This window comes from Leucoraja erinacea, chromosome 6, assembly GCF_028641065.1.
Source record: "Leucoraja erinacea ecotype New England chromosome 6, Leri_hhj_1, whole genome shotgun sequence".
Taxonomy (NCBI): Eukaryota; Metazoa; Chordata; class Chondrichthyes; order Rajiformes; family Rajidae; genus Leucoraja; species Leucoraja erinaceus.
In genome coordinates, this window is record NC_073382.1 from 46877982 (window position 1) to 46950070 (window position 72089).

Genomic DNA, 72089 nt, shown 5'->3' on the forward strand with positions numbered 1-72089 from the left:
CCTCAGCCCCCTATTGTACTCCCTGTACACACATGACTGTGTGGCTAGGTTCAGCTCCAACTCAATAATTAAGTTTGCTGATGACACTGTGGTGGTGGGCCTGATCTCAGACAACGACGAGAAGGCCTACCGGGAGGAGGTGGCTGATCTAGCACTCTGGTGCCAGGATAACAGCCTCCTCTTGAACATCAAAAAAACGAAGGAGCTGATCATGGGCTTTAGGAGGGCACATCATCCGAGGATGTACACTCCATTGAGGATAAATGGGGATCCTGTGGATAGGGTGAACTGTTTTAAATATCTGGGAGTCCACATCTCCGAGGATATGACATGGGCATCACACGCCTCAGCACTCGTGAGTAAGGCAAGGCAGCGCCTTTACCACCTCAGGCAATTGAGGAAATTCAGAGTGTCTCCGAGGATCCTCCAGTGCTTCTACGCAGCGGCGGTGGAAAGCATCTTGTCCGGGAACATTACCATCTGGTTTAGGAATTTCTCTGCCAAGGACAAGAAGGCTCTGCAGAGAGTAGTGCGTTCGGCCGAACGCACTATGGGAACTTCACTCGCCCCCCTGCAGGAACTATACAACAGGAGGTGCAACTCCAGAGCAAATAAAATCATGGGAGACCCCTTCCACCCCTGCAACGGACTGTTCCAGCTGCTACGGTCAGGCAAACGCCTCCGTTGCCATGCGGTGAGAACGGAGAGGTTGAGAAGGAGTTTCTTCCCAGAGGCAATTCGGACTGTAAACGCCTTTCTCACCAGGGACTAACTCTACAGAACGTTTTTCCTTCTATTATTTATTATGTAAAAGAATATGTGTGTTATGATTGTGTTTATAATTTGTTTGGTTGTTTTGTTGTGTGTCTTTTGCACAAAAGTCCGCGAGCATTGCCACTTTCATTTCACTGCACATCTCGTATGTGTATGTGACAAATAAACTTGACTTGACTTAAGAAGCCAGTCCCACTTGCCTGCGTTTAGCCCATATCCCTCGAAACCTTTCCTATCCATGTACCTGCCCAAGTGTATTTTAAATGCTGCTATTATACTTACCTGGGCCACCTCGTCTGTGCAGACAGTATGTGATTTACTTCACCTGGAAGCTGCCCTTTGCGTCTTTCACATTCATTGGGCATTGCCAGACTCTGCACCTCCTCCTCCATCTCCTCCTCCCCTCACCGTCTCCCGCTGGCTCAGGGACAGTTGCCTTAGACAGCTGTGTTTCTGGCAGATTTCACCGTTCCCCCCCCACCCGGGAGTGGGGATTGGAGCTGCGAAGAAGAGACTCGGGTAGCGGGTGAGTGCAGTACGCGAGGCCCGGGATCTGGGCCGAAGCCTCGGGCCCACAGTAGGGGCCAGGCCGGGTCGGGGCGGCTGGCGCTCGCTCGGCCGCAGCCGGAACCGCGAGTGAGCTGCAGCTGCGCTGCGACCCCCTCAAGCCCTAGCACTGGAGAACAGCCCATCAGCGTGAGACCCTCCTTCCCTGACCCAGTCACTTTTAACGTTTGTTCTCACTTTAAATCCTTACCTGGTGCTTTTAACGATAAATCGTTTTAAAAAAAATTCTCCATTTTTAGTCGTGCACGCGTTATTTAAAAATGTAATAAAATGTTTCATGAACATTGCAGGCTGAGGGGAGATCCTTTATGAGAGGCATAGTTAGGGTAAACAGTCAACCTTTTTTTAAAGATATGCAGGGCAAGTTTTTTTACACAGAGGGTGGTGGGTGCCTGGAACATGGTGCCAGGGATGGTGATTGAGGCATATATGATAGTGGCGTTTAGGAGGCTTTTGGATAGGCACATGGATATGCAAGGAATGGAGGGGTATGGATTATGTGCAGGCAGATGAGATTAATGTCATTTTCTCATCATGTTCAGTCTTGTGGGCTGAAGGGCCTTTCCCCATGCTATACTGTTCTATGTATATGCAATCCAGCAGTATGAATATTGATTTCTCTAACTTCAAGTAACCCTTCTTTTCCCTATCTCCATCCCTCCCCACCTTAGTTCTCCAACTAGTTTCACTGTCCTCCTGATTAATTTTACTGATTTCATGCCAAGTTCTTACCTTCCATTCAGTTAACAATAAACCATTCTACATTTCCTTGATCGTCTGTTTTGATCTGTTGTTTTTACACCTTACCCTTCCATATCTCTAGTCTCCCTCTCCCCTGACTAAGTCTGAAGAAGGGTCTCGACCCAAAACTACCTATTCCTTCTCTCCAGAGATGCTGCCTAACCCGCTGAGTTACTCCAGCATTTTGTCTCTCATTATGAGCATGAAATTGAGGAATTCAGCCAGTTGTCTAGGAATAATTGTATAAAAACTTACTTTCAGAAAGACATTAATTCTGGATTATTGTAGCAAAAAAGGATCCAAGAACAAAGAGTAGGGGTTAAACAGACTACTTGTTAGCCTAATACATTTCTATAATTCCATATCAGAAACATACCTCTAAGAAAGGCGATGAGGAGTCATTTATTTGTCAGAGGGTGGTGAATCTATAGAATTCATTGCCAGACAGCTATGGAGGCCGTCCTTGGTTATTTGTAAATCTGATTGACAGATTCTTGATTAGTAAGGGTGAATATGGGGGAAAAGGCAGGAGAACGAGGTTGAGAGGGAAAGTAATCAGCCTTGATTGAATGGCAGAGTAGACTCGAAGGGCAATTCTGCTCGTACAGCTTATTAATATGAATTTATTAATACAGCTTCCTAAGCTGGAGCTCATTCCTTATTCCTGTTTCATCCAAAAAGCATGGTCGTTTCCTTTCAAGTGAATCAATTTAAGTTGGAACTTGACAGTAACAATACTGAAAATCACTACACAGCCAAAGTGGCATAAAACCCATCAGCTTGTCTCTACTGTATTGTCTTTTAGGATGGCTGCAAGCTACGCATGGAAAATTGCTTTCAAGACACTGCAAACTAAAGCTGGCTGGTATGTTTGCAATGAGAATGCAAGATATTTTCATAGTTTATTGTCAAGGACAGTGATGAAGATTCACCCATCCAGCTGTATCATTCCCTACTGGCAACAGGCCTGTAGGATGCCGCCTCTAAAAACCTTTACAACTGGCGAGGATGAGCCTGAGACAGTGCAGCACAAGATCAAAACAGATCCAAGAGCACGGAAAGCAATAGGAAGCATTGGTAGAAAAATTCGTCATCGCATCATTCACATAATAGATGAAAATGGAGAAAATCTGGGGAATCAGCACAGGGCCGACGTTATTCGCATGATGGATGAGCGTGGCATCAAAATTGTGCCTCTCAACGAAAATGCAGATCCTCCAGTGTACAAGTTAATGACAGGAAAACAGATTCACGAGGAACAAATGAAACTCAGAGAAAAACAGAAGGCCAAACTCAAAACTGGTAAGTGGGTGTCATTGTTTCTCATGAGATTTCAAATGCTTGTAAAAAAAACCTCTGAATATACTTTTGTTATAAAAGTAGAACCATCCATTTCTGGGGTTTGCGATTCTCTCGTTGCACTAATGTTAATTGGAATCACTACAAAACTCCAGTGTCTTTGTTTGATGTGTGGACAATTCTTTTCAACATATAATTTATGTCAAGTGTGTTTTATTTTCAAATTTCCCAAAACAGAACAATGAAATTCTTACTATAGCAGCACAACAGATATGTAAACATAGTACTCTGTAAACCCCATAACAAAAGTGCAGTAGTATACTGTAGTGTATATACAGCAGTATATATACTGTAGTTGTTATGTTTTAATAGCCTGAGGGTTATAAGAAACAACCTGGACATTAGTTTTCAGGCTCCTATACTTTCTTCCCAATGGCAGGAATGAAATTAGTTTGTGCTAAGGGTGGTGTGGGTCTCTGATGATGCTGGCTGCCTGTTATGAGGCAGCAACTTGTAGATCCCTTTGATGGTGGGGAGGTCTGTGCCCGTGATGAACTGGGCAATGGTCACCACATTTTGCAATCATATTCGTTCTTGGGCATTCGAGTTGCCGGACCAGGCAGGGATGCATCCCGTCTCAATGTTCAGGTACCTCGATGCTAAAAGTAAAACAAATTATAAGCAGTTTGTTTGCAGGTCACATTGATGCTCAGAATCTCTCCATTGCCATCCAGTGGGCAGAATATAGAAGCATCTCTTTATTGGGAAAATCTTTAAAAACCATCATTAATTGTGGACCCAATATAATTCAAAACAAAAATACAAACCTACTGTTATGGTTGACTTTTTGAACAAAAATAGATGAACATAGAAAGCAAAATACTAGCTGCAGGAAATCTGATATGGAAGTTACAAGATGCTGAAATTAAAAGCTATGCAGGTTTATCAAAAGAAAGGGACGTCATGGATACCTACCCCACTGTGAACATTCAGTGTCCCCTCCTGAGTGCTTCAAACTAGCACGTAGGATTGTGTAGGAAGGGACTGCAGATGCTGGTTTATACCAAAGATAGACAAAGTGCTGAAATTACTCAGCGGGTCAGACAGCATCTCTGGAGAAAAAGGATGGGTGATGTTTCAGGCTTTTTCAGACTGGGTCAATCTTCAGACTGGGTCTATCTAGCACAAAGAATTTACAGGTTTTGAATGTGCTTTGGCCACCTAGACCACATGTTTTTAAACATTAAATAGTTGGATTTTCTCCCCCCCCCCTTTTTTTTTGGAACACAGGAGCTTTCCAAATTAAGGAACAGACTTTCTCAGCTGATATTGCAAAGCATGACCTACAAACAAAAATTAAACATATCCAGCAGTGGGTTGAAAAGCATCACCATGTTCGGATTACTGTTCGAAAAGGAGCTGCTACAGATAAAGTAGAGGAAATGGTAAGACTGCATGTGATGAACAAAATGTTTTGGTTCAATCTATTATGCTGCTCTTGACCATGAAGCTACTAAATGAAAGATGATCTGAGATCAAAGTATTTTGACTCCCATCTTTGTACTTGGAAGATTTTTTTAATTAGTTGCAACCTACTGTTTTAAACATTGGAGAACAGAAAATGGGTATTAAATCCAATTGCAACCTTAATTTTATACAGCTTTGTAGATTGTTGATCAAAATAACAAAAGTGACGCAATCAACAAAGTACACATATTTGTTTGAAATGTATTCAGATGCCAAGATAGACTTTACTTGATAGGTAGGTGTATGATATCAACATTGGTCTCAAGACAATTTATTAAATTTGAAAGATTGTTATTTGAACATGCTTGCTTTTAGAGAATGATAATGTTTAAAACAAAATCTATTGATTTTTACAATGATCTTGTGTACAAATTGCACATTATATACCAATCTCAACATTACTAAATTTAATCCATGAAAATATTTTGCACCCAATATAATGCTCTGGCATGGCAAAGGGTTTGATAACCACAACAACAGCAACATCTGCATTTAATCTGCTACCTTGACACTTAGTTAATGAAGAAATAATCTCCAGTTTTTTAAATGTTGAAAGCAGAACATTTCCACTTGGAAATTTAACGTTCAAATGAGAATTTCTTCTCAGATGAGTATTTTGCAAGTTTTCATAGGATTACTAAATTATGAGGGGAAAAAAAAACAAATTTATAATATACAAAAAGCAGTTTGGAAACATTTAGCTGCCTATAAGAGGAATTAACTGTGCAGTGTAAAGTTAGAATCCTTCAAAGGCCTTCCTTCAAGTTTTTAATTCATTCAAGATTTTTCATTACGTTGAGTGGCAGTAGTGCAGCAGCAGAGTTGCTACCTTGCAAGACCATAGACCCAGGTTCGATCATGACTGGGGTGCTGTTCGTACAGTGTTTGTACGTTCTCCGTGACCACATGGGTGCTCCGGTTTCCCCCCTCATTCCAAAGTCGTACAGGTTTTTAGGTTAATTGGCTTCTGTAAATTGTTCCTAGTGTATAGGTTAAGATAGTGCTAGTGTACAGGGTGATCGCACGTCGGCACAGACTCGGGCTGAAGACTTCTGCACTGTATCCCTAAAGTCTTAATTCATCTAGTTTCAACAGCATGCAACGCAGCTACTGTTTATACTCTGAACAATGTTTCTAACTTTAACGTTTTAATCTCTTAAAGGAATCATTGCTGGATCAAGTTGTTCAGTCCATGCCAGATAAAGCTACCTTCATGTTGAGACCAAAGATCATTAAAGAAGGGAAAGCAGTTATGTGTGTTCTGCGGCATCTGTCTGAAAAAGAAATGAAGAAATTGAATCAAAGTGAAGGCTGAATCAGACTGCCTAAAAGGTGCAATGGTCAGAAACTTTGACGAAAACTATTTCCAAAGAGCAGTTTCATTTTAATTATGTTTTTGTACATAGCTTTTAAAAATCCTTCACATTACAGATCAATGATTAAAGAAAAAACAATGTAATATATTTCTTCTTGGCTATGTGTCAGTTGACTGAGAAATGATCAGACTGGCTCAAAACATGAATTAAGGCAACTTTGGTCATGTCCTGCAGTTAAATAGCAGTGATGCAACTGAAAGAAAGTTGCAATTAAATGGAAGAGGAAAAAAGTTGCAAAGATTGTTGAAATAGGAAGAGGGGCTATTTGACATAAAAGCTGAAATGTACAAGGGCAGTACAATGGAGACTGCACATGCTGGAATCTTGCGCACAAAAGAGACTGCTGGTGGAACTCAGCAGGTCAGGCAGCATCTGTGGAGGGAAATGAACAGACGATTTTTTGGGGTCAGGATCTTTCTTCAGACAATGTCCGAGTCTGAAGAAGGGTCACAGCACTAAAGGTCATCTGCTGTTTCCCTCCACAGAAGCTGTCTGACCCACTGAGTCCTTCCTTGTGTTTAATAGCAGAACTTTTGCCAAACAACTCAGTTGAAATAAATGAAATTAGGTATTAATTACATGGAGAATACTACTTATTGCTATTAAGTATTTAAAAGATAGGCTCAAATCTCCAAATCACCTGTATAGCATTGAAAAGCCATCCAAGGTTTCAGTTATTGTTTACACATCAATATGACAAACTTTTAAAGTTCAAGGTTTCCTCAACAGTAATAATTAATTAGCTACGACAGGCTCCAGCAGCTCAGTTTTCTTCTTTAATTCTGACATCTTGGCGTTTTCAAGCATTTCAGATAAATTAGTCACGGCTGCAGCGGACTGCTGTTTCCTAGGAGGAAGGTATCCAGCAAGGCGCGAGGCAAGAGAACGTTTCGGACGAGGCCGTTTTCCCTGTAGGAAACAAAATGCAAACTGTAATAAAACTAAACGCTTTCTTCTCAGACTGTTGCCGCTTTTGTGCTTCACGTGCCAAATACAAACACATGTTTTAAAAGATGATAACTGGGACTCCCAGAAGTTGAGCAGTGAACATTTTCTGCTCTGAGATTTTACTGGTTGCACACTTCTCACGACACTGGTGGATTATTATATGTGTTAAAACCTTTGATTTTTGGCTCACGAAGCTGAATTAAACTCAGGAAAACTAGTGTTCGTACAAATGGAAATGGCAACGGGGACAAGGTTTCTGTAGGTTGGATAATAATGCCTCAGCATTAAGACCTCAACTAAAATGCACAAGGAAATAATTTTGCATTTGAGGAGTACGAAACTGTTTTCTTCTGAAGGACATTTTGATTAGCCAGACAATTCTGATGACAGTTTAAAACATTGTGGAAATTAACAAGTGGCCAACTCTGTTTGTGTTTCAGTTGTCGCAAGACAAAACTTTATTGTCCTGCAAAAGTGAAAGCACTGAAAATTTCAAGATATTCAAGTCTCGTGGATGGTTCTTTCACAATCACAGAAGCATTAAATCTCTCTTTTATTAAGATGTGCAGTGGTGAAAAAATTCATTATCACATTATCTTCCACAATGTATCTCTAAACTAAACTTGCAGTTACAAGAATGAATAGACCATCATTTGTACCAAAGTTTAATTACTTATTTGAATAGTTACTCTTTAGTTCCCCATATATTCGTAAAGCACACTGCTAAATAAAAATGTAAACTACAATATGTACCTTTAATTTCTGTTTTTTAGGGTCATGTATAACAGAATGGCGGTCCAAACTTTGCTGCAAGAAAAAAAGTGGTAATATTTTAAGCATCTTACATTATCGGTTTGTCAAAGCATGCATGCCATTCAAGAGAGATTTAATCCATGAAGTGTTCATAAACCAATACATATATAAATTAGCCAACACTTATAGCCTTCTAGAATTTACAGCAAATTTTTTTAAATGAGAATTAATAATAAGGTAACATTCACACCAAAAGTTAAGTTTCTATGTGGTCATTTTTGGTGTGCTGTACTTAAATTCAACTGTACTTAAATTCTGAGGAAATGAAACTGGGCAGGTAGTAGAATTGTCAGCGGGGGAACACTTTGGGAACAGTAAGAGACACACTGGCAGAAGTAAATTGGAAGCAGATGCTTGTGAGTAACACAACATCTAGCAATTAGGTGTTATTTGAAAAGTGCCACCAAGATCTTATGATTAAGGTGGCTGCCTTACACCGCCAGAGACCCGGGTTTGATCCCGATTAAGGTGCTTGTCTGTACGGAGTTTGTACGTTCCTCCCATGACCTGCATGGGTTTTCTCCGAGATCTTCGGTTTCTTCCCACACTCCAAAGACGTACAGGTTTGTACGTTAATGGGCTTGGTATAAATGCATACAAAAAAGTCTCTAATGTGTGCAGGGTAGTGATAATATGTGGGGATCGCTGGTCAGTGCAGACTCAGTGGGCAGAAGGTAGGTATGTTGCAAAACCTACTTGAATCGTCGTTGAGAATCTACCCCAGGCCCCGTGCGTGATTTTGGCGCTGTTTAGAGGGGGCGGGTTTAAAACGCGATTTTTACTAGGCTGTTGTAATCGAAAATGTTCAGCCTAGTAAATCATTAACGAAAAATCGCTGAAAGACCCCGTCGCAAAAGGTATTATTCGTTTTTATGGCCTTGTATAATAGTTATAGTAGTTTAAAAATCGCTCTCTAAACCCGCGACCTCTCGCAGCCCCAGGGTTTTATAAAGCAAACAATTAAAGGTATGTACCTTATTTTTACATTAAAAGGGGCTTCTTAAGAACCCTGTATATAAAGTTTTCTATAGCGAGTAGCTCATTTTGGCCCCATTATATCCCGCAGTATTTTTCTGGGTATTTGAAGGCACAAATCCAGCGCAATGTGAATGTTCTAAACCAGCGCGTTCACAGGATCCCACTAGAAAGCTGATTTAAAATGGACTTTAATTTACAGCAATTGAACACTAAATTCCTTCCATTTGGCCTATAAAAATCATGTTTTATTGTGAATTATTTGTGAATATTATTTGGACATTTAGGCTATTTAAAAATGTTAATCATTTATTAAGAAATGGATAGATGTTTAGATCTAGTAATTGAAGTTTGAAATTAGCTACAATTGGGTAACTAACTAATTATATGCTTTAATTTCAGGTCATCCAAGTAAGATTATTTTATATTTGTTTCAGAATGGTTCAATCTATGATAACTGAAAATTTCATTCAGTTCTCTTAATTTTTAAGAAGGTTATGGGCTTTTGACTGTCCATGATCACAGCTTTTTTGTTATGTCCATAGAAAATCAATAGGGAACAAGATGCTAATTTCCGAGTGTGAAAATGGCCATAACTTTTTTATTACTTGAGATATGAAAGTGAATTAGGTGTCAAATTAAACTTATTTTTATGCTTTATCTGATGGGATAAATTGCAGACTTGATTTTTTAAATCTCAAAATTTTGTAACATTGCTACAGAAGGGCTTGTTTCCGCACAGTATCTCTAAACTAAACTAAATTAGGGCCAAATGGATATTGAAAGTTTGACCAGGATTTTTTTTTTAAATGGATGCACATGGCAAGTCGTGTCAACTGGAATCAAGCAAGTCTCATGAGAAATATAGGTATAGGAGAGAATTTAAAAAAACAGAGCAAAGAGAAGTAACTTTGTTTATTATCTACAGTGCCCTCCATAATGTTTGGGGCAAAGACCCATCATTTGTTAATTTGCCTCTGTACTCTACTATTTGAGATTTGTAATAAAAATCACATGTGGTTATAATGCACATTGTCAGATTTTAATAAAGGCAATTTTTATACATTTTGGTTTCACCATGTAGAATTACAGCTGTGCTTATACATAGTCCCCCCATTTCAGGGCACCATAATGTTTGGGACACATGGCTTCACAGCTGTAATTGCTCAGGTATGTTTAATTGTCTCCTTTAATGCAGGTATAAGAGCTCTCAGCACTTAGTCTTTCCACCACCTTTGGAAACTTTTATTGCTTTTTATCAACATGAGGACCAAAGGTGTGCCAATGTACGTCAAATAAGCCATTATGAGACTGAGAAACAAGAATAATACTGTTAGAGACATCAGCCAAACCTTAGACTTAACAAATTCAACTGTTTGTAACAACATTAAGAAGAGAGAGCACTGTTGATCTTACTAATTGCAAAGGGACTGGCAGGCCAAGGAAGACCTCCACAGCTGAAGACAGAAGAATTCTCTCTATAATAAAGAAAAATCACCTAACATCTGTCCAACAGATCAGAAACACTCTTCAGGAGTCAGGTGCCCATTTGTCAATGACCACTGCCCGCAGAAGACTTCATGAACATAAGTAAAGAGGCTACACTGCAAGAGGCAAACCATTGGTTAGCTGCAAAAATAGGATGGCCAGATTACAGTTTACCAAGACGTACTTAAAAGAGCAACCAGTTCTGGAAAAAGGTCTTGTGGACAGATGAGATGAAGATTAACTTATATCAGAGTGATGGCAAGAGCAAAGTATGGAGGAGAGAAGGAACTCCCAAGATCCAAAGCATACCACCTCATCTGTGAAACACGGTGGTGGGGGTGGTATGGCCTGGGCATGTATGGCTGCTGAAGGTACTGGCTCACTTATCTTCATTGTTGATACAACTGCAAATGGTAGTAGCATAATGAATTCTGAAGTGTAAAGACACATCCTTTCTGCTCAAGTTCAAACAAATACCTCAAAACTCATTGGCCGGCGGTTCATTCTACAGTAAGACAATGATTTCAAACAACTGCTAAAGCAACAAAGTAGTTTTTCAAAGCTAAAAAATGGTAAATTCTTGAATGGCCAAGAGCTTCGACCGCCCCGGGCCGCGGTGTTTGAACCGGCCCGTTTGCGGAGCACGGATTCAGCCGCGGGACTTGCTCACCATCACCCGGCGGGGTCACAACATTGGAGGCCTGGATTGCCTCAGCGCAGAGGGAGAGCAAGGAGGGAAGAGACAATGACTTTGGGACTTTAAACTGTGTCGAGTGTTTGTCTTGTTATTTATTCTATGTTATGACTGCAGGCTAAACCATTTCGTTGCACTGAAAAGTGCAATGACAATAAATTGAATCCAATCCAATCAATCACCTGATCTGAACCCAATTGAGCATGCCTTTTATATGCTGAAGAGAAAACTGAAGGGAACTAGCCCCCAAAACAAACAAAAGCTAAAGATGGCTGCAATAGAGAACTTAAGTTTTGTTTCCCCCAGAGTGAAAGACACCAAGGGTTGATCTGAGGTAAAAGGGACATTGTTCTGCATATCAACAATTATTGTTTTTTGATATTCCTATTACATGGTAGGAGTATCAAAAAAAAAAAGGTTGATATCCAGAACTGCCAGAAGTGGTAGAATCAGATAGATACAATCACTACATTTCACCCATGTTTAGACAGGCATGTGAACTGCTAAGACATCAGTATAGATTCGTAAAGTATTAGGATTCAGGTGGCAGATAGGCAAAAAGTCAGCATGGATGTGGTGGGGTAAAAGGCTTGTTCCTAGGCTCCAAAACTAAAACTTATTTAAATTTAGAATTTTAAAGAACTTACTTTCATTGAAAAAGCTTTCCTACAGTCGGGATGGTTACAAATAAAGTTTTGCTGTTGCTCATGAAAAGAAAGAATATGGCTTTGCAGATTGAATGATGTGGTATAAGTTCTCTCACAGCCATTTCTGGGACACCGAAAGACCTCCCTCTCTTGACCATGAATTTTAAGATGTGCTTGAAGATTGTCGTTCCGTTTAAACTTCTTACTGCACTCACTGCAAACAAAGACTTCTATATAACAAAACAAAATCAAATCAATACAAAATTTACATTCTTATCACATCCAATTGACAACTTCCCATTACACATTTCACACAAATTATTCTAGTGAGTAAAATGTAATCCAAATATGAATAAGATCATAGCATAGTAACTTCTCAAATGATTGAACTAATCCACAATCCCCAAGTTCTGAAATGACAGATACTTTTATCCCTTAAATTTTTAAATTAATATCTTTCCAATAACAACTTCTACGATTTTACAATGAATAATCCAAAGAAACTTCAATGTAGAAATAAGGAACTGCAGATGCCAGTTTACACAAAAGGACACAAAGTAATAGCAGCATCTCTGGACGACATGGATAGGTGACGTTTTGGGTTGGGAGTCTTCTTCAGTCTGAAATTAAATGTTACCTATCCGTTCTCCAGAGATGATGCCTGACCCCACTGTTACTCCAGCACTTTTGTCCTTCAACGCTGGAAATCTAAAATTACAGAAAATGCTGAAACTCAACAGGTCAGACAGTATCTGTGGACAGATACATTTTAAGGTCAAAATCTTTATCAAAACCGGGCAAGGAAAAGCAGGTTGCAGGAGAGATGGTAGAGCAAAAGGAATAAGCGACCCAACACCAGGGCGAGGCCAGGTTCTTATGGTAATAAGTTGTTAATGACGCCATGTGGTTGACAAGTTAATTATAGTAAATGAGCAAGAGAAGACACAAAGAACATCCAACAAAACCTGTGAAATGCAGAGATGTAGGAAATGCCCAGCAGATCAGGCAGCATTCATTGTACAGTCAGATAAACTGTAATACAGATGGCATTCATTCATTATTATTGAAGAGTCGAAATGAAGGTAGAGGCACAATCCAACTTAAAATTAAAAAGTTGTATTTTCTTCATTAGATAAATGGAAGTAACATGATCATTATGTATTCATTTTACAGGAAAGATAACTTTGAAAGAGATTTGGGGGGTTGAGAAGAAAATATCAAACTCTTTAAAAAAAAAAAAAATCAAATACTTTCCATTGAATAATTTCAATGTACAAAAAATCCAAAAATAAGCGAGTGTGGCACAACCAGCTAGATGACTGTCCATTTCCATGAAAAATTTCTATCTATGTTGTAACAGGTATTACCCAATAGTAGACCCAATATTTCAAATGCATATTTCATTATTCCTCAACAATTCATTGCAGTTAATTTACTCTAGATGGCGAGGTTATTAAATACAGGTGCACAACCTTTTATCCGAAGATCCAAATAACGAAAAGCTCCGAATAGCGGACATTTTTTCAGTCCTTGAAGAAAGGTCCTTGAAGACGTTTACTGAGGGCGGCCGCAGAGGTGACAGTGGAACATCCGGTCGGTCCTCGAAGAAAGGGGAACTAAATCCCCATTCATAAAAGAGGTGAGGGTATATTGCGCGGGAGGCTTAATAATTGACAATCTGCTGCTGCCTGCCCGCTGAGTTAAAAAGTTCCCACGGTAGACTCACGATACACAATGTATCGTGAGTCTTGCGTGGGAACGTTTTAACGGGCAGGCAGCAGCAGATTGTCGCTCGCTTCAGTTTCACCCCACGTACACCCCTCTGCTTCCCGGCCATGTGTGTGACCCCTTCCCTCCCCTCTCCAGTTCCCCGCCCATTGCACCGGCGCGGGGGCTTTGCACTGTCTTCACGTCGGCGATGCCAGCCAGCAGGTCAGTGCCAGTCACCGGAGACGTCAAGACCAACGGGACACCGACCCCCAGGCCCACTGCAAGCACGGAGATCCTAGAGACCCACAACCAGCAGCAGCCCAGCCCCGTTCCAACTCCAGAGGAACACGCTCCCCGTAGGGACAGAAGCTGATGGTGTGCAAGGTGGTGTCTTGTTCTTGGGGTTGCAGATGAGGGGGCGCAGCTCGGGCTGTGACGTCTCCGGTCACCCCCCTGTACAGGAGCTGAGACTGGGAACTGTATCGCCCTTGCAGATGAGCAGGAGAGTGGGGTTGTTTGCAGTTGCAGACGGAGGGGGCAAGGGCGGTACAGTTCACAGTCTCAGCTCCTGTCCAGGGGGGTGGCCGGAGACGTCAGGACCAACGGGACACCGACTGCAAGCACGGAGATCCCAGAGACTCACAGCCAGCAGCAACTCTAGCCCAGCCCCGTTCCAACTCCAGAGGAACCCGGGTTGCGGATGAGGGGGCGCAGCTCGGGCTGTGGGCGAACTGCCACTTGTTGCTGTAGCGGCCCATCGGGGAGTGGGTTCCTGTTGGTCCGGATTCCTCTGGAGTTGGAGGGACAGGGAGACACAGCGGCTTTTGAGAATGGTGGGCAATCACTTCCAAAGTTCTGCCAACACAGTCAGTACACCTCTCCTATACTCGTCTCCCGCACTAAGATTATCTCGCAGAGAATGATCCCAGCCTAACCCTCCCTATTCTGCAAGAAAAAACTAAATTGAAGACTCAAACTCGCGATCGAGTAACTGCCGGGATCGAGGCGCAAATTTGCGACCTTGTGGATATGAGCCGAGCACTCTACCACTGAGCCAGCCGTTAAAATCTATGCTAAAAATCTTCCAATCCGAAAGCCGAAAAATTCCGAATTACGAAAAGTGTCTGGTCCCAAGGCTTTCGGATAAAAGGTTGTGCACCTGTACCAAAAAAAAAGGATTATTCCAAATCGTATTAACACAGAATCAACTTTATTCCCTACTTTTATTAAATAAGATGCAGTGCAGTTTATAATATAAAACAGAATTATACAATATGCATTTGCCTCCCATTTATTGAAAGCTACTAAGAGCTGATACTCATTTCTGTGCTTACCTTTGTGTTCCTTCCGCTTGTGATTAACTAACTCTGTCCAGGTTTTTCCAATAAATGAACAGCATTCTACTTTGCACTTGTAACCTGCAGAATGAAATAACGTTTCAGTTCATTGTTAAAACTTCAAGAGTTCAAAGAAGCACATGTGCTTAGGTCAACATTTCCTTCAAATTCAATTTTACATTTTTCATTAGTTTGTGGTATCAAAGGTATTTTATTAGTCACATTCACACACACCCAGGTGTAGTGAAGTGAAATGCTTTTTGCCATTTTGCAGCACACAAAAAAAGAATACAGACATAACACCAATGAGAGTCTTAAACACATAGAACATCCCCCCACAATGGCTCCCATCATGAGGGAAGGCACAAAGTCCAGTCCCCAACTCCAGTTCACCCATAGTCGGGCCCATTGAGGCCTCCACAGTTGCCTCTACGGAGGCCCGATGTTCCAGGCCGTTCTCGCCGGGTGATGTTGCTCCGGCGTTGGGAGAGTCCTCCCAGCGGCCTGGGAACCCTGGAACGGCCGCTTCCGCACTGGAGGCCGCGGCTTCCGAAGCCAACAAGGCCGCGCCGGTTGGAGCTCCACCACTGGCGATCTCATCTAGAGATCCCAGGTTCCCGATGTTAAGTTCAGCGCCGCCGCCCGCAGCTGGTCGCTCCACAGACCCGCAGCTCCGCGATGTTTTACCCGGCGGTTCTTCAGTTCACCGGAGCTCCAGCGCGGTGACCCAGGCAAGGCATCGCCCGCTCCGCGATAGCGCTCCAGCGCTGTGCCGCCGCTGAAGCTGAGGTTCTGGGCGGTCCCCGACAGGAAACGCCGCTCCAGGCCCGCTGGTAGGCCGCGAGGACGGGTCGCAGCTGCAGCCCGGAGAAAAGCCGCCTCTCCGACCTGAAAGGTAGTTCCCCACCCCCCACATAAAAAAAAGTCTAGACCTCCAAACAAAACACTTAACTAACTAAAATTAAAAAAAAAGATGAAGAGACTGACAGCTGCTGGTATAACAGTTTCTAGCTTTACAATCAATGCTGACTTAATCAGAGAAAAGTAATTCTTGTCTGTGCTCAGTGTGCCGACGGAGAAGGTGGGCTTTCAGCATATGACAAACCATAACATTTGTAATTTTAAATCAACATTTTGACATGCTGGATCAATATCAGATCATGCAAGAAACCAAATAAACTGCCAGTAACAAAATATTTAACTTTAATCAAGTTTAGCTGGTTAGTTGCTGATCACATTTAGCTTTTTAATCAAACTAAATATAACCTATGTACTGTTTTAAAAATGAAAGAGCACCAGTTAAAAAGTTTCTAAATAGCAAAGAAAATCTTAACATCCAAAGTATTTTTTTAAGCGACCCAACACCACCTCCTTAATATCAACACGGCCAAAATCTACATGCCCCTCCCTAATATCACCCGCCATCTTCCTCCTCTTTGGTGAATACTATTGTGAAGTACTCATTAAGGACCTTGCCCACTTCCTCTGGTTCCATACATAAATTCACTCTTTGTCCACAACTGGGCTTACCCCTTCACCAGCTCCCTGCATATTTTTAATAAATTAATAAAATGCCTTGACATCATCTAGATCTCGACCCGAAACATCACCAATTCCTTTTCTCCAGAGTTGCTGTCTGACCCACTGAGTTACTCCAACTTTTTGTATTTGTCTTCAGTTTAACCAGCATCTGCAGTTCCCCCTTTCACTCACATGTCAGATCTGGATTTACCCACAAGGGGCCGCTCCCAATCCGCTCTCCCAAGTTCCTGCCTAATACTGTTATAATTAGCCTTCCCCAGTTCAGCAATTTAACCCAAGGACCAGCCATACCCTTAACTATAACTACCTCAAAACCTTATAATAACTGTTCCCAAAATGCTCCCCCACTGAAACTTTGATCACTTGGCCAGTCTCATTCCCCAGTACAAGATTAAGAACACACTTATATATATTGTTTCCAGAAAACCTATCAAAGGTCAAAATTCTGCCCCATGCAAACCCCCAGGTCTAGTCAACATTGGGGGACATTAAAATTACCTATTACAGTTAGTGTTGTTTTCACACCTTGCCACAATCTTTTTGCAAATCTGTTCCTCTGGATGCCACTAGGTATGGGGAGGCCTATAGTTTAATCCCATCATAGTGAATGAATATTTATTATTCCTGAATTCAAATTATGTTACCTCACTGAATGAGCCTCACGGATATTCAAGTGCAGCTGTGACATTCTCCCCAATCAGCAATGTAACTCCCTCACTTCTCACACATTCCTCCCTATCACACCAGAAACACTCAAGACATAGAACATTGGGCTGTCAGTCTTGCCTTTAACCAAGTTTCTATAAGAGCTACAACATAGTCCCATGTACTAATCCAGGCTAAGGTCATCTACATTACTCATTCCTGCATTAAAGTAAATACTTTATAGACAATCAGTCGTGTTGTGTTCATTCACTTGGCCTTGCCTGTTCTTCCTACCAGAATTGCTTGAGCTGACCTTCTCTTCGACCCCTCTAACTGCTGACCTACTGCTCTGGCTCCCACACACTGCCATACTTGTATAAATTCCCCCAACTAGCACGAGCAAACCTCCCTGCAGGAATATTAGATTAATCTTCAATGTAATGCCTGTACTCAGAGACGGCTCATCCAGTGTGGCTATATGGGTAGAACTCAGGAATAAGAAAGATTAAGATGTCAATATTCTATATTTAATGATGGGATTTTACTATAGGCCTATTGTTGCATTAGGATCAATTGAAACCTTTGCTCACGTTTCTGAGAATAAATCAAAACAAACCTTCATGGATATCTGAAAATGAAGCAAAGTGCTGGAAATCTGAAAGTGCTGGAAATACTCAGGTCAGATATTCTACAAACTGTTGCCTGCTTTGTTGAGAGTTTGAAGCAAACATTACTTTCTGCTTCCGCACCATTTGCATCCACTCTCTGAAGGCATTACAAAAGATCTAAAATAATCAACCAGAATTTACTTAAGAAAAGTCCTAATTTACTGTACACATCCATTTGCATGAAAATTTCCAATTCAATCGCTGCAAAAACATGTTTTTCTACAAATTCTAACTGAATTATGAATCTACACTTTTTTAATGACTGGAATTTCCATTTTCTTTTCCAGAAATTCAGAACAAACGGAAAACGGAAATTAAAGACACAATTAATGCAGCATGTTAAGATCACATTGTGCTGGAAACTCCAAGTGTTTTATTGAACAGAACTGTTTTTATTACCAAAATGTACTGAATTTTTAACAGTCAACAGAGTTTGTACACTTGGAACAGCTATAAATTCAAGGACTTTGACTTTCAAGGTCCAAAAATACAATTTTCAAGGACCAAAATCCAGCAAGTATTGTTGTTTTATCGGAGACTTGTTTATACATTGCTTGGTATTGGATGCTTTGATTCTATACCAAATAAAAGTAAGAAGGCTGGCTGCATCACATCTCAGATTTGATTGAAAATCATGTTTTGCACACCTCTGGTATAAAGTACACAGCAGGAAAAATCAACTTTCAACTCAAAAGTTCCTTCAAAGTTATGAACCATTGATATATCTCGAATTATTGCCATGTGCCCATTGGAATTTGGAGTGGAGACCTTGTTTCCTGTTGTGTTACTTGTGTGCTCTGATGTAGACACTGATTTTCACGGAAATCTGAGGTGGTGATCAGTCAATCCATTAGTCCAGGTTGCACAGAACAACACTAAACTACATAATAATTACAAACAAGGTGGTTAACTTATCTATATTCGTACTTCAATAGAGCACTGATGGTCCATTTTCTCATCTCCTAGTTGTTCATTGTGAAACCATGATAATGGAAAACTTTGCTTTTCAACCAGTCCATGCAAACCTGTACTGTCCCTGCCTGCTTCAAAGTCTCCACTATTGTCCCTGTACCCAAAAAGACAAGGATTGCTGGTATTAAAGACTACAGGCCTGTCGCACTGACCTCCAGTCATCAGGCATGAGACAGGAAAATAACTGGAAAAAGAGGAAGTGAGATTGTGTTCCAGAAAATGTTGGTAATTGTACCTTGAAATTACACCATTTCCTTCCTTGTTTACCCTTAATTTATACTGTCATTTTTTAAAATTATACCGTACTTCCAAACCTTTCAGCATGAGGGCCACATTATATATTTGGCACATTTTTGCGGGCCATAGGAAAAAAAAATGTCAGTTTTATAAATTTAATGAACTCAAAAAAGAACTTAAGTAAAACAAATGGAAGAAATTCAAAACAAAACATGTAGCCATCAATCAAGGTTAACCAACAAAATCATAAAGTTTTATGCAACCACATTAATGGGAAGGGTGGAACTGCTTTTTTGATTTCAAAATTTAATTGAAATCCCCAACTTGATAGCCTACGGCAAACTGACATGCAAGTTCCCGCACTATACAGAGTTGCAGTGCTAATGTTTTAGGTGTCGAGGCTGTCAAACAGGGGCGTCGTTTCAGGTTTTGCTTGTGGAGGCAAGCTGGTCTCCCAAGAGGGTCAACAAGATTATAGCCTATCACTGCATCCCAGTGTATAACTAATACAATAAAACATGTAATACTCAATTTGACTAAATATTGCACGGTTGCACTCACTCTCACACATACCCACACACACACTCCCACTCATACCCACACACCCACCCATTCCCATACATACTCCCACACATACCCAGACACTCCCAGTCACCCACACACTCCCCCACACACACTAATCCACACACTCCCACACATTCACTCTCCACCGGCCACCAGCGAGCCAGACCCGTCACCCGAGCACCAGGCATCTCACAAATGCAGACAGCACGTGGTCCGACTCTGCTGGGTTCTAATGCTCCTCCCCTCCCTCCTACAGGGAACATAGAAACATAGAAATTAAGTGCAGGAGTAGGCCATTCGGCCCTTTGAGCCTGCACCGCCATTCAATATGATCATGGCTGATCATCCAACTCGGTATCCCGTACCTGCCTTCTCTCCATACCCTCTGATCCCCTTAGCCACAAGGGCCACATCTTCTGCTGGGTCCTAGTGCTCCTTCCCTCCATCCTACAGGGAATATCGTTAGCAAACATATGTAACAATGTTTCCCGACTTTTAATAAAAACTAGACTAAGTGGGACCGTTGGGTCCGTCAAATGGGAGGCCTGGTCACCCAACACAACCCGTTCCCCAACGCAATATTCCACCACTCACCCATAGCCTCCAACTGCACAGGCTTGGCTTATTTCCCCTCATCCCCAGCACTCCCTCCCCCTCTACTCCTCCGCTCCCCCACCTCTCCCTCCCTTTCTGTTCCCCTACCCTCAGTCACTCCCTCCACAACTCCTCTCCCCTCCCCTCCCAACCCCCTCCTATCCCTCTATCTCCCCCACCCCCCCCCCATCTCCCTCATTCCCTCCTTTCCCACCCCCGCATCTCCCTCAACCCCCGCTTTCCCTCCTCGCCTCCCAGGATCTCGAGATTGTCCCTCATTTCCCTCTGTGCAAGCTGCGGGGAAGCCGGGCCGCAGCGGCTGTGGCCGTCCCCTCCGGCTGCTTCCGGCCAACTGGCTATGACCGTGCAACGCCGGGCGCCGCCGATGAAGGACAGAGGATGCAGCCATTCATTGCAGCCGCGGCCATTCATTGTGGCTGCGTCCACTGTCCCGGCGACGCCCCTTCCTGAGTGACAGTAGAGAAGACCAATCTGGGTGGCGGCGACTGACAGCAATCTGCACATGCGTGATCTTTACGATTTTTAAACCTTAATAAATTTTACAATATATCATCGATCGGAATGAAACTTGTTGCACTCGCAGAACAGGAGAACAGCGAGTTAACTGGCGAAAAATCATAGCGCTATCGCGTACCGTTTTGCGCCAATAGAAAAACCCCACAAACCGGAAGAGCACAAGATCAGAGTTTTAGTTATGTATAGATACGCATTATAAACAATGAAAAAAATACCACTTTACTCTGCATGAATTAATACTTTTATCACAAGGACTTTCAAGGCCTTTAAAAACAGGGCTTTCAAGGACCGTACGAGCCCCGAGTCAATCTTTATTAAAGTGAATACAATTGTTTATAGACTACAGCTCGGCGTTACATGCCATCATCCCATCCAAGCTAGTTATCAAGCTCACGGAACTAGGCCTCTACACATCCCTCTGCAATTGGATCCTCGACCTCCTCATCCACAGACCACAGTCTGTCCCAATTGGCGGAAATACCTCATCCTCAGTAACAATCAGTACGGGAGCACCTCAAGGCTGCATGCTCAGCCCCCTGTTCTACTCATTCTATATTCATGGCTGTGTAGCCGGACAGGGCGAACTCCATCATCAAGTTCGCCGACGGCACCACTGTTGTTGAATGAATTACAGATGGTGATGGATGAGAGTATATTAGTGAGATCGACCGATTGACCAAATGGTGCCAGCCCAACAACCTGGCTCCAGTAAAACCAAGGAACTGATTGTGGATTTTGGAAGGGGAAGGATGAGGACCCATAACCCTGTTTATATCAATGCTACAATGGTGGGTCAAAAATTTTAAATTCCTGGGCGTGCATATTTCCGAAGCTCTTTCCTGGACTCAGCACACTGATGCAATCATAAAGAAGGCATATCAGCACCTCTACTTCCTGAGAAGATGACGGAGAGTTGGTATATCAAGGAGGATCCTCTTGAACTTCTACAGGTGCACAGTAGAGAGCATACTAACTGGCTGCATCGTGGCTTGGTTCGGTAACTTGAACATCCAGGAGCGGAAAAGACTGCAAAATGTTGTGACCACTGTCCAGTCCATCACCGGCTCTGACCTCCCCACCATCGAAGGGACATATCGAAGTTGCTGTCTCAAAAAGGCTGCCAACATCATCAAAGACCCACACCATCCTGGCTACACACTCACTTCACCGTTGCCATCGGGAAGAAGGTACAGGAGCCTGAAAACTGTAACGACCAGGTTCAGGAACAGCTTCTACCCTACAGCTATCAGGCTATTAAACACGACAGCAAATAAGCTCTGAACTATAACAGACTATTATTATTATTGCACTATATTTGTTTATTTACTTTTTTCACAAGGTACAGGGATGAAGGGGATGGTTGACAAAAAGGGGTTAATGTTTATTTATTATTTTATTTATTATTAATTTATGTTTTTGGTTACTTCATACATATTACTTGTATGTGTATATCAGTTGTATGTATATATATGTCTGTATGCATCTCTAAAAATTGTCTGGGGTATTATTATTATTAATTAATTAATTATTAAATATGGAAGACGGGTTTAGGGAGAAGGGGTGAGATTAAATAAGTTATTCTTCTCACTCCTTTTCGAGCTTGTAAAGAAAAAGTGTTGGACATTTAAATTTTGCTTTATGCTTTTCATTGCTTTGCAAATATTGCCTGGAATGTCCAATTGTTTGACTATTTCGATTTTGTTGTTGTTATTTATTCCTATTTATGTCTTTACTTGTTCGGAACAAATAAACAAATAAATAAATAAATAAATTATTGACTGTGTGAATGTGTATATATATATATATATATATATATATATATATACACACACACATATACACTGAACTTTTTTTCTCCCATTGTGTACTATGTTTATATGTTCTGTTGTGCTGCAGCAAGTAAGAATTTCATTGTCCTGTCTGGGACATATGACAATAAAACACTTTTGACTTGTCTTAACAATTCCTCTAGCCTGTCACTGGTAAAGTCATGATGATGGGATATGTTTAGAGGTAATCTAAATTATGGACAGACATTAAACCATTAAATGCCCCCCTGCCTGCATTTCTGCTTGCTTCTGGCAGCATTGTATTTTAAAGAACAAACAATCCTTCACAAGTATTTTGTGGGAATGAGCAAGGATTATGATAGAGAAAAACAAACGTGGACCAATCTATTGTGCAAGTCTTTCAGACCTATACACAATTGTACCATGAGGTACTGAATAATTCCAATCATAATGAGCAATACATAAAAATATTTGATGTCTTTGTGATCAGCCACCTTGCACGTCAGGAGCATTTTGCATCACTATATTACAATTAGTTGAGGAAACAATTTAAAGGAAAATTGAGTGATTTGAAGAAATTTTGGAAGAAAGGACATACCTGCATGCACCTTTTCATGTTGTTTCAACTGGCTCGGAAAACAAAAACGTTTGTCACACCCTTCATAATTGCATCTAGCAACAAAAATAAGTCAGTATTTCTTCAATGTTTAATTAAAATGAAAATAAATCAAAGCTTAATACCTACTTGAATGCTGGTACTTGTGTGTGGTCGTATTGATGGATTTTGAGTTGTTGATGTTTCTTGAACGATCTACCACATCCTTCAAAGTCACACTGCATGACCAAATACAGATTTGTAATCAATCATTTGCTCTTATGAAAGCAAATATGTCATTCTGTGTGAAAAACATGAAATCTTACTCTAATTATATTTCACTGTTAGCTTGACATTGCAATTTTCACGATTTAAAAAATATAATGAATTCAATTCCTACTCCACTTTATTACAAAACCTGTACCAAATTTGCAGTACTCTGGCATAAGTTGCATTGCCCATGGCTCTTTCTTCAAAATGCTCACAAAAATCAATGTGAACCATTAATGGCCTTTACCCAGTGTTCTGCCCAACATTTATCCATTAATTTTTACAATTAACTGGTTAGGTTGTAATTTCATATTATATGTGGAAGGATTCAGTCATTAAAACTGAAGCTGCACAAATAGGTATAGTACCTTTACAAAATCTTCAAAAAGAAACAAGGCAAGAGCATGTGATGGAGGGAATTAGAAACTATGTAAACAAAAAGATAGTTGGTCCATTTAGCTCATCCGGTTTGGTTTAGGATCTCCTGTTATATTCAGTTAAACTGTTAGCTTGAACCAGACAATTAATTAAATGAAATACAACAAAAATACATGATAATAAAAGATAATACATGATAATAAAATATATAATAACTTCCTTGACCAGAGAAATATTTTGCAGGATATTCATTCTTAATCACCACTAGCCACTAATAGTGATGCATCTTGTGTAGGCCCAAGTGATGCCAGAAGCAGAAGCTTAATTTTTCCATTCTATTTTTGTTCACTCATAAAGTAAACCAGCCTGCCAAACTTGAGTTTGATCTCATACATAACAAACAAGATAGCCAAATGGCCAAAGTACATTTCCTCAGTTTCAGAAAAAGATGACAGTGATTATCAAAAAAAAAGCTGCTTTGTGAAAATTGATTGTACGAACTTCAAGACGAGATATTTATTACTCTTGCAACGATATGTCACCATTTGCTAACAGACTAATTCAGTACACAAGACATTCTCCACCAGTTTTGGAATGGTCTATTCAGGAGTCCTACTTGAATACACTTGTTGTTAATTTTGCAGTTTAGGGAATAGTTAGGGTAGAAGGTTAATTACCAAATAAGGCTTTTCAACAATGTCATGCTTTCTTAAAAGGTGCTTCTTTAAGTTGTCTTTTGTCGTAAATGTTTGATTACATATTTCGTTTGTACACCTGCAAGACATGAATTGTTAGAGGACAACATTATTTTAAGTGCTACAAAATTTAAACTCCACTCCACCAAAGGTGGTAACATTTTCAGCTGTTGCAATTCTGAAGACTGGGATCTTCTTCATAAATCCTTCCTCTATTTTGTGCTCTCGCACCACAATTAGAAGTCTTTTGAAAAATTGTCATCTCTCATATCCTAGATTAGAGTAGATTTTCTGCTGTAAAACTCGTGCACTGTCCCAGTATTAAATGAAAAACTCAAATCACTTGAGAACACTTTGATAAAAATGTCTGCAATGCAACACAGTCAACAATATTGGGCATAATTATACATGGCAAGGACCCTACATATTTATTTTTCTGTATCCCTTTCCATTCCTGCCATTTTGAAGTAGATAATTGGGAGAAATTAGATTCCCAACCAAAGACAGATGTGCGATATTGTTCTAAGTAAGTGTTGGCCCAGGGACACCTGCAAAAGTGGACTTCACATGGCCATGAAACAGTGCGAAACTTTCTCAGATTCCTCATCATTTAGGCTGGCAAATCTGCCCAATCAATCATGGCAAGTAGATCCAGGACAGTGGTCACAGAAGGATGGCTTTAAAACCGAGATGAGAAGAACTTTTTTCACACAGAGAGTGGTGAATCTCTGGTCTCTCTGCCATTGAAAAAAATAAGCCCTTGTGGCTAAGGGGATCAGGGGGTATGGAGAGAAGTATTCTGAATGATCAACAAAAAAATGGCGGTGCAGGCTCGAAGGGCCGAATGGCCTACTCCTGCACCTAATTTCTATGTTTCTATCTTTTACTGAATTAATTTGGTTGATTGAAAAAATAAGCATGTGCAAATGTTAAGTATTCTAAAATTACAACAAAAAAATACTTTGATGCATTTGTAAATGTTTATACCTGGTGCAATTCTAGGCACACAGCAACATGGATTACTCTCAACTGTCTTCAAAATGCCCAGGAATCTGCTCAATTGTATTAAAATTGCAATTTACGGCACACAATACACATTACAATGGTTCACAACTGATCACCATTTAAAGGCCTATCAGGGATGGACAACATATACTGCCTTGTAGCAGTATCCAATCTCATGGATGTAAATAAAAATAATGGAAATAAGGGAAAATACTAAAGAATTTAGGTCTAATATGTAATCAAAATAGCAGTTTGAGTAAACCAAAATAATCACTCAGATATTCATATTAATTGCTCAAATCAGAATGTTCTGAAGTGATATGCTAAAAAACTTGCAACACAAAACAGGGTCAAGAGCCAAGAGCGTTTTATCGTCATATGTCCCAGATAGAACAATTAGATTATCACTTGCTGCAGCTCAACAGAATATGTAAACATAGTACTCTGTAAACAATATGATAAACAAGAGAAAAAAGGTTCAGTGTACTTGTGAATGTACACATATACACACATACAAAAAACAAACAATCGTAGTGCAATAATAATAGCTTATTGTAGTTCAGAGCTTATTTGAGGTTGTATTGTTTAATAGCCTGATGGCTGTAGAGAAGAAGCTTTTCCTGAGCCTGGACGTTACAGTTTTCAGGCTCCTGCACCTTCTTCCCGATGGCAGTGGTGAAATGAGTGTGTGGCCAGGATGGTGTGGATCTCTGATGATACTGGCTGCCTTTTTGAGGCAGCGACTCGGATAAATCCCTTCGATGGTGGGGAGACCAGTGCCGGTGATCGACTGGGCAGTGTTCACAACTTTTTGCAGTATTTTCCGCTCTTGGACGTTCCAGTTGCCGAACCAGGCCATGATGCAACCAGTCAATATGCTCTTTACAAAGCCAAAATCGCACAAACTCATGCATGGCAAGTTTGGGGCAGCAGTGCAAGAGACAAACAAGACAAAGGCAAGAAAAATGCCGAGGGCACCCTTTACAGAAATTACGTATTCCCAAATTCTAATGGTGTACTATTGCCAAAAAGTTACAAAAATCTGTGCAAGGCTTTGTGTGAATTTTAATAAAACCACAAGGTATTCAAATTTTGATATTTTTAAACTGTAACAACTCTAAAGAAATGTGTAGAAAGGAACTGCAGATGCTGGTTTAAACCGAAGATAGACACAATAAGCTGGAGTAACTTAGCGGCACAGGCAGCATCTCTGGAGAGAAGGAATGGGTGATGTTTCGGGTCGAGAACCTTCTTCAGTAGTAGTCTGAAAAAGGTTCTCGACCCAAAACAACACCCATTCCTTCTCTCCAGAGATGCTGCCTATCCTGCTGATTAACTACAGCTTTTTGTGTCTAATAACTCTGAAGAAACATCAATATAAATCACTTCAACATGCAAACTGACCTGAATGTTTTTTCTCCTCCATGAATATGAATGTGTCTTGTAAGGTGACCTTTTCTAGCATAGCGTTTATTACAACCTTCATGTTCACATGAGAATGGTTTCTGGAGGGAAAGAAAGCATAAACTTACTTGTTTTACTACTAGTTCCATTTGCAAACTGCAGGCTAAAGTAAAAAAGCTTTAACTGAAGGACTTCATGTACAACAGCTGTTTCATTCTCAACTGTTTTGTCTGTCCTTTTACTTCTGTTACAGTGACTTTTACTTCTGCTGTTTAATCACAACCTTAATTAACTTTATCTTTAACATCCAAATTTCCAGTGAAACATTTATTCTTCTCTATTCTTGTTGTTTTTCCCTCACTTGTATTGCTGCCAAAGTTACCTTAAAGGTTACACTTGAGAATTCTGGTACACAACTGCTTTTAACCATTCTTTGCCCGATCTTACTTTTAGAGATCTTCTGCCATATCTGTTCTAGACCTCTGTACTCTAACATCATCTTAAAATGCATGTTTATGACTGCGTCATTATCTTGAACAGCCATTTGCATGACTTTTTTTTGTATCCTCCCTACTTAACATAGCTTTCAAGCTTCTATCATGTATTCCCACTGCCTTATCCATAAATCTACACCTCACACATTTCTATCATAATCCCTTACATTGTCGTTCAGCAGTAACAGCTATTCATGAGCGCAACTTGCAGCCCTGCTATTCACAAGTGTTGAACATAAGGAATACACAATACACAATGGCCGCTTGAACCTGCACTGCTAATTAATAAGATCAATCTTATTAATGGGTGGCACAGTTGTGGAGTTGCCGCCTTACAGTGCCAGAGACCTGGGTTTGATCCTGACCACAGGTGCTATCTGTATGGAGATTGTACATTCTCCCTGTGACCGTGTGGGTTTTGTCCGGGTGCACCGGTTTCTTCCCACATACCAAAGGTTAATTGGCTTCTGTAAATGTGAATTATCATTAGTGTGTAAGATAGCACTAATGTACGGAGTGATTGTTGGTTGGCGCGGACTCGGTAGGCCGAATGGCCTGTTTTCTCACTGTATCTCTAAAGCCTAATGTAAAGGCTAATTAGTCAGATTAGATGAGCATGATTTTCTTTTATAAATTTATGATGTTTGGTAGAATGGCAGGTTTGTTGCTTGAGGCACGAGTGCATCTACTAGCCTCTATTCTCTAGAGAACATAGCATTAACATCATTGAAGATTCAACAGATAGGATGCAAGGAGGCAGCCAAGATATTCAAAATCTAGAGACTCAGTCTTGGATTGCATTTAGGGCAAGATGAGATGTTACTTCACTCTTTGTAACACAGATGTGACACTGGCTGTGGCAAAGCGATGGCAGAACGTCGTCTGACACACAAGCGAATGAACTCTCGACTAAGGGAGGTGAAGGTGTTCAGTCATCAACTTCTTTCAAAGGAGAGATTGCTAAATTTCTGGATATCAAGGGACTAAAAAGATATAGGAATAATACAAAAGAATGGGGCTACCGTAGATCAACTATCATATCGATAAATGTAGGAGCATATTCATGAGGGACAAATTGCCTTCTCTTCCATCTAATTCTTCTGTATTTTGTACAAAGTCATCTGTATACTGACACTGAAAGGATCTAACTAAAATGCACCATGGATGTGGTGTACATCAAAGGCACAAGGTCCAAAAGAGATACCAAACTTAAAGCTGATTGGGGGTTCAGAATGTGGATAGAGAACTGGCTTCGGAAGCTAGAAAACGGGTCCTTTTCACAATGCCAGTATTTCCTTCAGTACTGGGACCCCATAGATGATCTGCTGAAGGCAATATCTCCAAGCTTTGCGGTTTCTCACTAAGCTTTTTGTTAGTGTAGGAGACCAACATAGGCCAAATACTAGTGGATTACCACAAAAACGGGACCTCTCTAAACGGTGGCCTTGGGAAAGGGGGAGATGCTAAGCCAGTCATGTTGCAGTGCAGCAGGCAGTAAAGAAAGCGAATGGCATCCATAGCAAGAGGATTTGACAGGGAGAGAGCTAAAACACCTGTCACGTGCATTTTTGGTCTCCAATCTGAGGAAGGACATTATTGCCATAGAGGGAGTGCATAGATGGTTCACCAGACTGATTCCTGGGATGTCAGGACAGTCTTATGAAGAAAGACTGGATAGACTTGGTTTATACTCTCTAGAATTTAGAAGATTGAGAGGGGATCTTATAGAAACTTACAAAATCCTTAAGGGGTTGGACAGGCTAGATGCAGGAAGATTGTCCCTGGGGAAGTCCAGGACAACCAGAAGGATCTTTAAACTTTTTTTTTCGGACCTCAACTCTCTGCTAAGGCTTCCCAAGGGGACTTCTACATACTCAGTTGGATACTGATCTATGACGGTGCAGTGAGGGTCGAATGGCCTACTCCTGCACCTAATTTCTATGTTTCTATGTTTCAGTGATCCTAACCCTAATCTGTCCCAGGCTCAGCCAGATTCTTTAAACCTTTCGGACCTCAACCATCTAAGCTTCCCAACTTCTACACTCAATACTCTTGACTGGTGAACGTCAATGCCTTTTTGATCACCCCATCTACCTGTGACGTCACCTTCAATTAACTACAGTGGCTTGCAAAAGTATTCATACCCCTTGAACTTTTCCACATTTTGTCACATTGCAACCACAAACGTAAATGTATTTTATTGGGATTTTATGTGATAGACCAACACAAAGCGGCGCATAATTGTGAAGTGGAATGAAAATGATACATGGTTTTCAAATTATTTTACAAATAAAAAACTGAAAAGTGTGGCATGCAAAAGTATTCAGCCCCCCTGAGTCAATACTTTGTAGAACCACCTTTCGCAGCAAATCTTTTGGGGTATGTCTCTACCAGCTTTGCACATCTAGAGACTGAAATTTTTGCCCATTCTTCTTTGCAAAATAGCTCAAGCTCAGTCAGACTGGATGGAGAGAGCCTGTGAACAGCAATTTTCAAGTCTTGCCAACGATTCTCAATTGGATTTAGGTCTGGACTTTGACCGAGCCATTCTAACACATGAATATGCTTTGATCTAAACCATTCCATTGTAGCTCTGGCTGTATGTTTAGGGTCGTTGTCCTGCTGGAAGGTGAACCTCTGCCCCAGTCTCAAGACTTTTGTAGACTCTAACATGTTTTCTTACAAGATTGCCCTGTATTTGGCTCCATCCATCTTCCCATCAACTCTGACCAGCTTCCCTGTCCCTGCTGAAGAAAAGCATCCCCACAGCATGATGCTGCCACCACCATGTTTCACAGTGGGGGATGGTGTGTTCAGGGTGATGTGCATTATAAGTTTTCCACCACACATAGCGGTTTGCATTTAGGCCCAAAAATTTGGTCTCATCTGACCAGAGCACCTTCCTCCACATGTTTGCTGTGTTCCCCACATGGCTTGTGGCAAACTGCAAACAGGACTTCTTATGGCTTTTTTTCAACAATGGCTTTCTTCTTGCCACTCTTCCATAAAGGCCCGATTTGTGGAGTGCACAACTAATAGTTGTCCTGTGGACAGATTCTCCCACCCGAGCTGTGGATCTCTGCAGCTCCTCCAGAGTTACCATGGGCCTCTTGGCTGCTTCTCTGATCAATGCTCTCCTTGCCCGGCCTGTCAGTTTAGATGGACGGCCATGTCTTGGTAGGGTTTGCAGTTGTGCCATACTCTTTCGATTTTCGGATGATGGATTGAACAGTGCTCCGTGAGATGTTCAAAGCTTGGGATATTTTTTTATAACCTAACCCTGCTTTAAACTTCTCCACAACTTTATCCCCGACCTGTCTGGTGTGTTCCTTGGGCTTCATGATGCTGTTTGTCACTAATGTTCTCTAACAAACCTCTGATGCCTTCACAGAACAGCTGTATTTATACTGAGATTAGATTACACACAAGTGGACTCTATTTACTAATTAGGTGACTTCTGAAGGCAATTGGTTGCACTGGATTTTATTTAGGGGTATCAGAGTAAAGGGGGCTGAATACTTTTGCACGCCACACTTTTCAGTTTTTTATTTGTAAAAAAATTTGAAAACCATGTATCATTTTCCTTCCACTTCACAATTATGCGCCACTTTGTGTTGGTCTTTCACATAAAATCCCAATAAAATGCATTTACGTTTGTGGTTGTAACATGACAAAATGTGGACAAGTTCAAGGGGTATGAATACATTTGCAAGCCACTGTATGTATCTGCATCCTAGATCCCACTGATCTACAACAGTCCCCAGAGCCCTACCATTCATTGTGTAAGCTCTGGCCATGATAGGCTTTCCAAAATGCACACCTCACATTCCTCAAGCCATCCGGCCAGCCGATCAAGATACTACTGCAATTTTTGGCAACCAACTTCACTGTCTGCAATACCAACCAATATTGTATCATCTGCAAGCTTGCGAATCTTGCCATGTACATACTTGCCAGCACTTCATTGGAGACCCTTGGACTATCTTTAATCAGACTGTATTCCCTTTATGTGTAGAAAGAAACTGCAGGATGCTGGTATATACCAAAGATAAACAAAGTGCTAGAATAACTGAGCAGGTCACGCAGCATTTCTGAAGAAAAAGGATGGGTGACATTTCAGGTCAGGACCCTTCTTCAAATTCATTTATTCCATTTATCCTAAATCTGTACAGTGTGGCAGTTGGACTGTAATCATGTATAGTATTTCCGCTGACTGGATAGCAGACAAGAAAATTTTTTTTCACTGTACACCTGACAATAAACTAAAAACCAATACACCATTCCTTCCACAGATGCTGCCTGACTCATTGAGTCCCTCCAGCACTTTGTCTTTGAACCAGTTGCAGTTTCTTGTGCCTCCAAAGTACGATTTATACTCATCACTAGTATAATACAAAAACGTGTCTACCCAATCCTTTGCCGCCCAGATTCTAACATATCAAGGCTCCCCGCCGTCCCAGCGTTGCCCTCCACTGGCTCCTCGTGTACAACAAGCCCGCTGGTCCCAACTCTGTCCTGGCCTCTCTGCTCTCAGCCGCCTCCACTCCCTCTGTATCACCGCCTCAGACCGCCCGCCATCCCCTGAAGCCATGGCCACCCCTACCTCCCCCGTGTGCCTGCGCAGGTGCTCTTGTAACCGCCAGTTCTTGGCAAACGTGGCCCCGCAGTCGAAGGAGCAGATGAAGAGGCTGCCGGAGGAGCCGCGTCGCGACAGCCCAGGATTCCGCGTCGACACCCCGGCGGCGGCCGCTGCCGGCTCTGTCTCTCCGGCTGCTGCCCTCCCGGCGGCGGCCACTCCCTCGTTCTCGCGAGGACCATTATCCATGCTCGCGGCTCCGAGTGGACGCTTCCGCGCAAAAATCCAAGAGGAACTCCTCTAGTATATTTGCTTCCGCGGGCGCGAGTTTCCCTGCGCGTGCACGAGCGCTGGAACCCGCTCACCAACGGCCGCGTGCGCGGGTGCTGGAACCCGCTCACCAACGGCCGCGTGCGCGGGTGCTGGAACCCGCTCACCAACGGCCGCGTGCACGAGCCTGGAACCTCACGTCGGGCTGCGCCTGCTCGCGTCGCTCGCCCCTGTCGCGTCACCGCGCTCCGGCCGCCCCGCACCAGCGTTAACGTCACGTGGGCCACAACGGACGCCGGAAAGGCGGTGCATGCGCAGTCGGCGTGGGAGCCGCTGCGCATCTGCTGATGGATGGAGTCAGTCCTGGGTTGCGGTTTATTATTGTCACATGTTCCCAGGTACAGTGAACCTCCTTCCCACTCTACCTCCTGCAAAGATTCTATCCCGTACTCACAATTCCTCCGTCTACACCGCATCTGCACCCAAGCCGAGGTGTTCGAAACCCGGACATCTGAGATGTGCTCGTTCTTTGGGGAACGCGGGTTCCCCTCTTCCAGGATGAGGCCCTCACATGGGTCTCCTCGGTACCGTGCAGCTTTGTTCTTGGTCTCCCTCCCCCAATTGCAACAGGGAGAGAGTCCAACCTAGTCCTCACCTTTCACCCCATCAGCCGTTGCATACAACACATAATCCTCCGATATTTTCATCACCTCTAATGGTATCCCACCACAAGCCACATCGTCCCATCTTCACCCCTTTCCGCAGATACCGTTCCCTTTCCAACTCCCTGGTTAACTCATCCATTCCAACCAAACCACCCCTTCCCTGGGTGCTTTCCCCTGCAGGAGATGCAACAGCCGTCCGTATAAGGTCTGAGCTATAGAGAGAGGTTGAATAGGCTGGGACTATTCATTGCAGCGCAGGAGGATGAGGGGTGATCTTATAGCAGTGTATAAAATCATGAGAGGAATAGATTGGGTAGATGCAGAGTCTTGCCGAGAGTAGGGGAATCAAGGACCGGAAGACATTGGTTTAAGGTGAAGAGGAAAAGATTTAATAGGAATCTAAGGGGTAACGTTTTCACACAAAGGGTAGTGGGTGTATGGAACAAGCTGCCAGAGGAGTTAGTTAAGGCTGGGACTTTCCCAACATTTTAAGAAAAAGCTACATTTCATGGATTGGACAGGTTTGGAGGGAATTGGACCAAACGCAGGCATGTTGGCCTGTTTCCACGCTGTATCACTCTATGACTCTATACCTCCTCCCTCAACTCCATCCAGGGACTCTGACAGTCCTATCAGATGAGGCAGAGGTTCACTTGTACCTCCTTCAATCGAGAGCACATTGACCTATGGCATCACTTCCTGGTTCGGGAGCTGCAAGGCGTACGAACGGCACTAACTAGACAGGATTGTGAAGACCGCCAGCAGGATTATTGGTGCTCCACTCCCTTTCCTGCTGGACATATACAGGAAGAGATGTATCAGCAGAGCCATCTCCATCATCAAAGACCCCTACCACCCATCGCATCACATATTCTCCATCCTGCCATCTGGGAAGAGGTACAGGAGCATTAGCTGCAAAACCAGCAGGATGCTCCTCAGCTTCTTCCCGCAGGCTATAAGACTGATAAACGGACTTTGCCCCCTGCCAAAGTATCGCGTACCAACCACCAACCTGGACACACTGCAGCGGAGCCACTGTCGTGCCGCTGCCGATCGGAACGCCTGTTGAATGTTTAGTAGAGCCATCTCCCTGGGTAAATTTGTTCATGATATATGTATTTTTATTTCTATTTATTTTTAATGCACACTGAATGGACACTGGTTGAGCAACGTTTTTTTGTTTCCTCTGGGTATGTGAATACTCAGGAAATGACAATAAAGTTATACAATACAATACAATCTACTGTATCCGCTGTTCCAGGTGTGGACTCATAAATAGTATATCGGCAAGACCAAGCACAGGATCAGCGATTGTTTCGCTGAACACCTCCTTTCAGTCCACATAGGCTTACGTGAACTCGCAGTTACTAAACACTTTAACTCCCCCTCCCATTCTCATACTGACCTTTCTGTCCTGGGCGTCTTCCACTGTCAGAGTGAGGCCCAATGCAAATTGAAGGAACAGCACTTCATATTTTGCTGAGGCAGTTTGCATCCTAGCGTTATCAATATTGATTTCTCCTTCAAGTAACCCGTGCTTTCCCTCTCTGTCCCAACCCCATCCCAGTTCTCCAACTAGCTCTACTGTCCTGATTAAATATTACAATACAATACAATTTATTTGTTGTCATTTGAACCTCATTGAGGTTCAAACGAAATTTGGTTTCTGCACTCATACACACAAGATAAAGAACCAAGACACAACACAATTTACACAAACATCCATCACAGTGAATCTCCTCCTCACTGTGATGGAAGGCAAAGTCTTATCTCTCTCCTGCACTCCTCATTCTCCTCCCGATGTCAGAGTCAAAGCCCCCGGCGGGCAATGGTAAGTAAGTCCCGTGGCCATTTAAAGCCCCGCCGGGCGATGATGTAAGGCCCCGCTCCAGGTAATTTTCAACCCTGCAACTCGGGCGGGAGAAGTCGCCGTTGCGGAAGCCCCGAAAAGCGGTCTTCCAGCAGGGACCCGCGGGCTCCCGGTGTCACCGTCCACCAGACCTGCGGTTGGAGCCTCCGAATCCCCGGGGTCGGGTCGCAGCAGCGCACCACCACAGCTCCTCCCGCTCCGAACTCGGCCAGCTCCGCGATGGTGGGTAAGTCTGCAGGCTCCGCGACTGGAGCCCCAGGTCGTTCCGGTTGGAGGCCGCTCTACGGTGCTAGGCCCCAACGACAACGGAGACCCGACAGGGAAAAGGTCGGGTTCTCCGTGCAGGGGAAAGATTTTAAAAGTTTCCCCCACCCCCCGCCCCCCCACACACATACCCAGTTAAAAAAAACACTTTAAACTACATTCAAACATTCAAACACGACAAAAAATTTTAAAAAAACGACAGACGGACTGCAGAGGCCGCTGCAACGTGAGTCGCGCCGCCCACCCAATCATTACTGATTGTATGCCGTGTCGTCAGCTTCCCCATAACTAACAATGAATGATTCTACATTTCCTTATCGTCATATGCTTTGATCTGTCATTACAGCATTTTGTCTATCTACAGTGAAAAGCATTGTTTTGCATGCTACACAAACAATGTCAGATAATATATAGTTTAGTTTATTGTCATGTGTACCAAGGTACAGTAAAAAGCATTGTTTTGCATGCTATCCAAACAAAATCAGATAATATTCCAAAGTTATCTCTGAAGATCTTTCCTGGTCCGAGAACACTAACGCAATTATCAAAAAAGCTCATCAACGCCTCTACTTCCTGAGAAGATTACGGAGAGTCGGATTGTCAAGGAAGACTCTCTCTAACTTCTACAGGTGCACAGTCGAGAGCATACTGACTAGTTGCATCGTGGCTTGGTTCGGCAATTTGAGCGCCCTGGAGAGGAAAAGACTACAGAAAGTAGTAAACACTGCCCAGTCCATCATCGGCTCTGACCTTCCTTCCATCGAGGGGATTTATCGCAGTCGCTGCCTCAAAAAGGCTGGCAGTATCATCAAAGACCCACACCATACAGGCCACACACTCATCTCCCTGCTACCTTCAGGTAGAAGGTACAGGAGCCTGAAGACTGCAACAACCAGGTTCAGGAATAGCTACTTCCCCACAGCCATCAGTCTATTAAACCTGGCTCAGACAAAACTCTGATTATTAATAACCACTTTCTGCTATTTGCACTTTATCAGTTTATTTATTCATGTGTGTATATATTTATATCATGGTATATGTACACATTTATCTGTTTTGTAGTAAATACCTACTATTTTCTGTGTGCTTAAGCAAAGCAAGAATTTCATTGTCCTATAAAGGGACACATGACAATAAACTCACTTGAACTTGAACTTGAAGTTTAGTTTATTGGCATGTGTACCAAGGTACAGATGATAAGGGGTTGGACAGGCTAGATGCAGGAAGATTGTTCCCGATGTTAGGGAAGTCCAGGACAAGGGGTCACAGCTTAAGGATCAAGGGGAAATCCTTTAAAACCGAGATGAGAAGAACTTTTTTCACGCAGAGAGTGGTGAATCTCTGGAACTCTCTGCCACAGAGGGTAGTTGAGGCCAGTTCATTGGCTATATTTAAGAGGGAGTTAGATGTGGCCCTTGTGGCTAAGGGGATCAGGGGGTATGGAGAGAAGGCAGGTACGGGATACTGAGTTGGAGGATCAGCCATGATCATAGTAAATGGTGAATGGTGCAGGCTCGAAGGGCCGAATGGCCTCTACTCCTGCACCTAATTTCTATGTTTCTATGTTTTTACAGTGAAAAGCTTTATTGTTTCATTGTATCCAGTCTGGAACGATTATACATGATTACAATGGAGCTGTCCACAGTGTATAGATACAGGGTAAAAGGAATAACGTTTAGTGCAAGATAAAGTCCGATTAAAGTTAATCCGACAGTCTCCAATGAGTTAGATGGTAGCTCAGGACCGCTCCCCAGTTGGTGATCCTCTGGCTTCACAATTCGCAACTTCTCTATCCTCAATTTACACCTTTAGTCTTTTCATCATTTGTTCAACCTGTAGTGGCCATTTGGCTTGTTTTGTGTGTCATTAATTATGGCATGTGTCTTTAAATTTTCAACTGCTCTTTATTATGTGGGTGGGATTTATGACGTATTTTAGGGCGTGTTTGGAGATAGGTTTCTTGCGCAGAAGCTTAGTTTTTAGTTTAGTTTTGGGCCAGCATGAGGAAGGCATAGCCTTTGACCATGCGAAGTGTAATGGAGACACGAGGAGTATTCTAACCTTTAAAGCGATATGCTGGAGTTCGATGAAGATTATAGTGTACGAGTCGGAAGAAGGTTGGACGTATACCTTATTGTTTTTCATCAACAATAAAGAACCTATTAATCCAAAGACTGTGTTATGAAGATTTATCTGTGAAGAAGCTCTGAAGATCCTCGACAGAAAGCTTGCATGCGTATAACAACATTCTTCTTAATTATGTAGTCCACTTAGTGGCTGGAGGGAGTAATCTCTTGAACAATATAAAAATCTGCCGCTACATTAAGTCAGAGGATACCTCCGAAGGGGGGTGAATGCCAGTCCCAGAGAGTGGGACAGAAGATTAGGCTAAAATCTCGAAAGAGGTTATGGCCAGAAGACTGCTTCCAGCCGAGGAACTGAAGACAATAGATCTCGGCCAGAGATGGTCTTGAGGTATATTGACAGCGAACCTATCTGTAGATCTAAAGACATTATTAAGATATTGTGAGTAGAAACTGACTATTATTCCTTTGAATTTTGAAGCTGCAAAGCTTTAATTTTAAACGGCTTCTGTAAGAAGAGCCAGATAATGAATGCGAGCTTGGAAGATAGAAACATAGAAACATAGAAATTAGGTGCAGGAGTAGGCCATTCGGCCCTTCGAGCCTGCATCGCCATTCAATATGATCATGGCTGATCATCCAACTCAGTATCCCGTACCTGCCTTCTCTCCATACCCCCTGATCCCCTTAGCCACAAGGGCCACATCTAACTCCCTCTTAAATATAGCCAATGAACTGGCCTCAACTACCCTCTGTGGCAGAGAGTTCCAGAGATTCACCACTCTCTGCGTGAAAAAAGTTCTTCTCATCTCGGTTTTAAAGGATTTCCCCTTTATCCTTAAGCTGTGACCCCTTGTCCTGGACTTCCCTAACATCGGGAACAATCTTCCTGCATCTAGCCTGTCCAACCCCTTAAGAATTTTGTAAGTTTCTATAAGATCCCCTCTCAATCTTCTAAATTCTAGAGAGTATAAACCAAGTCTATCCAGTCTTTCTTCATAAGACAGTCCTGACATCCCAGGAATCAGTCTGGTGAACCGTCTCTCTGCACTCCCTCTATGGCAATAATGTCCTTCCTCAGATTTGGAGACCAAAACTGTACGCAATACTCCATGTGTGGTCTCACCAAGACCCGTGTACAACTGCAGTAGAACCTCTCTGCTCCTATACTCAAATCCTTTTGCAATGAAAGCTAACATACCATTCGCTTTCTTTACTGCCTGCTGCACCTGCATGCCTACCTTCAATGACTGGTGTACCATGACACCCAGGTCTCGCTGCATCTCCCCCTTTCCCAATCGGCCACCATTTAGATAATAGTCTGCTTTCCTGTTTTTTGCCACCAAAATGGATAACCTCACATTTATCCACATTATACTGCATCTGCCAAACATTTGCCCACTCATCCAGCCTATCCAAGTCACCCTGCAGTCTCCTAGCATCCTCCTCACAGCTAACACTGCCCCCCAGCTTAGTGTCATCCGCAAACTTGGAGATATTGCCTTCATTTCCCTCATCCAGATCATTAATATATATTGTAAATAGCTGGGGTCCCAGCACTGAGCCTTGCGGTACCCCACTAGTCACTGCCTGCCTAATGAAGAACTCAACCATATTATGGTCACTCTTGCCCAAGGGGGCACGTACAACAAGATTGCTAACTAACCCTTCCTCATTACTCAATACCCAGTCTAAAATAGCCTGCTCTCTCGTTGGTTCCTCTACATGTTAATCATATGTACCCCACTAGTCACTGCCTGCCATTGTGAAAAGGACCCGTTTACTCCTACTCTTTGCTTCCTGTTTGCCAGCCAGTTCTCTATCCACATCAATACTGAACCCCCAATGCCTTGTGCTTTAAGTTTGTATACTAATTTCTTATGTGGGACCTTGTCGAAAGCCTTCTGGAAGTCCAGATACACCACATCCACTGGTTCTCCCCTATCCACGCTACTAGTTACATCCTCGAAAAATTCTATAAGATTCGTCAGACATGATTTACCTTTCGTAAATCCATGCTGACTTTGTCCAATGATTTCACCACTTTCCAAATGTGCTGCTATCCCATCTTTAATAACTGACTCTAGCAGTTTCCCCACTACCGATGTTAGACTAACTGGTCTGTAATTCCCCATTTTCTCTCTCCCTCCCTTCTTAAAAAGTGGGGTTACGTTTGCTACCCGCCAATCTTCAGGAACTACTCCAAAGAGTTTTGAAAGATTATTACTAATGCATCCACTATTTCTGGAGCTACTTCCTTAAGTACTCTGGGATGCAGCCTATCTGGCCCTGGGGATTTATCGGCCTTTAATCCATTCAATTTACCCAACACCACTTCCCGGCTAACCTGGATTTCACTCAATTCCTCCAACTCCTTTGACCCGCGGTCCCCTGCTATTTCCGGCAAATTATTTATGTCTTCCTTAGTGAAGACGGAACCAAAGTAGTTATTCAATTGGTCCGCCATATCCTTGTTCCCCATGATCAACTCACCTGTTTCTGACTGCAATAGATAGCCAATAAAAGTGTTTTTCCAATCTGTCTGGAAAAACAGACAAGTTCGACCTAGAAATTGTTTTGAAGTCTTGATAACACATTCCTTCTGAATTAACGTCACTGCAAGCCCGTGAATGTTGATGAGATGTTGGCAACAATCTCAGTTTGTTATGGTTCTGATGCAAATGTTGACAAACCAAAATTAGAGCAACCAGCAGAGGACTTTGTTCGTTCAATTTAAAGACTTGACAATCTGCTAAGACCGGTTTGAATAATGGAGCCAGAAGATGAAGAAAGAGCCACACCTGAGGTAGCGCAAGGTGGCGAAGTCAAGCTTAGTCAAGGACAAGCTGCCTACCTGAAAGAAACTAAGAAGGAGGGAAACTCAATATGGGAACAAGTTAACGAGTTAATTGAAAGCTACAGAAAACTCGAGAAGAAACAGATAATGCATGAGCGGCCTACCTGAAAGAAACCGAGAAGGAGAGAAACAAATTATGGAAACAGGTTGCCAGATTAATTGAGAAACAGAAGAAACTAATGGAATCGAATAAGAATGTAATCAAAATGAAATCTAATATGGGCCAACTATGGAATCTCTGCAATGAGGTTGGAAAGAAACATAATGCACTGATGGACTCAGAGCCATCTCTGGAAGAACACAAAAGACACATCCAGTGCTATGATGTACAGGTGGAGATATTCGATGGTTTCATGGATAAGGCAGAGGAGTGGTTATCTGAAATTATACCACAACTTACAGCGATTAACTGCTGGAGGTGCGTGACAACAACATGCCAGAATGGAAGATGAAATTTCACCACAAGATAATATCTTGAAAGTATCTACACAAAGATCAGGACATAAATCTGATTCTACAGCCAGTTCGGTATAAAGGGCTTCTGCTCGATTGGGAGTTGAAGCTGATCTAGCCGCTCTCTCAATAGAAGCGGATGCCTTGATGAAGGAACATGAGATTGAGCAAGAAGAAGAGCAGATGAAAAAAGAGAAGATGCGACTGAAACATGAGATTGAGCGACAAGAAGAACGGATAAAGGCAACGAAAGGAACAACTGGAACTAGACACAAAGATGGCGGTGGCCAAAGCAAAGAAGAAGACACTGGAAAGAAAGGGTTCAAGATGCAGCTCTAGATCATCAAAGACGATGAGCTCTGGACCTAGAGGAAAAACTGCTCCAATTGAGTCAGCAGTTGAATCAATCCACAATCGAGGTCCACCGAATTTCATGGCTTTGAAAAGCCATTGGAACAGAGTAAGGTAGGTGAAACTTCATCTCAGCTAATGAGTGCTAGATCAAAACAAACTACTAATGGAGTGTCTGTGGATGCTCGGGACAAACCAATAGCGGATCACGCCTTTCCGAGGCCTGATGCACAGGCTCGAGCAAGCCATTTTGAGCCAAGGCCTGTCTATCGTTCTTTGGAGCCACGCCAAGGTTATCAGGATGGACTATTGGCATTGGTGAAAAGGCAAGCTAAATTCAACCAGATCATAGCTCGACAAAATACCTCTTTCACTCTACCACCAGCAGAAATTCCTATATATGATGGAGATCCTATGAAGCTTTCGTAAGGGCATTAGAAGAAGTATTAGAACCGAAAATTACGGATGAAAAGGAACGCTTACGATTTCTGGTGAAGTACACGAGGAGATGTTCATATACTTGTAGAAAGTTGTCAAATTGAGCCAGGCAGCCATGGCTATAAAGAGGCAAGAGGATTACTTAAAGAACATTTTGGTAATGAACAGAGGATTGCTAACGCATACAGGGAGAAAGCTCATGCTTGGAAAGAAATCAAGCCAGAAGATGGGGAGGCATTGAGTAATTATGCAATATTTCTGAGAGGTTGTTGCAGCTCGATAAGAAATCTTGGTCACATGGAGGAAATAAATCTTGCAAGTAATACTAGAATCATCATTAGCAAGTTGCCCAGAAGACTGAGAGAAAAGTGGAGAGATGAAGCAGGCGGAATACTGGATGAAAAGAAGCAAGTAGCCAGGCGACCAGACCTGGTGGATTTCTTGGACATGGAAGTACGGTACATGTTAGAGCCACACTACGGGACTATTGAAGATCATAAACCTTTATCAAAATTGAAGAAATATCAGAACCTATGAGAAGTCGTTTTGCTATCACAACCAGACCTGTGGAAAAGACAGATAGAATGAAAGGAAATGTATCTACTAGCAAGCAAATAGTATTTTGTTTATTATGTGATGAAGTTGGTCACATCATAAGATGGTGTCAAAGATTCAAGATGAAAGAATATGAAGAAAAGATGGATTTCTTGAAAGAGAAGGGAATTTTTTTTTGATGTTTGAAAAAAGGACATATGATGAGAGACTGTAAGAGTTCTATAATTTGTTATATGTGCAGGCAATATCATCCTGAAGCACCACACTGATAAGAAGCTATCAGAGGAAGAAGAGGAAGAACTGGAACAAATAGATGAAGAGCTATCAGAGCAAATAGAAGATGAAGAAAGCATTACATTACGAGTATGGAGATATCCAGTCTGCATGAAGATAATTTTATACCAATATCTGAAGTGTTTACACATGGAACCATGCCTGTTGGTCATCAAATTATACCAAGACATGAAGGCTTGAAACCATGGCCTTAACTGAAGTGATGTCAAGATATCTGAAATAAATTCTAGTGTCGATCTACTTATCTGAACGAATGTTTTGAAGGCATTGGAACCTATACAGATTGTTAGGAGCCAAGGTGATGGACCGTATGCTACAAAACCCAACTTGGATGGGTTATCTATGGCTCCTTGAAAAGGAATAACGAAAACAGGAATCAGAAGAACTATCCTACCATTGCGGTTAATCAAATATCTACTGATAAATTAGAAAAGCCGGTGATGAAGCCATAAAATCATGACCAATGAAAGTACAAGCAAGGAATCTGAAGAGATGTCAAATGAAGAGTTGAAGTTCATGGATATTATGAACTACTTAGTAAAGATTGACAAACACTATTGTCTGGACTTACCTTTCAAGCAAGAAAGTGTTAGTTTACTGAATAATCGTCGTGTGGCAGAGAAACACATCCAGAATTTGAAATGTAAGTTTGTTAAGAATACAAAATTTCATGAGGAATATACATCCTTCTTACAGGATATGATTGATAATGATTATATCGAAATGGTATCAACGAATCAACTGAATCGGGGTGATGGGGAGCTCTGGTATATTCAGCACCATGGGGTGTATCACTCAAAGAAAGGGACCTTGAGGGTGGTCTTTGACTGTGCTGCAGTCTTCAAAGGAACATCACTTAACTGTCAACTACTGCAAGGTCCAGACCTTATCAACTCACTTATTGGAGTTCTCATTAAATTTAGACAAGAACCAATTGCTTTAATGGCTAATATCAGAACGTTGTTTCATCAAGTGAAAGTAGCAGGTAAACATATTGATTACCTGCGATTTTAATGGTGGCCTGAAAGGGATGTATAGCAAGATCTTGTTGAATACGGGATGATCTCTTTGGAGCAGTGTCATCACTAAGTTGTGCAAACTTTGCTTTAAGGAGGACCGCAGAGGACAATAAAGATTATATTCCAGAGGAGGTAATAACCACTTTGAAAAATAATTTCTACGTGGATGATTGCTTAAAATCCTTGTCTACTGAGCAGGAAGCAATTCAACCAGTAGAACATCTGACTTCCCTTTGCAATAAGGAAGGATTCACACTTTCCAAGTGCATCAGCGACAATTGTGAAAGCATTCCACTAGGTGATAGAGTCAAAGAAGCCAGAGAGTTGGATTTGGACAGAGACAATCTGCCAATGGAAAGAGCATTGGGAGTTACTAATGCTGCACAATTGAAATATGTTAACACAAAAGAAAATCTTGCGGATGAAGTTTCCAGAGAACTGACATGAAACCGCTTCTTAAGCGATAAGAGATGGATCAATGAACTAGAGTCTCTCTGTAAGCCAGACAGAGAATGGCTTAAAGCTTGAGCTGGGATTTGAAATCTCCGCTAATGATCCGGAAATTAAATCAAACCTAATAGTGAACTTTATTGCAAAAAATTCTGTTATTCTTTTGAAGGATTTTTACACTTCAACATTGTTGTTACAATACATCCATGAGTTGATCGGACATGGACGAAGACGTTTCATGCTATCAAAGCTTTGGACTGTTATGTTTTAGACTATATACTGGGTATCATGCCTGATTTTAAGGGTTTTGTGCACACGGTACGACTTTAAACTAAAACCAGTCTTTTAATAAGATTAATAATCAAGTTATGCTTGCTTCTAGAAAGCGAAAGTGAAGATGGTAAAGTCGATGAAAAATTCTGATTGCGGATATATAGTGCATGCTATTTTTTCTCTTTAGTATTGTGGTTAGTATCCCCGCCTGCCACGCAGGAGACAGTTCAATTCCCTGACGGGGAGCCACGGGATTCAATTCCCTGTCTTTTTGCTTTTGATATATGTTAAGTCTTCGTGGCTACTTTTTTGATGTTTATTAATAATTGCCTCATTATATACTCGGAACAATTAGGGGCCGGTATGTAGTGGCCATTTGGTTGGTTTGTGTGTCATTAATTATTGGCACTTTCATAGTGGCGGCGCTGCCTTGCAGCTGCGGCTCGCCTGCAGTCCGTTTGTCTTTTCTTTTTTTGTTTTCTTTTGTCCCGTTTTTACAGTTTATTTTGGTTTATTTAGTTGTGTATGTGTGGGGGGGGGGGGGGGGGGGGGTGGGTGTAACATGTTTTTTGACTCTTCCTTCGGGGGTGATGCGACCTTTCTTGCCGTATCCCCCCCGTCTCCGTGTCCGTCTGCGCTGAGGCCTATCGCGGAGCTGGCGGCCTCCAACTGCGACCGACCTCGAGGCTCCGGAGGCAGAGCCAGGACTTACCAACGCGAGGCTTGCCGACTTCGGTGCTGTGGTTGCGGCGCGACCCAACTTCCGACCCAACTTTGGAGGCTCGGCCAGCAGGCCAGTGGACGACATCGTCGGGAGCTCACAGGTTGGTTCCGGAGCTCCCGCAACTACAGCTGCGTCCGCTGGACTGGAGGGTGGCAGCTTCTGCAGCTTCGACCACCCCGGGCCGCGGAGTTTGAACTGGCCCGTTTGCGGAGCTAGTAATCAGCCGTGGGACTTGCACACCATCATCCAGCGGGGTCGCGACATCAGAGGCTTGGATTGCCTCGGCGCCGAGGGAGAGCAAGGAGGGAAGAGACAATGACTTTGGGGCTTTAAACTGTGTTGAGTGTTTGTTTTGTTATTATTCTATGTTATGACTGCAGGCTAAACCATTAAAATTGAATCCAATCCAATGTGTCTTTAAATTTTAGACTGCCCGTTATTATGTGGGTGGGATTTATGACCTATTCTAGGGCGTGTTTGGAGCTAAGTTTCTTGCGCAGAAGCTTAGTTTTTAGTTTAGTTTTGGACCAACATGAGGAAGGCATACCCTTTGACCATGCGAAGTGTAATGGAGACACGAGGACTATTCTAACCTTTAAAGTGAAATGCTGGAGTTCGATGAAGATTATAGTGTATTTGTCGGAAGAAGGTTGGATGTATTCCTTATTGTTTTTCATCAACAATAAAGAATCTATTAATCAAAAGGCTGTGTTATGAAGATTTATCTGTGAAAAAGCTCTGAAGGTCCCTGACGGAAAGCTTGCATGCGTGGAACGACATTCTCCTTAATCATGTAGTCCACTTAGTGGCTAGAGGGAGTAATCTCTTGAACGATATAATAATCGGCATTTACACAGCCATCTGCCGCTCCAATACCCACCTCGCCTGTGTCCACCTATCACTTTCCAGGCTTTGTCCTACCCTCCTCTCTTCCTGCTTTCTTTCCCCCACACCCCACATCTCATCCCAATCAGTGTGAAGAAGGGTCCCGACCCAAAACGTCACCTATCCATGTTCTCCAGAGATGCTGCCTGACCCACTGAGTTACTCCAGACTTTCATTGGGTATTTTAAAGTGGAGATGGACAGATTTTTGATTAATAAGGGTGTCAATAGTTATAGGGAGAAGGCAGGAGAATGGGGTTGAGAGGGAAAGATAGATAGCCATGATTGAATGGTGGAGTCGACTCGATGTGCCAAATGGCCTAATTCTGCTCCTATGACATGAACATTTTGTGACATTTTTTGTAAGCCAGCTTCTACAGTTCCTTGTTTCAACAGGTTTAGCCTTTCAAGTTGATGACCTCTCAGTGAATAGTTATTCAGATTTATCTGTTTTCACTAAATATTGTTAGTTTTTAAATTCTCATCATTGTTCCTACACCCTGTCCCCATGGGCTAGCAACCTTCAGCACCCAAACTCCAAGATCTGTGCTCCTCAAATTCTCGCATCTTGATCTTAGTCAACCATTGGAAGCCCTGATTCCAGCTGTTTAGGGTCAATGTACTCATGGGAAAAATAAAAAAAAGGTAACAAAAAGCAAACCACTGGAGGAACTGGTCAGGCAGCATTTGTGGAGGCAAAGGGTTAGTTGAGTTGGGTCAGTATTTGCATCAGGACTGAGTGTAGAGGGGAGATAGCCAGTGTAAAGAGGTGGGGTAAGGTAGGAGCTGGCAGGTAACATGGGAACCAGTGAGATGGAGATAATGGGCAGGTGGAGGCGGGGAAGACATGGAGTTTGGGAGACAGTGGCCAATGGGTAAGGGGGGAGGGAAGGGTGGATGTACAGACAGAAGCTGCAGGGTGATGAGGTGATAAGAGGCTTTAAAGATGCAATCTGATGTAAGGAAGGTGATGTGGAACCAGATAATGGATGGATCATCATGGGTGGAACCAGCTGGGGGAGGGGATAGGAGACCCAATACGTATAATGTGGGGATAAGCAGATTGAAGCAAGTGGAGTTAAATTATGAGGAAAGATTACACAAACTAAGGTTTAATTCTCAGAATTTAGGATTTACATAGTGATTCTGTATTTAAATAACATCAAAAAGAAAATACTGCAAAAATTAAGTATATCGCATTGTAAGAGATTGCCACAATGTTAGCGAATGTATTAATAATAATCATAATAAATATATTTTATTGTCATTGCACATAAGCGCAATGAGATTTGGTATGCAGCTTTCATCCGATGTCATAACATAAATAACAAATAAAATTTAGATTTTAGATATCCCTAGAACATGGATTGTAAAAAGAACAGTAAAATAGTCAAAACAGTTCAACAGACTAAAGTGCAGATGTGTCTGTGCGACGTGACCATCCGAGGGAGACAGTTCAGAGGGGATGGCGGGCACTCAGCAGGGCCGGTTTGGAGCCGCTATAGCTCTGGGAATGAAGCTGTTCCTTAGTAATGATCTTTCAATATTCTTTACATTATAGAGCATTACAAACAGGTTTGGAAGGCAGAAAAATTAACTGCTATGTATGAAAGTTGAGAAAAAATTGGGAACAATAACCAGAAAAGGCTACAAAGTACTGCAGTAACTCAGCAGGTCAGAGTCTCGATTCGTAAGATCACATATCCATGTTCTCCAGAGATGCTGCCTGACCCAATGAATTACTACAGCACTTGGTGTCCTTTTGTGTTTTAACCAGGATCTGCAGTTCCATGGTTTTTACACCATGAGAACTGACATCAGTTGTCCGAAATGCTCAAATCCACTTGTTGGCTGACTGCCACCTAGGAACTGTACTCAACCAACATCCCAAACTATAAATCGTTCCTCAGTGATGTTCTTATTTGCACTATATCCACACTCATGATATCCAGCTCTGTCACTGAAATGTCCGTTGAAAGGCCATTGCCCAAAGCGCACTCCAAGTAAATTATGACAGTTGTAGATATTTTGTACTTAAGCATAATTTATTCAAGATATACACGGTAAGGAAGGAGGTGCAAAGTTTAAGGAAGATGTGTGGGGCAAGTTCTTTACACAGATGGGTGCCTGGAACACACTGCCATGGGTGGTGGTGGAGGCAAATACTGTACAATAGTGGCATTTTAGAGGCTTTTGGATAGGCACATAGATATACAGGGAATGGAAGGGTATGGATCACGTGCAGGCAGAGGAGATCAGTTTAACTTGGCATCATCTTCAGAATGGTCATTTTGGGCCAAAGGGTCTGTTCCTGTGCTGTACTGTTCAATTTAGTTTAATTTAGCTTTATTGTCATGTGTACCAAGGTGCAGTGAAAAGCTTCTGTTGCATGCTAAACACACAGCGAAAAGACTATACATAATTGCAATCGAGCAATCTACCAAGTACAGATATACGATAAAGGGAATATTGGGGATAAAAGGAATTTTGGATGCGTAGGAATCCTTCCTACACGTTTAGTAAAACTAAATGTTTAGGAAAGAACTGCAGATGTTGGGTTAAATCAAAGGTAGACACAAAATGCTGGAGTAACGCAGTGGGACAGACAGCATCACTGGAGAGAAGGAAATCGTGACGTTTTGGGTCGAGACTCTTCTTCATACTGATGCCAGGGGAGTGGGTGGGACAGAGATAGAATGTAGTTGGAGACAGTAATACTGGTGGAAGAACTGGGAAACATAGAAACATAGAAAATAGGTGCAGGAGTAGGCCATTCGGCCCTTCGAGCCTGCCCCGCCATTCAATATGATCATGGCTGATCATCCAACTCAGTATCCCGTACCTGCCTTCTCTCCATACCCTCTGATCCCCTTAGCCACAAGGGCCACATCTAACTCCCTCTTAAATATAGCCAATGAACTGTGGCCTCAACTACCCTCTGTGGCAGAGAATTCCAGAGATTCACCACTCTCTCTGTGTAAAAAAGGGGGAGGGGATGGAGAGAGAGGAGAAGGGGGAGGGGATGGAGAGAGGGAAAGCAAGGGCTATTTGAAGTTAGAGAAGTCAATGTTCATACCACCAGGCACGGAAATCGCTTTCAAAATATGGCGGGGACAGGGGGGACACAATTTTTTGCCGGCCGCGCGAGCATGCGCACACTCACACACTCACACTCACACACACACACACACACACACACACATGCACACGCAAGGCTTCGGAGGCTCAATCCAGCACTACATGCAGCTCAACTTTGCCTGTCTCGCCGGGTTAACCTACAGCCCTGCCTGGACCGACGGGACACCAGCCTGGAGTCGTGGAGCTAGCGATGCTTCTCCGCGCTGGCTGTAAACCTGGGCGATATTTCTCGTAAGTCCAGGCAGGGCTGTAGGTTAATCAGGCGGGACATGCAGAGTTGAGCTGGGTTTAGCACTGTTTCTCTGCGCTGGCTGTGGACCTGGGGGCACAGCTCCCGTCTGACTCCCGACGTCTCTGGCCACCCCCGGGGGGGCACTCGGGTGAGGACGGGGATGGTCCAGTGGTGATTCGGCAGCGAGAGCTGTGATCGATCCTGGCTGCGGATGAGGCGCAGGCCTGTGTCAGGGCTGCCGAGAGTGTTTTGGCACAGCTCGCTCCTCCAAGTCCCCCCTGGCTCCCCGGGATTTCCGCCCCTGCATACCGCTGGGGTATAAGCTACCCAGGCGAAATATGAGGTGCTGTTCCTCCAATTTGTGCTGGGCCTCACTCTGACAATGGAGGAGGTCCAGGACAGAAAGGTCAGATTGGGAATGGGAGGGGGTGTTAAAGTGCTGAGCAACCGGGAGATCAGGTAGGTTAAGGCAGACTGAGCGAAGGTGTTCAGCGAAACGATCGCCGAGCCTGCGCATGGTCTCGCTGATAAAACTAAATTATTATTTTGTGAAAACACTACCAGGAACTCTGCCTCCACTACATTGACAACTGCATTGGTGCTACGTACTGCACCCACACACAACTCACTGAAGTCATCCATTTCACCACTAACTTCCATCCAACACTCACATACTCCTGGACCATTTCCGACATTTCCTTACCATTTCTAGACCTCACATCGCAGGTGATAGACTACAGACCGACATCCACTATAAACCCACTGACTTCCATGGCTATCTGGATTACATTTCTTCCCCACCCTGCTTCCTGCAAGGACTCCATCCCCTACTCCCAATTCCTCCATCTACGCCACATCTGCACCCAAGATGAGGTGTTCCACACCAGGGCATCGGAGATGTCCTCATTCTTCAGGGAACGGGGGTTCCCCTCTTCTACTACAGATGAGGCTCTCACCAGGGTCTCTTCTATATCCCATAACTCTGCTCTCATTCCCCATCCCCCCACTCGTAACAAGGGCAGTCCCCCTTGTCCTCAACTTCCACCCTACCAGCCATCACATACAACAAATACTCCTCCGACATTTTCGCCACCTCCAACGGAATCCCACCACTGGCCACATCTTCCCATCTCCTCCCCTGTCTGCTTTCCGCAGAGACCGCTCCATCCGTAACTCCCTGGTCAATTTGTCCCTTCCCACCCAAACCACCCCCTCTCCTGACACTTTCCCTTGCAACCGCAGGAAATGCCACACTTGTCGCTTTACTTCCCCCCTTGACTCCATTCAGGGACCCAAGCAGTCTTTCTACGTGCGGCAGAGGTTCACCTGCACCTCCTTCAACCTCGTCTATTGCATCCGCTGCTCTAGGTGTCAGCTGCTCTACATCGGTGAGACCAAGCAGAGGCCTTGCGATCGCTTCACCCAACACCTCCGCTCGGTTTGCAAAAACCTTGATCTCCCGGTGGCTCAGCACTTCAACTCCCCCTCCCATTCCTAATCCGACCTCTCTGTCCTTACCTGGGCCTAATCCATGGCCAGAGCCAGAGAGGGGCCCACCGTAAATTGGAGGAGCAGTACCTCATATTTTGCTTGGGCTGTTTACACCCCAGCGGTATGAACATTGACTTCTCTAATTTCGGTAGACCCTGCTTTCTCCTCCCCTTCTCAGCATTCCCTCAGCCCGCTGTCTCCGCCTCTTCTTCCTTTCTTCTCTTCCCCCCCCCCCCCCCCCCCCCCCCTCACATCAGTCTGAAGAAGGGTCTCGACCCGAAAGGTTGCCTATTTCCTTCGCTCCATAGATGCTACCTCACCCGCTGAGTTTCTCCAGCATTTTTGTCTACCTTCGATTTTCCAGCATCTGCAGTTCCTTCTTAAACACCAGGAACTTATCAATCACTGTCAAGCATATACAATTATATAAATATGGCACAAGGTATGCAGCCCCAGATAATAGTAGTCTCTTCACAGTGACCTGAAATCCTGAAATAGTTACATGAGATATTTGTTACTTGTGCACAAGGATTGATACTTCAGTTGTGTTTCAATGCTGCCATCTTGTGTTGGAGTACAACATTTGTTGAAGTTAGTAATTACAGTTAAGGCTTGTTCAATTTGGCTGGGTTTGTTCCTGGAGCATTTTTGCTTGGGAAGTTATAACAATAAATTTTGAAAGAAGATATTTTCACATAGTTGTGAAGCCAATGTAATTTTCACATTGTTAAGATACTATTTAATGCTTTGAAGCAACAACCTTCAGATATCTTGCAATGTGTTCTTATTCTAGATGACAAATTGTATCCTCTATTATGTTTTTATTTTTGTAAGGAATAACAGAGAAAACCTTTAAGAAGAAATAAGGTTTATCTTGTTTTAGCTCAATAATGTAAGTATGCAACATTTTTATCCAAATCTTTTCAAAATGTTTTCAAAGTAATTTACAGTTGATTTGTGACTATTTTTCTGTTTGTGTTCACTTGTTTATTGCCACCTTCTGCTTGCTTCATTCACAGGGTTTACAAGAGTACAAGATACATTTCATTGTCATTTGGACCCCTTGAGGTCCAAACGAAATGCCGTTTGGACCTCAAGGGGTCCAAATGAAATGCCGTTTCTGCAGCCGTACATTACAAACAAATAGACCCAAGACACAACATAATTTACATAAACATCCATCACATTGCTGTGATGGAAGGCCAAATAAACTTATCTCTCCACTGCACTCTCCCCCCCCCCCCCCCCCCCGATGTCAGAGTCAAAGTCAAAGCCCCCGGCTGGCGATGGCGATTGTCCCGCGGCCATTAAAGCCACGCCGGGTGGTGCGAGGTCGCACACCGGGTTCTTGATGTTAGAGCCCCCGGCGTGCGCTCGCAGAGTCCCGCGGCCATTCCAAGCCGCGCGGGGCAGTGATGTAGGCCCCGCTCCAGGAGCTCTTCAACCCCGCAACTCGGGCGGGGGAAGTCGCCGTTGCGAGAGCCCTGAAAAACGGTCTCCCTCCAGGGACCCGCGGGCTCCCGGTGCCACCGTCCACAGACCTGCCGTTGAAGCCTCCGACTCTCCGGTCGGGCCGCAGCAGCAGCAGCAGCAGCGCTCCTCCACCGCTCCACCCGCTCCGGACTCGGCCAGCTCCGCGACGGCGACGGTGAGTCGTCGGCACCAGAGTCCCCGGTCTCTTCCTGTTGGAGGCCGCTCCTCGTTGCAGCCCCAACGATAACGGAAACCCAACGAGAAAAGGTCGGTTCCCCCGTGCAGGGAGAGATTTAAAAAAGTTTCCCCCCCCCCCCCTCCCCACCCCACCCCCACCCCCCCACACACACACCCCAACAAAAAAAAATAACAAAACTACTACATAAAAACATAGTTTTAAGTCATAAGTTCATGTGATTGGAGCAGAATTGGTCTATATGGCCCATCAAGTCTACTCCGCCATTAAATCAATGCTGATCCATCTCTCCCTCCTAACCCCATTCTCCTGCATTCTCCCCATAACCCCTGACACGTGTACTAATCAAGAATCTATCTATCTCTGCCTTAAAAATATCCATTGACTTGGCCTCAGCTTTCTGTGGCAAAGAATTCCATAGATTCACCACCCTCTGAATAAAGAAATTCCTCCTCTTAAAGGAACGTCCTTTAATTCTGAGGCTATGACCTCTAGTCCTAGACTCTCCCACTAGTGGAAACATCCTCTCTGTCCAAGCCATTCACTATTCAATAAGTTTCAATGAGAACCCCCTCATCCTTCTAAACTCCAGCCAGTAGAGGGCCAGTGCTGTCAAACGCTCATCAAATGCTAACCCTTTTGCACAATTGAGCCTCCTTCACCATTATCAGGAAGGAAGGTTTACAATAGGTTGATACTGCATCAGGTAGTAATGTGATTGCCGATAGGATGAGAATGTGATGCTAAGAACAGTATGCATTAGTATGGATTATTTTAGTGCACTGAAACATTATTAATGGAATCATAGATCTCTACAGCATGGAAACAGACCCTTTGGCCCACCTTTTCCACATTAACCAAGATGACATACTGGCCTATTCCCACTTGCCTGCATTTGGTCTATGGCCGACTAAACCTTCCTACCCACATATCTGTCCAAAAAGAAGCATTACATCAGTGACTGAAAAGGAATAGGTGATGTTTTAGGTTGCAATCCTTCTTGAGACTCAAGCCTTTATTAGAGTAACTGCACTGCATTTTGTAGATGATACATGATACAGCTACCAGCACTGACCATATCCCAAAAATCAAAGAAAATTAAAATAATCTAACCTCATGTTTCAATCCCGTCTATTAATTATTTTAGTGCCACGTTATAATTTGAAGTGGAGATTAATATTTACATTATTAATAAACATCTAAATAGGATTTTCTAAACAGTAGATTGTTGATCAAATAGGAATATACACAGATCAGATTCTATCAGACTCAGACAATTGTCTGCAATTACTGCTGTGCAGTTTATGTTGTTAACTTTTGAACTGACAGAGCTATCTGCTGGCCAGTATTGGTAATATGGTGGTGTTAGTTCTGTGGTGAGAGATGATTTATGGCAATACTAACAAGCTGTTTATAACTGTGGAATTTATAACATCACTTAAAAATCTACATGTCTTAGTCCTACAGTTATTTAAAGTTCCTATTGAAAGTTAACATGTCACCTATCCAAAATGGCACCTATCCATGTTCACCAGAAATGCCGCCTGATCTGCTGAGTTACTCCAGGAGACAGATTCAAAAAGCTGGAGTAACTCAGCGGGTCAGGCAGCATATCTGGAGAAAAGGAATAGGTGATTTTTCGGGTCGAGACCATTCATCAACAGAAGACTGACCCGCTGTGTTACTCCAGCTTTTTGTGTCTATCTTTAGTTTAAGCCAGCATCTGCAGTTCCTTACAAGTTACTCCAGCACTTTGTGTCTGCATCTTTTTTTGTATTAAACCAGCTTCTGCAGTTTCTCGTATCTCGTGAATAATGTCCAGTTTATTAGCATACTTACTGGACAGAACCACATGATAAATTAACTTTGATCAAAGCAATGGCTAATATTCATTCTGATCCATGTGGCCGATCTATCCTATCATATTAAAATAATGGAAAGTACCGTTTAACTAATAAAAAACACATAACTGTACAAAAAAATACATGAACCGTGGATGCTGGGAATCTGAAATATAAAAAGGGCTTCCTGCGCATCATGTCTTTATTACAATAAGCCAGCTTTGTGTTAAAGCAGTATGCTGGCTTCCTATGGACAAACAGAATAAGCAGAAAGTAATAGGTATGCAGTGGGTAAGGATGTGTATTTTGTATGTGGCTACAACACTGAAATACTGGTAAATCATTAAACAACTCAGAAACAGTGACAACTTTAAACATCTCAGATAATTTGGTTAGGCAGTGTAATGACAATGGGGATTGATAAATTTACACTATCTCACAAGTTCAATCATCACAATGAAATATTTTATTTCCACGAAAGAATGTTTTTCAACTTTAGAACTTCTTCAAAAGGTGTGTTGCTGATGACTCAATTGAAATTCTCTGGATTATTTGATGAGGATATGACGGTTGCGAAACTGGACTTTTCGGTGAATTTGACGTAAAATATCCGGCATAGATGTTGTAAAAAGATGAGCAAATGTGAAGTTTACATTGGTCTCCTGCTTTTCCCATGAATTTTACCCTCGTTAAACTGAACCGCGCATATCCAAGTAAGCTGACAATGATTTACAATACATTAAAACAATATAAATCCGAAGTAAAAAATAGAAAGAAAATGCACGCTTACCGAAAGAAAAATGTTAACGCTCCAAGACTTCATTAAAATTTTATCGGAGAACATTGTCCCTTATCTGAACCTCAGATTCTTAGATTGACACGTGTTATTAGGCATTGGGAGTTGTTCACTCCTAACACCATGTTGTCAGGGTCAGCGGATAAGCTGGTGCAAAGTTCATTCATGAGAAGGAAAGTGGAGCAATCAGTCATACTTTACTTGTGATGGGTAAGAAGTTCAGAAAGAACTTGCAAGCAATCTTCACAGTCATGCAAAGTCCGAGTCAAATAAAACTTTTTGGGGGGAACTTTTGCAGGATAGCAACACCTCCCTTCTACACCCCTGCCTCCCTCCTACTAACATCACCATAGCAGATTAGTATTGTACCTTAGTATCACAAAAAAGCAGTACTCTGCAATTTTTTTTTTAAATAAATGTCACAAATTGATTATTTTGGTTAATCATAAATTAATTCCTTAATACCAACTTAGGACCCAAGGTTGATGAATAAGCTTTCTGTGTTGACTTTGAAATCCTAAAGGAGTCAGATTTTCTGAATTAACATAAGCATGAAGATACTTTATTGAGCCAATCGGCATAATTAATAAGTCTACTCCGTTTCCTTTGCAGAAGGAAATCAAATTCAGGAAATATTGTAAACTTGAAAAGATATAGCAAAGTCAATTATCAATTAATATTAATATTAATATTCTTGACTTTTTATTTTGATCAGGTTATTACATTCAAAAGAAAATTGTAGTAATTTGTATTATCTGTAACATGAAAATGAAAGTTTGGTACAATGAACTCTTAACACTCCATGTCGAGTGTGACTCAGTGAGGTATCAGAATCTGTACTTTATACATCATTTTATTTTGTGTTTGGGGTGCGGTTCTATGTTTGCCAGAGGAGGTAACTTGCCAGCTGCAGAAGCGAATCCACAGTACCAATAGACACCCACGCTGGCCACATGGCTGCTTACAACATTGTATTGTTGAACCAACAAGAACTAAAATAGGTAGGAACAGCTCAGTAATAAATGGACATTGCGTGTCAGTAAATTACTCCTTGCAAACATCTCTCCAAAGTGTGTGAGAAGGAACTGCAGATTCTGGTTTAAACCAAAGATGAACACAAAAGGATGGAGTAACTCAGCGGGACAGGCAGCATCTCTGGAGAGGAATGGGTGATGTTTTGGGTTGAGACCCTTTTTCAGACTGGTTAGGGATAAGGGAAACAAGAGATATAGACAGTGATATGGAGAGATAAAGAACAATGTGCAAAATATGCAAAAAAGTAATGATGATAAAGGAAACAGGCCATTGTTAGCTGTTTGTAGGGTGAAAACGAGAAGCTAGTGTGACTTGAATGAGGGAGGGATAGAGAGAGACGGAATGCCGGGGCTACCTGAAGTGAGAGAAATCAATATTCATACTGCTGGGCTGTAAGCTGCCCAAGCGAAATATGAGGTGCTGTCTAATTTGCGTTTAGTCTCACTCTGACAATGGAGGAGACCTAGGACAGAAAGGTCTGTGTAAGAATGGGAACATCTGCAGTTCTGTGTTTCAACAATAGGGCTCCCAATTTCTATTGAATATTCTAATATGACTTTATACATTCTATCTATTGCCAAAAAATTAAATGTATATTGAGTAGTATTTTTTAGAATTGAAATGATATTTAACAAAATAGTAAGTATATATTCATGGGTAGTTAATGCATCCTGGGGTGCTAGAAAATTCTGACTTCAACTCAACATAGGTGTTTACCATTGTAGAATGCTATCTAAATTAATTAATATTTAATAAACCTTCTCAACAAAAGTATGGGTCGGGATAGATGTCAGTTCTCACTGGATTTGTTTTAATTGACAAGCTAAAAAAAAAACATTTTATGATATACGTAATTTAAAGTAGTGCTAACATTGAGATCCCACCACCAGTCACATCTTCCCATCCCCACCCCTTTCCTCCTTCTGCAGAGACTACTCCCTCCACAGCTCCTCGGTTCATTTATGCCACCTATCCATGTTTTCCAGAGATGCTGCTCGACCCGCTGAATTACTCCAGCGCTTGTGTCTTTTTTTGTAAACCACCATCTGCAGTTCCTTGTATTTCCTTTTTAGTGCTAGCATCTGTCATGCCTTGGTGTGGTTATTATTAAAACCTGCTAATTGCATTATAGTTTTGACAAGATGATGTGGCTCGATGAGATGATTGTACTCAAAGGGAGCTAATCTGGATAAACCACAACTAGTCCAGCAGTTTCCTGTTCAGAGTTACTGATTTAATATTTGATTTAAAGCCCACCCGAAATGAAAGACCACATGTACAGAAACCACTTGCCAGAAGAAAGTAATCATTTACTGACAATGTCGATGTCATATTAATCATTCAGATACTCAACAATGCTAGTGCAGCACTGGTAAATAAGATCACCTCAAAATCAAAGTGTTTATTCTACAAGCAGTCCCTGGATCACGTCAGGGTTACTGACCATCTTCAGATGTCTTCTAAGCCTGGCCCTGCACCCAGATATAGCTTGTCAGACAGTATCTCTGGAGGACACAAATAGGTGACATTTTGGGTCTGGACCCTTCTTCAGACTGAGTAGTGGGGGAGGGTGGTGGGGCTGTGGGGGGAGGTTCTGTTCACCTATTCGTCACCTATTCATGTGCTCCTGAGATGCTGCCTGACCAGCTGAGTTACTCCAGCACTTTTTTTGCAAACCAATATCTGCGGTCCCTCGTGACAACATCTCCCACATTTATCTGCTGTTTGTCTTTATGTGCTCTGCAATGGCAAAGCACATAAAGCACATGCCTCACAATTATAGATTAACAGCCCATTATAGGTGGCAGTAAATTTTATGAGCTTCAGGAACATAATCACCACACCCCAAATTGATAGCCACATGTCCTTACATTTCAACAAAATCCATCTACATTTAATTCCAAATGTTGCTGTATTACAATTAATTGTTGCTTTTTAATGATATTCCATATGAAATATATTACTATTATTTCATGCAATTTTCAAGTACTAGTCTTACAGTAATTAATAAAAGCATTCTGCCTAAATTTCTTGTTCAAACTCAGGGTTTCATGACGATCATTTCTATGAAAGTATTAGATGTTAGAATCCAAATGATGTAATTTGATTGTGTTTTTCTTTTGCATACTTTGATATTTAGCAGTTCCATCAAATGAACTGTTAATTTTATCAAGAGCAGAACAAAACCCCTTTCTTGTTTGAATGTTGTTAGAAATAACAGTTTTCAGGATTTGATAATAGGAGCAAGGAGGTCCTACTGCAGTTGTACATGGCCCTGTTAAGACCACATCTGGAGTATTGCGTGCAGTTTTGGTATCCTAATTTGAGGAAGGACATTCTTGCTATTGAGGGAGTGGAACATAGATTCACCAGGTTAATTCCCAGGATGGCGGGACCAACATATGATGAATGAATAGATCGACTAGACTTATATTCACTGGAATTTAGAAGGATGAGAAGGAATCTTATAGAAACATATAAAATTCTTAAGGGATTGGACAGGCTAGATGCAGGAAAAATGTTGGGGGAGTCCAGAACCAGGGGTCACAGTTTAAGAATAAGGGGTAGGCCATTTAGGAATGAGATGAGGAAAAACCTTTTCACCCAGAGAGTTGTGAATCTGTGGAATTCTCTGCCACAGAAGGCAGTGGAGGCCAATTCATTGGATGTTTTCAAGAGTGCGTAACTATAGCTCTTAGGGCTAATGGAATCAAATGATATGGGGAGAAAGCAGGAACATGTTATGATCATATTGAATGGCAGTGCTGGCAAAGAAGGGCCGAATGGCCCTCTCCTGCACCTATTTTCTATGTTTCTATGTTTACTAATCGGCAAGTATTTTCATAGCTTTGGCTCAATGTGGACATATAATAACAATGAAATACCATTTATTTTACTTTTTTTTAATTCCCACTACCCTTTTCCACCTCTTTTTAACCCTATCAATGATCCATGGAAGGCAGTCATATTCCAATATAGTCATATTATGTAAAATGTATTTTAAATACTAGCCTGGATTGGAGTGATGAGTAGACACAATATGCTGGAGTAACTCAGCGGGACAGCCAGCACCTCTAGATAATAGGAATGGGTGACATTTCGGGTCGAGACCCTTCTTCAGACTTTAGACTGACTCCCGTCAGGAGAGTGGGCGGGACAGAGATCAAATGTAGTTGGAGACGGTAAGACTTGTGGGAGAACTGGGAATGGGGAGGGGATGGAGAGAGAGAGTGAAAGCAAGGGCTATTTGAAGTTAGAGAAACTACCCAAGTGAAATATAAGGTGCTGTTCCTCCAATTTGCGCTGGGCCTCACTCTGACAATGGAGAGGCACAGGACAAAAATGTCAGATTGGGAATGGGAGGGGGAGATAAAGTGCTGAGCAACAGGGAGATCAGGTAGGTTAAGGTGGACTGAGTGGAGGTGTTCAGCGAAACGATCGCCGAGCCTGCACTTGGTCTCGCAGATATACAGGAGTTGACACCTGGAACAGTAGCTACAGTAGATGAGGTTGGAGGAGGTGCAAGTGAACCTCTTCTTCACATGAAAAGACTGTTGGGGTCCTTAGATGGAGTCGAGGGGGGAGGTAAAGAGACAGGTGTTGCATCTCATGCGGTTGCAGGGGAAAGTACCTGGGGAGACTTGGGTTGGGTGGGAATGGACGAGTTGACCAGGGAGTTGCGGAGGGAACGGTCTCTGCGGAAAGCTGAAAGGGGTGGAGATGGGAAGATGTGACCGGTAGTGGGATCCCATTGGAGGTGGCGAAAATGTTGGAGGATTATATGCTGTATGCGACAGCTGATGGGGTGGTAGGTGAGGACAAGGGAGACTGTCCTTGTTACGAATGGGGGGAGAGGGAGCAATACCGGGCTGTGGGATATTGAGGAGATCCTAGTGAGAGCCTCATCTATAATGGAATGAATATAATGTTCCATAAAGAATGAGGACATCTCCGATGACCTGGTATGGAAATCCTCATCCTGGGCGCAGATGCGGCTTAGACAGAGGAATTGGGAGTAGGGGATAGAGTCTTTACAGGAAGCAGGGTGGGAAGAAGTATAGTCTAGATAGCTATGGGTCAGCAGGTGTGTAATAGATGTGAGTTAATAGTCTGTCTCCTGTGATGGAGATGGTGAGATCGAGAAATGGTAGGGAGATGTTGGAGATGGTCAAAGTGAATTTGAGTGCAGGACGGAAATTGATGAAGTCAGTGAGTTCTGCATGGGTGCAGGAGGAAGCACCGATGCAGTCGTCAATGTAGCGGATGTAGAGTTCGGGATAGGGCCAGTGTACGCCTGAAACAGAGATTGTCAACATACCCTACAAAGAGACAGGCATAGCTGGGGCCCATGCGAGTGCCCATAGCTACGCCTTGGATTTGGAGGAATTGGGAGGAGTCGAGGGAGAAGTTGTTAAGCGTGTCATGATGGATGATTTAATTTTGGCAGTTATGGCCCAAATCAAGGGTCATGGGTGTTTTATTTTCATATGCCCCGAAACAAAACAACAAATTTCTTATTCACCTATTTTGCCAGCATGTTAATCAGCACCAAGAATGATTTTTCTCCTCAAGCACACTTACGTTAATGACAATATGCCTATCACCTCTCTGGATGAGATTAGTTCACTGAATAGAGAACAATGATTGCACATTATTAAATGTGTGAAATGCTTTGGGACACTTTATAGAACACATTATAACAATAGAAATTACTGTTGTTATGATCTGGCGCATGTCAGAAAGAATAAATAGTTAGAATGCCTTTAAGGTTAATATAAAATTGAGCAAAAAATAGAGCAACAAAGAATTTGTAATTTATCTGAATAGATCCCATTCTGCCTATCTGTTTGCAACTTTGATGTCTTATCTGATCTTAGGGTGAAAGGATCACAGTTCCATTATTAAGAGTGTTTACTTACTCCATCATAACTGCTCCAACAGCCATCCAAAGGTGTATCATCATCACCTAACTCATAAGTTTTGTAGATAGACACAAAATGCTTGAGTAACTCAGCGGGACAGGCAGCATCTCTGGGTAGAAGAAACGGGTGACGTTTCAGGTCGAAACCTTTCTTCGGGCTGAGTCTGAAGAAGGGTCTCGACCCGAAACAACACCCATTCCTATCCAGACATGTTGCCTGTCCTGCTGAGTTACTCCAGCATTTTGTGTCTATCTACAGATTAAACCAGCATCTGTAGTTCCTCCCTACTCATAAATTCTGTTTACCCTTCATCCTTATGCTCCATATCCCACTGTGACTCTGGTTAAGAAAAGACTAATTCCCCTGAAGTCACGTATACCAGTGTAACAATCCCATTAAATCAGATGTTATGAGACAAATCAATAAACTGAAGAGATTTGAGGCAACAATCTAATTATGCAGTGTGGCTGTTTGCTATAAACCTCTTGAACTCCACTATCACATTTTGTGGCGTCGCTGTAGTACTAAATTACATTATTACTTTGCAATCAGTCATGGAAATCAAGTATTCTATAATACAAATAAATTAGTCAACTGCATAGCTCCATTACAATCTGATAAGGAATTCCTGGTATCTATTATTCAATTATATTATCTATACTATATTGAGTGGATTATTTCATTCCCAAATTTCCACTTTTTGCCTACATTGTCTGGTTACCTTCTGTGTATATATTTTTTTTAAATAAAACAACAGAACATGAGAGCAGGTATGTAATGTAACCACTTCATTTAGCACCATGGCAACACTGGTGTGACAAGATTACACAAGCAAATGCTTAGCCTAACAAATAAAAATAAAATTTTCAAATTCCTTTATGACATTCATTGATTGAATTTGCTCCTCAAGCAAAATCGACAAACTCGCTCTGAGACGACAGAGAGCTTTGGAATTTAACTGAAATGTTCTCATGAGATCAAGACTGATTTGTATTGGAAATATTCAACCCATGGATTTAGCACATGTGGTTTTCTCGCAAAAATAAAACATGGATTGGAAATTGGATTGTGCTTAATGGGGGCCTAATAAAGCCGAACAAGATCCACAAAATGGTCTTCTTCTGAAACAAAATGGGTTTTTATTTTACATTATTTTTGTTCTACATTAAATTTTTAGCACCTACAGTTTATTCACAAGATCAGCATTTGTTGCTCATATAGAAGAGTGCAGCATAGGAGCATGCCATTCATCCCACAAAGTCCGTGTCGAACATGATTCCAGGTTAAACTAATCTCTTCTGCCTGCACATGATTCATATCCTTCCATTCCATGAATATCCACCGCCTATTCAAAAGCCTCTTAAATATCACTATCGTATCTGCCTCTATTACCATCTCATCCCTGGCAGCGCATTCCAGCCACACATCACACTCCCAGTAAGAAACTTACACCATTCATCTCCTTTAAATGTTGCCCCTCTCACCTTTGACATTTTCATCCTGGGGAAAAGGTTGTGACTGTTTACCTTATCTATGCCCCTCATGATTTTATATACTTCTTTCAGGTCTCCACTTAGTCTCCAATGTTCCAGAGATAACAGTATACGTTTGTCTAACTTCTCTCGTGACCTTTAAGGAGGTGACAGTGAGCCACCTTCTTGAACTGTTGTCGTCCTGTAGTGAAGGTTTTCCCACAGTGTTGATGGCCAGAGAATTGAGGAATCAAACTCAACAACATTGAAGACATTATGATACATTCCCAAGTCAGACTAGTATGTGGCTTGGAGGAAAACATGCAGGGGGTTCGCATGTGCATGAAGCCCATGTCCTTTTTGGTGCCAAGGGTCCCAGATTTGGAAGGTGCTGTCAGGGTTGTAGAGGTGAGCAACTGTAGTGAATTCTGTAAACAATGCACACCGCAGTCACTGTGCCAGTGTTGAAGAAAGTTAAGGATTGGAGTAATGTATAAGGTACTAATCAAGCAGGCTGCTTGATGCTAGTTGGAATTGTGCTTGAGTATTGCTGGCGTTGCACCCATTCAAGCAATTAGAGAATATCCCATCACTCTCCTGATTTGTGCCTTGTAGATTTTGGATAAGCTTTGTGATGTCAAGAAATTAGCCACCCACCTCCAGGATACTAGCGTCTGATCTTCTTTTGTAGCCATGGACTGCATGATTACTGTGTACCTGACAAAATTGAACACAGAGAACACACCAGAATTCCAGGTACTGGAATCTTGAACAAAAAACAAGTGCTGGAGGAACTCAGCGGCTCAGGCAGCATCTGTGGAGGGAATGGACAGATGACGGTTCAGGTCAACACCCTTCTTCAGACTGATGCAGTAGGAGGACTGAACACATAGAAACATAGAAACATAGAAAATAGGTGCAGGAGTAGGCCATTTGGCCCTTCGAGCCTGCACCGCCACAAGGGCCATAACGTGTTTGTTTATATATTAGACAGCGTGACAAATGAAGACAATCACAACATTTGAAAATTAATACATTTTACTTTATTAAGGTTTTAAAGTACAATCTGAACTTCCACATTTCTTCTCTGTCTCCTTTGTAAACTATCCTTTACATTTCCTATTTGACCAAGCTTTTGTGGCGATGTCAGCAATTTTGGCTCAATGTCAGTCCTTATTCAGCAAAGTTCCTTTTGGTGAATCACTTTAGGATGTTTTACTTTATGAAGGCTGCCTCATAATAAATGCAAGCTGTTGACATTTAAGGAAATGTGTGTATTATCCCAGGCAAAAGAAAGCATGATTATGACTTTAACACCGATCTGGGAGATTAACCATTTTAACAGGGGCAAGCCCTGTAATTTAGTTGCACACATATCGACTAAACAATGCTGATTATAGTTCAGGGTTTCCCTACCTAATACTAACAACACAAGTCTGCAGTTAGTCTGAAAGAGCGCTCACCACAACATACCTGGCAGAACCTGAGAGCAATTTAGCTTTGAAAATATTGCCTCTAATTTAGGTCCCAATTACTGTATGTAATAATTTAGATAGCCCCACTATTTCCCACATCTTGGCAGCACTTTTATGATTACTTTGTATTAACGTGCATTATTATGGTTATCTAGTGTTACAGTTATTAATTTATCATATTTTTATTTATTAACTTATCTGTGCGTTTTTACGTTTACAGGCTTGTTAAGCTGCAACAGGTAGGAATTTCATATTTCCGTCTCAGTACATATGACAATTAAATACTCCTGACTTTTGACTCTCTTGTGTGTCCCATCTGATGACGCTTGCTAATCTATAAAACCTTCTGCGTTCCATCTGATTGTGTGAAGTGTAAATCAAACCAAGGAGCATTATTAGTGTAAAAAATCAGGTTTGGACATGTTTCTTCATTTAAAATACCAATTATTTTTTTTTCTCAGGAAACTATCAGTCTTTATCTTCAGATTTTGTAACCCTTCAATGACCTTTGTCACTCTAGCTGCATCTGTAATTGTTGTCTCTCTCAGGCAGTTCCTTCCTATGACTGCTATTTTCACCACATTGTATTCTGGCCTCTGTGACATTCTACATCCAAATGTGAGAGATACAGCTTTTGTTTCGAAACACTGATTACCTCAGGTCACTTTGTTCCGAGAGGTGCTACCTTGAGTCTGTAACCAAAGTGACAAAAAAGCACCTTGAATTTTTTTAAGCTGAATGGTTTCTTGGAAGAGGCGCTGATTAACAGCACAAGGGCCTCTCACCTGCTCTAAACAATGGAACAAATGATTCTATGCTTTGTCCATATCTAATGTGGTAACAAAGGTAGTCTGGGCACTGAAAGTCAGCTCAATTACATAAAATCTTGGAGCCACCTTTTGATGTCTCCTTATTCCCCTCAGGTCTCTTTAAATTAGCCTGCCCATTCCTTATAGTCTTTTCTTATTCTTTAGTGGTCTAAACAAGGAAGCAGATCAAAGTGAATCTCATCAGATAAGGGAATCACCAAAGAGGCAATAACATGGTAATCAGGTTGTATGTCCCCTTGGCAGTGTTTGTATTAATTGGTCTGTCTATATAGCTATTTGTATAGGCTGTTAGCCATGTGCAGGTTAATTTATATATCAAACAGAATTCATGTTTTCTATTCAAATGCTAACAACAAACATTGTAGCTTGTCATCATTAAAGGTTTCAACGTGCAAAGCACATGAAAAACCAAACCAGTTAACCACTTGGTCTGTTTGTAAGCCAGCAAGCTGAAGACCAGGGTTCTATTTGCACTGCACGTTGGAATTCTGTCGCATACTCTGAAAATACATCCATGAACGTTATACTGCTCTTTGTCCATCCATGCATTGCAAATGACAACACTTTTTGGAGCTTCACAAGGGAAACTTTCAAGGTTATTGTGCATTAGAGTTATCCATTAACCCTGCCTGAAATACAAGCAGTTAATATGGCGAAGAACAGGGACATTTTTAACCAAAATAAACTTTACGCGAAATAAAAAATATATACAAAACAAGAACAGTGCAAAAATGTTCCCGACATTCTCAGTGGCTATACATACATACATTCCTTTGGTAGTGTTCATGAAACTATCATTATACCCGTCACCCTTGCCATTCACGTGACCCCCTGGAGTTATATCCCATCCCTCGTTCGACAAATCCTGCCCCCCAATGTACAGCAGCGGAAGGACCCTTGACTGTGGTTCTCCCCCACAGAGCCTTACTGTTGACTGCACCAAGCTTCAGTGTGTCCTTCAAGCAGGTATTCCTACAGTCTGGAGCATGACAGTCGGCAACATTCCCTGATGGACATCTCAGTCTGCTGGGAGGTCACAGGTTTTGGGCAGACCAAAGAACGTCTTCCACCAAGTTAATGACTTTGGAATGTTCTTCCAAATCCAGCCTGTCATTAATGGTGTCTGACCATTCACACTGTGGAGGGCCGATCTCACTGCCTTCATCACCCAACAAGTGAGGTGGAGTTTACTCCCTATCCTCAGACCTCAACAGCTAACAATGATTATAAAGTAGGACACAAACTCCATGGGTTGCAGATTGCAAAATGTTATTTTTAAATGGAATGGGTGACATTTCAATCCAAGACCCTTCTTTACTTGATGCGAAATGTCAGCCATTCCTTCTATCCAGAGATGCTGCCTATCCCATTGAGTTACTCCAGCATTTTGTGTCTATCTTCGGTGTAAACCAGCATCTGCAGTTCCTTCCTAGTCAAGTCAAGTCAAGTCAAGTTTATTTGTCACATACACATACGAGATGTGCAGTGAAATGAAAGTGGCAATGCTCACGGACTTTTGTGCAAAAGACAAACAACCAAACAACCAAACAAACTATAAACACAATCATAACACACATATTCATTTACATAATAAATAATGGAAGGAAAAACGTTCAGTAGAGTTAGTCCCTGGTGAGATAGGCTTCTATCCTACACATCCAATCTGCTATTTTTAAGTGTTGTGTTCCTTACCAGAGGTTTTTTCGGTCACTTCATACACTGACCCATCAAAGATATATTGAAGAAGGGTTTCGGCCCGAAACGTTGCCTATTTCCTTCGCTCCATAGATGCTGCTGCACCCGCTGAGTTTCTCCAGCTTTTCTGTGTAACCTTCGATTCTCCAGCATCTGCAGTTCCCTCTTTAACAAAGATATATTGATGCTGCCTGGCCCACTGAGTTACTCAAGCTTTGTGTCTTTTTTTCAAAACCAGCATCTGCAGTTTCTGGTTTCAACAAAGATACATTGATTTCAGGCTTGAAAATTAATCACATATATTTGTAGTTTCAGACATTCCAAGATTCCTTTATTTAAGCAGATGTAACTATAATAAAGCACTTCAAAGGTTTATTAGTGTGATACTTGAAGGTCTTATGCAGAAATATATTTTTCCAAAAATATACTTTATTCATAATATATACAGTAAATACAATCATTGAGTTATGCAGCTTGGAAACAGACCCTTCAGTCCAACTTCCCCATGTTGGCCAGGATGCCCTATCGACACTAGTCCTACCTTGACTGCATTTGGCCCATATCCCTCTAAACCTTTCCTATCCATGAACTTGTCCAAATATCTTTTCAAATGTTGTTAAAGTACCTGCCTCAATTACCCCCTCTGGCAGTTCGTTCCATATACCCACCGTGTGAAAATCATTGCCCCTCAAGTTCCTATTAAATCTTTCCCCCACACCTTAAACCTATGTCCTCTCTTCTTGATTCTCCTACTGTGGCTAAAAGACTCTGTGCATTCACCCTGTCTATTCCCATCATTATCTTATGTACCTCTATAATATCACCCTTCATCCTATATATCAATATATTGTCAATCAATATACTGTCATTGTCTACATTTATTGTACCAAGCAGTTCAGCCAATCCCTTTCAAGTTCAACAGCATTGCAGATCAACGAAGCATCAGAGCATTTCAGAGATTGTTACATGTGATCCACTCTCTGAGTGGCCAGTGGCGCAAGGTCCCTGGACTGGGGCCTCTCGCACAGAGTCTTGGTGTGTGCGCCAAGCTTCAGTGCGTCCTTCACCTTGGAATGTGCCAAGAGGAAGCATCACCTGTGGGTATCTCCTAGCACTGGGCAACCAACAAACGTCAGGCAGACCAAGTATGTTTTTCACTTAGCTGATTATCCTTCAGCAGTGTTTTTTTTCAGTATGTATCTTACCAGGAAAGGTTGTTCAGGCCAGGCTTGTATCTGCTGGAGTACAGAGAGTGAGAGGGGCTTGATTGAAACATGTTGGATCCTTGACAGAGTGGCCGTGGAGAGAGTATTTCCTCTTCAAGCGTTAAGAGTGTTTAATTGTCATATGTACCAGCTATGGAACAATGAAATTCCTACTTGCTGCATCTTTACAGGCCCATAAATACAATAATACACAAATAAATATACAATAATCTGCAATACAATAAATTAATAATCAGTAAAACTAGGCAACCACACCATTAAAATGCAACACCAAAGTGCGAGGTGCAACCAAAAGAAAGTCCACAGCAGATCATAGTTGCAGAGGTCATGGTTACAACTGTGCAATGTTGAAGAACCTAATGGTTGATGGAAATAAATGGAATCTACTCTCAAGCCTTTCTTGAGGTCCTCTGAGGGAGCGCTGTAGGTTTGTATCTATGTATGTATTGTTGATCTATGTGCCACTGTTTGTAGCATGTTAGTACCTGCACTAATGTAAAGCACTTTGGTCAACGAGAGTTGTTTTTAAATGTGCTATAGAAATAAAATTGAATTGACTTGACTTGACTTGACTTGGTAATCACAGTTCCTGTACCTTCTTCCCGATGGTAGTAGTGAGGTGAGAGCATGGCCAGAGAGGTGTGAGTCTTTGATGATATTAGCTGCCTCTCTGAGGCAGCACCACCTGTAGATCCCTTCAATGTTGGGGAGTTCAATACACATGATGGTCTGGGCAAAGTCCACCACTTTCTCTGGCCACCTTCATTCCTGGGCATTATAGTTACTGAACCAGGCTGTGGTTCAACCAGTCAGTATGCTATCTACTGTACACCTGCATTCAGGTTCCATTCCATTCACCCACGTTCCATTCAGTAACAGACCGAATCTCTTCAATCTCCCAAGGAAGTAGAGGCGTTGATTAACTTTCTTTATGATTGCCTCAATGTGCCGCCCCAAGACAGATCTTCAATAAAATGCATGACCAGCAACTAGAAGCTATTTTCCCCCTCCACCACCATCCCGTCGGTGAAGGCAGGGTCATGGACCCTCAGCTTCCCCTTTCTGAAGTCAACAATCAGCTCCTTGGTCTCGCTGTCATTGAGAACAAGATTGTTTCTCTGACACCAGTCAATCAGATGACCAATCTCCCTTGTAGAAGACTCTAGAGCCAGGAGGTCACAATTAAAAAAGAACACATAAATGAAATGAAATATTTTCTCTTGGAGGCCTATGAGCCTTTGGAATTTGTTTCCTCAAAGCAAGGTAGGAGAAGATTTTGTTTTTTAATTAGGAATTAATTAGGAGATCAGAAGGGCAAAAAGGGGCCAGGTGTTAGCTCTGACGAGTAGCATTAAGGACAATCCCAAAAGATTTTATAAATACATAAGGGGGAAAAGGGTAACTAGAAAGAGAGTGGGACCTTTCAGGCATCAAAGCGGTCTACTCTGTGTGGAGCCACAGGAGACGGGCAAGATCCTCAATGAGTATTTCTCCTCTTGGAGAAAGGAACTTGGGGCAGTCAATGGAAGTGTCTTGAGAGCAGTCAGTGTTACTGTTGAAGAAGTACTGAAAGTACTGTCGCGTATGAAGGTAGACAAATCTCCAGGACCTGATCAGATATATCCAAGGACATTGCAGTAAACTAAGGAGAAAATTACGGGAGCCCTGGTTGCCATTTACTAGTCGTCCTTAAATACAGGCGAGGTGCCGGAGGTCTGGAGGGTAGTAAATGTTGTGCCTCTTTTAAAGAAGGGCTGTAGGGAAAATGCTGGGAACTATAGGCCGGTGAGCTACCTGTAGTTGGAAAGTTACTAGAGAGTATTCTGAGGGATAGGTTATACAGGTATTTTGATGGGCAAAGGCTGATTGTTCTTCAACATGGTTTTGTACGTGGGAGGCCGTGTCTCTCAAATCTGATTAGTTTTTTTGAAGACGTTGTAGCGCACCTAGTGGTGGGGCTGGGAAGTCAGAACCCTCGTCATTGGTTGGCTCGGTCACGTGACCGGGGGGGGGGGGGGGGTTCGTTCGCGGGCTATTTCAGTATTTAGCGCTCCTCGCATCTACAGAAGCTGTATCCGTTAGACAAGTACGCGGCATTACGAGTTTTGGTTTGTGTTTTGTTAATACAAAAAAATAATTTTGCTCAACCTGCCTGGTCTCACTACAGAGGTGACCCGACGATCCGATCGTTATTCGGGTCTGAAAATGAACGCCGCCGAAAACCTCGATGCCAACCTCGCCCAGCAGATTGCGGTTTCTGCTCCGATTTCTGGGCAGTACAGCCTCATGTGTGGTTTCAACACATCGAGGCCCAGTTCCAAATCCGCCAGATCGTCGTGATTTAGGTACTAGGTATTTCTACGTGGTCGGTGCGCACAATCAGGAAACTGCCACCCGTTTGCTCCCTTACCTCCAGAATCCGCCTGTCGACAACAAATACGAGGGCCTCAAGGCGCAGCTGCTGCGTACTTTTGGGCTCAGCTGCCGCGATCGCGTGGCCAGGTTCCTGCACATGGACGGCCTTGGTGACTGTAAGCCGTCGGTGCTGAAGAGCAAGATTCTGTCGCTCATGGACAGTCACCAGCCTTGTCTCCTTTTCGAGCAGGCTTTCCTGGAGCAGATGCCCGACAACATCTGCCTGCTCCTCGCCAGGTGTAACTTCACCTACCCCCTGCGACTCGCAGAGCAGGCGAACGGCGCTTCCATCAGCCGGGTGTCCGCAGCTCCGCAACGGCCTCGACGGTCCATTCCACCGTCGACCGACAACGCTGCGCCGCAACCAACTGCCGCTGATCACAGTGATGTTACTACCACCAACGCTGGGGTGCGGAGGCCCGCCGATGCCGCGCTCCCTGCTCACATCTGGGAAATGCCTCGGCCGATCGCCAGTAGAGGCTATCGCGGTCGGCCAGAAACATCGCCTCTACGTCTGGGACCGTCATTCCGGGCTCAGATTCCTCGTGGACACCAGGGTCGATACACGTTCTGGTAAGCGAAGCCCCACCCTGACCACCATCAACGGCAGCCCCATCCAAACGTATGACACTCGCACTGTTCCCCCCGTTTTCAGCTCCAGCCATTACACATGGCGGTTTACTATCGCAGATGTCTCTCAGCCGTTGCGAGGCACCGATTTCTTACGGGCCTATTCCCTACTGGTTGACATCCAGGGCCAGCGCCTCGTTCATCCCGAGACCGTCCAGCACGCATCACCGCGGCTCGCGGTTTCCTCCAGCCCGCTGCTCGGTTCAGCATCTGACAGACGGTGCGTATGCTCCGATTCCGGCCGAGTTCCTGGAAATCCTGACCCCCCCAGTTTAAATCGACCACCCCTAAGCACGGTGTCGTCCACCACATCCTCACCACTGGCCCTCCGCTCCATGCACGAGCGCGCAGGCTCCCGCCCGACAAGCTGCGTTTGGCTAAGGAGGAGTTCCAGCGTATGGAGGATATGGGTATTGTGCGGCACTCCGACAGCCCGTGGGCTTCCCCACTCCATATGGTCCCCAAGTCGTCCGGCAGGTGGAGACCGTGCGGGGACTACCGTCGCCTTAACAACGCCACGACTGCCGACCGCTACCCAGTCCTGCACTTCCAGGATTTCACGGCCCATTTAGACGGGGCTACAATTTTTTCCAAAGTTGATCTGGTGCGTGGGAACCACCAGATCCCCGTCTACCCCGATGATGTGCCCAAGACACCATCATTACCCTGTTTGGCCTGTTTGAGTGGTTGCGGATGCCATTCGGCCTCACGAATGCCGCGCAGGCCATTCAGTGGCTTATGGACATGGTTGGCCTGGGGTTGGACTTCGTGTTCATCTACCTAGATGACATTCTGGTTGCCAGCCACCCCCGCCAGGAGCACTGAACCCACCTCCGGGCGCTGTGCCAGCGCCTCAAGGACTACGGCCTCGTCATTAACCCGGCAAAATGCCAGTTCGATCTCTACTCCATCTCCATCCTCGGCCACCACGTTACCCCGCACGGCGCTACTCCCCGCCAAGTGGAGGTGATTTGGCAGTTTCACCGGCAGCACACCGTTAAAGGGCTCCAGGAGTTCGTGGTCATGATCAACTTCTATCACCGTTTTGTGCCAGCGGTGGCCTGGGCCATGCGGACTTTGTTCCAGTGTCTGGCAATGTCTGGAGACCACGGCTGCTTTTGACGGGGCCAAGGAGACGCTCGCTAACGCCACCATGCTCGTGCACCCACTGCCCCAACCATCCTCACTGTCGACGCTACTGATACTGCCATTTGGGGGGTCCTCGAGCAGTTTATTGACGGTCGCTGGCTCTATTTGGCGGTTCGGCACTTCCGGTATTTCCTGGAGGACAGACCCTTCACGGCTTTCATCGACCACAAGCCCCTCATTTTCGCATTCGTGAAGGTGTCCAACCCCTGGTCCGCTCGCCAACAACGGCAGCTAGTGTTTATCTCTGAGTTTACCATCAGTGTTCAGCCTGTAGCGGGTAAGCTTAACCAGGTCACCGACGCCTTATCTCACCCTGCTATTCATGCCGTTCTGTCCTTGGCCACGGGCATTGACTATTCTGGACTGGCTGCTGTGCAACGAGATGCTTCCCTATCGCACTTCTGTTTCGGGTTCGGTGTTGGAGGAGGTCCCGCTCGGGGGTTACGGTCCTTGGCGATGTCTCCACCGGGCAGCCGCGGCCTGTAGTCCCTACGGTTTGGCGACGGCGTATTTTCAACACCACCCACGGTCTAGCCCTCCCTTCTATCCGGGTGACTACTGCGTTGGTGGAGGCCAAGTTCATCTGGCATGGCCTCCACAAGCAGGTCGGGGCCTGGGTCAGGGCCTGCATTCCCTACCAAACGTCCAAGGTCCAGCGTCATGTTTGTGTGCCTCTCCAGGATTTTGTCGTCCCTCCACACCAGTTTGATCACATTCACGTCGACCTGGTGGGCCCCCTGCCACCGTCCCGAGGTATCAC

At 42.9% G+C, this 72089-nt stretch overlaps 2 protein-coding genes across 3 annotated transcripts; one reads left to right on the forward strand and one right to left on the reverse strand.

Annotated features, from left to right (window-relative positions):
• The first annotated feature begins 1100 nt into the window (after positions 1-1100).
• On the forward strand, positions 1101-7945 carry mtif3 (mitochondrial translational initiation factor 3). Of its 2 annotated transcripts, XM_055636906.1 has the most exons (5): positions 1101-1300; positions 2888-3384; positions 4672-4826; positions 6071-6240; positions 7673-7945. In XM_055636906.1, the coding sequence occupies exons 2-4, from the start codon at positions 2889-2891 to the stop codon at positions 6221-6223; spliced, it is 804 nt and encodes a 267-aa protein (XP_055492881.1). In that variant the 5' UTR covers positions 1101-1300; position 2888; the 3' UTR covers positions 6224-6240; positions 7673-7945. The 2 variants fall into 2 exon arrangements, with proteins under 2 accessions (XP_055492881.1, XP_055492880.1); XM_055636905.1 differs by lacking the exon at positions 7673-7945 and having other exon boundaries at positions 1105-1300; positions 6071-6370.
• gtf3aa (general transcription factor IIIAa) lies at positions 6276-32264 on the reverse strand. The gene is made up of 9 exons (XM_055636904.1): positions 31890-32264; positions 26793-26893; positions 24366-24462; positions 23191-23279; positions 23044-23117; positions 14894-14977; positions 11850-12079; positions 7986-8039; positions 6276-7193 (listed from the first exon to the last, which is right to left on the reverse strand). The coding sequence occupies exons 1-9, from the start codon at positions 32109-32111 to the stop codon at positions 7020-7022; spliced, it is 1125 nt and encodes a 374-aa protein (XP_055492879.1). The 5' UTR covers positions 32112-32264; the 3' UTR covers positions 6276-7019.
• Positions 32265-72089: the final 39825 nt, after the last annotated feature.

Coding starts and splice junctions, on each gene's coding strand:
- mtif3 (XM_055636906.1), top strand. CDS start 2,889: ATGGCTGCAAGCTACGCATGGAAAATTGCTTTCAAGACACTGCAAACT. Junction 3,385..4,671: donor GAAGGCCAAACTCAAAACTG/GTAAGTGGGTGT, acceptor TTTGGAACACAG/GAGCTTTCCAAATTAAGGAA. Junction 4,827..6,070: donor CAGATAAAGTAGAGGAAATG/GTAAGACTGCAT, acceptor AATCTCTTAAAG/GAATCATTGCTGGATCAAGT.
- gtf3aa (XM_055636904.1), bottom strand. CDS start 32,111: ATGGATAATGGTCCTCGCGAGAACGAGGGAGTGGCCGCCGCCGGGAGG. Junction 12,080..14,893: donor CAAGCGGAAGGAACACAAAG/GTAAGCACAGAA, acceptor TTTGTTATATAG/AAGTCTTTGTTTGCAGTGAG. Junction 8,040..11,849: donor GGAAAGCTTTTTCAATGAAA/GTAAGTTCTTTA, acceptor TTTTTCTTGCAG/CAAAGTTTGGACCGCCATTC.